General features: G+C 36.6%; 1 long non-coding RNA gene across 1 annotated transcript; it reads right to left on the bottom strand.

Annotated features, from left to right (window-relative positions):
- Positions 1–42,615: 42,615 nt before the first annotated feature.
- On the bottom strand, positions 42,616–61,275 carry LOC120239112. The gene is made up of 2 exons (XR_005530370.1): positions 61,162–61,275; positions 42,616–42,847 (listed from the first exon to the last, which is right to left on the bottom strand). It is a non-coding gene; the product is annotated as an uncharacterized LOC120239112 (long non-coding RNA).
- Positions 61,276–72,089: the final 10,814 nt, after the last annotated feature.

Genomic DNA, 72,089 nt, shown 5'->3' with positions numbered 1-72,089 from the left:
AGTTCTCTATCTGGTTATGCTGAAAAATGTGGTTATAAACCACATTTCTAAACCCACTGCACGTGTCCTAATGCAGTTCACGAAATAACTCAGCCTAAATGTTTCTTTCTAGTGTTTTCGTTCAAGCAGTGCATGCCCCAAGCTTGTTTATATCAACTTTGAAGGAACTATTTTATAGCTTTATAATATTTTAGAACTGAAATTGTCCTTAGAACATCATCTGGTTCAATTCTTATCATTTAAAGATGAGTGAACTGAAGTCTAGAAAGGAAGATATGTTGAAGCTCACCAAGGGAATGAATGGAAGAGTGGAGGATGGGACTCATATCTGACTTTCTTTCTTCAGGTCTCTAACCATGAGTTCCCGAGGGGGCAGTCACCTCCTAATGAGCCCAGTGCAGGTTATAGGCTGGGAGTAGTTTCTGAGTGAAAAAAACCGTCATCACAATTGCTCTTAGATTGTCTGCTTTTTGAACAACCAGAGAGATATTGCCCTAAAACAGGGAGAACCCAAAACGGAAAAATTCTTTCAATTGCAGAGAAGCTCTCCAGGGTCACTCCCTGCTCTCCTTGTTCTCTGGAAAATTCTTTGCTGCAGGAGTTCTGGGTTAGTCCCATGCTGGTGAATCCATTTCCTTTCCTCAATTTTTCTTCTTCTTCCTCCTCCTTCTGTGAAATATTTTGTTATCTTTGGATAGAGTCTAGCAAGGAAGTGAAAGGATTTAACAAATACATCCTGTTAAGCAGAGCTTTTACATAAAATTTAATTTTAAAAATTGAGTCAATTAGTTGGCTAATACATATAAAGAACATGCCAAAAGTTTTTCTCCTAAAATAGTCAGAAAGTTAAAATAAGAATTCCATGTTTACATGGATTATGTAATCTGCCAATTCTTTAATTCATTTTACCCCAACATGTACCCCACTGTTTATCTGTTTTTCTTTTCTTTTCTTTTCTTTTCTTTTTTAAACAGAGCCTTTTGATACGTATCCGTAGGATTTCTAATAAGATGTGGAAAGAGAAGAGTCCTGAAATACACCATTGCCGTTGCGTGAATCTTAGGTGTTTGTTCTGAGAATTTATGCCATCTTTTCAACCAGGGATTGTAATCTTAGTTTGCTCACTTTGGAGGCAAGATAAGATTCCAAGCATTTCTAAAATAGTTGGTATAATTTATTGTCACTGCAATGCAGTCAGATTTAAACCCTTTTGGACCCCAATGCCACAAAACAGCTATTCAGAGTTCAAAGGGGTAGGCCTACACATGCGATTAAGTTATCACTAATGGAACTACTCTCACCCTTGCTATGCCCTGGCTGCTCCTGGTGTTCCAAAGATTAGGTGAGACCCCAAAGCCTTCAGATACCTATTATGCATATTTTATTGCATAAATCACAGGTGTCAAAGTAGAACACATTCAATGAATTGCTTCCTGCCACTAACACAAAAATCATTTTCAAAATAAAAAATCATGTTTCCTCACGAATACGAACTTCTCCTGACAAACCTCCAGTGCCAAATGTGGTTTCCATTTGCTGTTTTTGGATTTATTTGACTGTGCCAAAGTTCAGGTGTGCCAGCTCTTTGTAATAAGCCATTTGGATGAAAGCTTGGCTAGCTCAAAGGATCCTGATGTATTTTATTGCTGCCTTTTAAGATTATTGTTCAGAAATACCAAGTCTAATTTTGAAATCAATTAGCCATTCGGTCTGATGAGGTGTTGGCCCAGCTCAGGTTCACACCCGCTGTCCACAGATTATTGTTCACTTGAGTCAGATCCTTAGGACCGCGCTGTGCCCCGGCATCTGGTAGACATATGTTTGATGTTCTTGCAGAACGAGCTGATGGTTTAAATAGCAAACCCTAACGAAGAAAGCTTTGTACATTTGCTGCTGTTAGCCAGGAAAACAAACTTTTTATAATACTCTGTAAAAAAAAAAAAAAAAAGAAAAAAGAGAGAGAAAGAAAAGGAGAAACCTTATTCTTTCATATTTTATTTTTTCTACGATCTGTGTCTAGGGAACTTAAAGTCTTCAAAATATACATAGTAGAATGAACAGATGTAATGAGAAAAGAATCAAGTTATCTGCTGCCTACCACTACCAGACAAATATTTCTCTTTCCTTGGGTCCTCCCTGGACTGAAAGTATAATATCTTTCCCAGAGAGCTGCTTCCAAAGGAGGACTGATCTTTCTATCACAGTCAATCAGCACTTGTGAAGGTGCAAATTCTGCTTGGCAGGGGCAGTGCTTCTGGGAACAGTGCCAGAGGCCCCAGCACCACCCATGTTGTTCAAAAGAAGTGGCAGATAGTAAAATATAAAGCTAAACTACCCCTGCCCCAGTTTCCCATTCACTGGCCACCTAACATTTTGGTAGAGCAGGGAGACCTGACCTGTTCTTTCATGAGACGTCACCGATACCGTGAGTGGGCTCATGATAGAGATCTCCTATGCAGCCAAACAAGAATGCGGTAGATACTGGGCATGTTCCGTGACTTCTTCTGTAGACGAGAACAGTTTGTTATTCTTTCTCCAGCTCTGGAATAAAGTAACAAGATCACTTATACATGCAAAATAAAGTTAATTTGATATATTATTTGGTACCAGCAGTAATAAGGATTTAGTAGACTGAACAGAGATCAAAAGGTATGAAGGACTGTCTCCTATCTGTAGCTCCATTGCCTTCTACTGAGCTCTTAGTGACTTAGGAAGACCCGTGAGGCTGGCTATGTGTTTGTCACAGTCATCATTCACTCTCTTAAAGGAGGCTCATTAGTTTTCATTCATCCAATCAACACAGACTTGTTGAAGTCTTACTGTGTGTTGGGCAAAAGGAAAGTAATGAAGAAAAAAACAGACCTGGTCCCTGACCTCCTAAAACTTACAGTCTAGAGGCAAAGAGACATGTTAAAGCAATAAAAAGCAAATAATCGAATGTGAGCCTACAAATAACAAAAATGAGGAAAAGAAGAAAATTTGCTTTACTTAACAATCACTGCACACTCTGAGTGTTTTGGATAAGAAAGGTATAGATTTTCAAAGGATAGGAGGTATAACCTATTATATATTTTCTAGCACATTTTAACCAAGTATTTAAAACCCCACTCCCATTTATTAAGTGCACATTATGTGTGTGTCACTCTATCATACTTTATCACATTTAATCTCTGCCCCTAAAATGTGGCTATTTACTGATGAAGACACGCGAGGATCAGAATGATTAAGTAACATATACCCTTTCATAGAGCCTGTAAATTAGAGCTGAGATTAAATTAAGATAATATGTGGCTCTAAATTCTATGCTTTTTCTAATGTAACTATTTCTCAACAAACTCAATAATGGTAAATGGTAAAATGTCTTTTTATTATTATTGAATGTACTGATTAAATTGCTTAGCAAATGAGTTCTGAACTTGCCACTACAGGATACCAAGACTCTTCAGGTGTGTCCAAATACAAATGGTGGGCTCTCATACAAGCCTCTGCCACCTTTACCTATGTGGAAGAAAAGGCACTGATGTTTGCAAAATACATACTCTTAAACTCTTAGAGACAGTCAAGTACATAGCAACATAAAATTATATACATATTGTGCTAACTCTGTGCAAAATAGCTCTTGTTCTTAAGTCATGAGCTGCGGGTGTGAGAAGGCAGCCTTTGGGTAACCCCCAGAGGAGAGTTTGTCTTTTCTAAATGGAGGAAGAAGGCAGCAGAGAGAAGACTTCTGAAAAGGAGTTCAAGAACATTCTGTTGCTTTTATTGAATATATTGGTACTCATCACCCTGGTTGTTCCCTGGGGAAGATTTGCCTCACCTTCCAGAAGAAACATGAAGAAATATGGTGGTTTAAAGAGAAAGGTATTATATGGAACCATAGAATGTGACACTTATTTTTGTTATCTCAAATTTCTCCATCAAAGAATATGCCTTGAGGTTGACGTCCTAATAATAAAGCATGGCTTGCTTAATCTTTCTCAAAACAAAGATGACCAACTTGGACCAGAGCACCAAAGTAGGATTAAGGTTGTAACTACTGCCATAAGTCACTACTATTAGAAACTCCTGCCGTTGTTAGTTAGGGACTGAATAACAGACTATCACAAAGGATAATGAAGACAAAATGCTTATTCTTTCCTCTACCACGCAAAACATCCCACTGATTTTTATTAAGGATAGATATGCCTAGATATTCAGCAAAGGTGAACGTTTAACATTTCTAAAGCCTCTGTGAAATCTAAGCTTGGTGAATCTTCAAAACCTCAGGAACTTAATTTCTATAATTCAACACTGGAAAAATGTAAATATCAGAAATTTCTATGCCTTTGATTTTTTTTCTACCCAACAGTAGACCCTCTGATCTCAAATATGAGAGGATTCTTGGTAGATTAAAAACATGACCACTGAGATTAATATTTTTTTAATATTTAAAAAGAAACCACATTGGAACAGCATAATGAAAGGGTACCTTTATAATTTTCAGGGTATGAGTCCTTGTCAAGGTGACTGGAATTCAGTAGTGTAAAATAACGTTACATGTTGTTATTGCTGGCAATGTTGTTATTTTTCCAGTTAAATGCCTGTGTGAATCTTCTGAAACACAGCAGTCCTATTTCCATATACCTCAGATATTTCAAACATCCCATCCAGTCACTTCTTTTAACTTTTTCTTATGATTAACATGATAATTTTAACCTTCATCTTAGCTAGAAATTGTCGAAGAGCAATGAGGGACTACCACATATCAAAACCCATCTCAACTTCTTCTGTTAGACATTAGTATACCCTGAGTCCTGTCTTAAAAACACAATCAATCGTGATCCAACATTCAGAAATAATGTATCATTATAAGTAATGAAGAAATTGATTTCAACTTTTCCTTAATAAAGTGCTCATATTTCACATTAACAAAAATACCTAGAACACAGTAGAAAGGTTTCTTTTTCATGTCAACACTGTAATAGTCTTTCAGCTTGGCTTTCGTTTATTAAAACTAAATGGAGGGGCGCCTGGGTGGCTTAGTCGGTTAAGTGTCCGACTTTCGCTGAGGTCATGATCTCGAGGTTCGTGGGTTCGAGTCCCGTGTCGGGCTCTGTGCTGACTGCCAGCTCGGAGCCTGGAGCCTATTTCAGAGTCTGCGTCTCCCTCTCTCTCTGACTCTCCCCTGCTCACGCTCTCTCTCTCTCTCTCTCCTAGAAATAAATAAAAATATTTAAAAAATGAATAAATAAAACTAAATGGATAATGTACGCATTTTGCCGTCAGCAATCATAGTGTGGAACTACAATTAGCTATTCCTTCCAGAATAATTCTATTGACAAGAAAACACAAACCAATTTTTTTTGGCATTTGTTCCTAATTTCCAGGAAGGTGTCAGAGATGGGTCATAAACATCCTCTTTTTTATAAAACAACAAACAACATGAAATATGTGTAATCTTTTTTATTATTTATTTTAAAACTGTTAAACACACTACGTATCTATCTCTGAGAAGTATAGCTGGGATGGTGGGCACTTGGAAATGAAGACCAAACAGGAAGGTAAAGCGACCAGGCTGAGTTCACATAGCAGATGAAGCTGTAGTCAAACACGAGATTTTATACCCTGTTTGTCTTTCAATTAGAAAGGCAACATGCATTTATTGTGGATATTTGGAAAATGCAGAAAAATGTGAAGAAGAAAATTTAGATTAACTAAAATCCAAGGTGGACGCTTCACCCATGTTCACGTGTTCTTAGAGTCCAGTACAGTAGCCTTCTGCGTTTGTTGCTCCTTGAGTTTATGTCCAATGCAATGGGAATCAACGTATATCTCGCATTTTGTATCCTGATTTTCTTATGAGACTTTTACATGTCACTAAATATTCTTTGAAGAGATATGATTTATAATGGTTGCAGGCTATTGCATTTAATGCATGTATTGTAATTTATTCAGCTTGGCTTTTTTTTTTTATTGAGTTTTAAAGTTATCTTTCCTATTATAAATAAAGCAGTTATGACTATCCTTATGCATAAATCTTAGTGTGTATCTCTAAATTAATTCCATACGATTAATATCCAGATACGGAATTGCTGAACAAGATGCACTGACATTTTTCAGGACCTGGAATCATATTGGCTGCTTATTTTTTTCCAAATGCTTTAATTTAATGTCCACTCCTGTCTGCAGTCTATGAGGGTGTCTGATTTACCCAAACAACACAACGTATTATCATTTAATTTTTAGATTTTCCAAAAAGAATGTGAGAAATTAATATGTCTCAGATGAAAGGTAGAATTGGACCATATTTTGTATGTCAAATGACTATTCACATTTTTTTTAAGTTGTTTGTTTCTGTCCTTTGTGTATAATATCATTAGTGTGTTTGTCTTTGTGTTTATTTGTAGTTCTTCATTAGGACTGTGTCCACTAATCTAGCATGTGTGCCGTGATGCTTTTCCAGTTTGTCATTTTCTTTTAATGTTCTTTTTGTTTGTGTTTTTCTGATTCAGATGTTTCTACTTTTTATGTAGTTAGAACATTCTGCTTCTGCCTTTATGATATTTTTCTTAGCTTCGATGCTTAGGCTCCTCTACATGTCAAGATCAGAAAAAGGCTCATATATATTTCCTTCTTGATCTTTTACATGTTTTTATTTCCCCTCTTAGATATTAAGATTGTTAAATGCTGACATGGCTTAGGCGGTTAAGCCATACTGTTGCATGGTAGGAGTAATGGTATGACTTTGTTCCACTCCCCCACTCCCCCCACAACCTAAATTCATTACTTAAGTGGCTAAATCATTCTTTTCCGATTGTTTTTAAGGGCCGTCCTTGTTATGCACACCATTTTATTTTCTGCAGTGTTTTCTGTTTCTTAGAACTCTAGTCTGATCTTATTTTTGTGTCCACATCACCACACTTGATGAAGCATGGTAGCTTTATAACACATTTTTGTATCTTACTGCAAGTCCATCTCTCATCAGCCTCATTTTTTATGTAGCCTGGATTTTCATCCCTCCACTTAGGGAAAATGTATATCGTTAAAAAGAATACTTTAGGGATTTAGATTCAAATCCTGAACTTCACCTCTTTAACCAGTGTTCTATCTTAAATTGTTGTTGCAAGAGCATTTGCTTATTTTTGCCTTTACATGGTATTTTCAAAAATTTGGCCACATTTCTCCTACTCTATCAGTTCAGTAAATCAGAATAAAAGGAAAACTTAAATCACAGAATCAGTGTGAGATATAGACCTGAGAGGGTGTGTGTCATACTTGGATTTTTCCCCTCAGACATTTATGTCATTCAGCACAGAGACCCCAGATTTTTCTTTCCCCTGAATTAAGGCAAAATTCACTTGGTCAGATTATTCAGAAGCAGAAAAGATGCAGTAAGTGGATAAAGAAGAACTTCAAGTGGACAAGGGGATTTATTTTCAGTTTGTTTATATCTGTAGATCTCTTTGCAAGTTTCGGAGGCTGTATAAAGCTATATAATGCAGCCACCTCTCTGAGCAAAGTTGTGTGTAAATACAGTTTATTTCACTTGAGGCCTTCCCCCATGACTGATGGAAATTGTAGTAAAACTTCCACCTGGGTTGTCAACTACGGGAAACTTTCTTATTTATTTTTATTTGTCACAGCAGGTTAAGCTCACAAAGTCCAGGTGTTACATGGCTTTAAATCTGGACACAGGCACAGGAATAGTCTGTCGAAGGTAGTTTATTTAGGATCCCTAAACATGAAGGGACTTAACAAAATGGATTTTATCCAGCTCTGTGGGTCAGGGTGTAAATTCAACGTACAGTGACCAGAAACAAAGAACACAAAAGTTGCACCAATAGAATGAAGTCCTGGTGCATATGCTGTGACAATGGTACTTTTTTTTTTTTTTTTTTCCTTTTCTGAAGACAGCAGGAGGCAAGGGAGCAAGGAGGCGAAGAAGTAGATTTTTCTGTGAATTTACCTGATTGTTTACAGTTTAGCTAAAGGTGGTCATCCCCTTCAGCAATCTTTCTGGTTTTATGTGAATTAACATAACTGCTGCTACCAGCAGATGAGAAGGGTTCCCCCAGCCCCCGTTTACACCTGAAACTTTATAGACCTTAATCTTCCATTATTTTATATTTGTTCCACTGTATTTTTTAAATCTTCATTTCCAAAGCTGTGGCTGATTTATTTATTCAGAAAATACATTGTCTTCATATTTTTAAAAAATTTTTGTTTTGTTTTCTAATGACTTTGCTCAACATAACATGGTAATTCTTTGTACAGTAATTGCCAATATCTAATTTATTTAACTAGCCTATCATATTTGCCATATTTTCTCTGTTTCCTTCCTAAAGTGGCTGAAAATAAAATTATCTTTCTGCCTTTGTCCATGCTCGAGCAGATGTCTGCATCATCCATCCACATGCTTCCACTTGTGAGTATACAACTAATTTGGATCCCATTAATGCACAACTAATTAAAGTTGATTTTTGTATGTTATTCTAATTTTCATCACACTGTGCTTGTATTTCAATACTTTGGTATATCATAAGCTGTCAGCTTGTGATACATTCCAGTTATAAGAGGCTTTAGTTGACTCTTGTAGGATGTATATAAGTGCATGTATCAAATTGACCCGTCTGGATAGCACAAAATTCCCAGACAAGCCCGTTTGAACTGAGCCACTTTCGTGATCTGCTATAATAGTTTATTCTGTCCTGTTTTACATTTATATTTGACCCTTGCTTTGTACTTCCTGTACATCAATACAAGAATTCAGGATCTTTTTTCCAAGTTACCTCTTAGGCTAAGTCTACATTTGCCAATCTATATTCTATCCACCTGAAGTTTGATAGTTAAAAAAAAAAAGAGCTAAAATTCCGGCTTGATTCCACTATTAACTATTCACCTTAATGTACTTCTGAATGTTTTAAAAAGCAATTTAGTAACACATTAGCATTTTTCCACGAAACTACTTGAGATTGAGGTAAGAATTGTTAGAAAATTCCCCCAAAATGAAGCTCTGAAATTCAAGATGGAATTTTGCTTTGGAGTTCTCATTCCAGATATCTTCAGAAACACTTTTAAAAGGTGATAAGCAAGGACGAATTCAGCAACTCTATAAATGGCATAGAGGCAAAGTGATGAGAAAATGTCACTTTCATCTAACTAGTTCCACTCTAAAAATTTTACGTTTCACAACCTGTTTCTTTGAAAGCTATATTTTATTTTTTATCTTACCTTATTCAGTAGTTCAGAAGAAAGTGTGGGGCAGATTAAGATATAAAATTATTTTTAAATGAGTAAATGAATGAATATTATCTCAGAATCTAAACAGTATTTTATATCTATACTTTTCCTCATTTCCATTTTAATAATTAGTGTCTTATAGTGGAAAGCTGGATTAATTATGTATATCTGTTTTCTTCTATTTACCAGTTGTGTGGCCTTGAATATATCACTACATCTTTCCACTCTTCAATTTTCCTTTTGTGATAAATGAAACAAGAATATCTACTTCTCATATCTCACATGACTAGATCATAATACAGATATGATGAATGTAATTTACTCCTGGAAACTGTAATATGCCTATAAGACAAATGTCATTTACATCTTGAATTCATTTTTTGTTGTTCTTGTTGATAACTGATGGGTTTTGTTTTCAATAATGCAACAAACTATAAGGGACTGTTTTCTGATTGGCGCATATCTAAATTTATATTTCATAGCCCTTGGGGATTTGCAACTTCCTTAAAGTGCTTTGTAGTATATATAATTAAAAGAGAATTGAATTGAAAGCTTTTAACTTTGAAAATGTTGGGATTGTTTTATGATACTTCCTTAGGGGGTGAAATGTAGCTACCCTGAGTGCTTCATATAAACCATGCTTTAGAAGTAATGCTCCAGACTTTTTCTATCCTCGCCTGACCCCCACCTCGTTCCCACCCCCAACATGTCTGTGGATGGAACAGAATGTCACATTGACCACTCACTTTGTTAAATCATCTATCATTTCCTTGGCAAGTTAAATTGGCCAATGTATACGATGAATTGGAGCTGAGGCAGTTGCCTCTCTTTGAAGCCCCAGGGCATTTGTTTTCAAATAAACTGACTGAATTAGTGAGTCCCCATGTAATTTATGATTTTTCATTTACTTGACTTATTTCCATGATGATTGGAGATTAGTCCATTTTAAAGAAGACAAGAGAAATTGGTCTGGAGAAACATTAAAACTAGACCAAAAAAGCATACCAAGATCAAGTAGTTCAAAGTTATGGTGACAGATTGTCCTTAACTCATGACCTACTCAAGAAAGAGAAAAATACTTTTAAAAATTTCATTTTTGCTAAAATATGCTTGAAGAATTTTTACTTTATTTTACAGGTATGAAAATCTGAGTTTTATATACCCTTCAACAAACTCCTGGGTATGTGGGTTTACATTTTGAAATGTGAAAAACTCCCAGTGTTTATAGTTGGAGTAGAGCCTGCTCAGAGATTAAGGTTTGAAGGCCCTAGTGATGTCACTGGATCAGAGTTAGGAAGATACATTTTGGTAAGACTGAAACCAATGCCAAATCCATGACTCCCAAATTTATGCTTGAACTCTTAGACTGCCTGCAAATTCATGACTCCTAAATTTATGATCGAGCCCGCAACTTTTCAGCTTACAGATTTAAGTGCATGCACTAATAAATAAAGGTTCTGGAACCTCAAAGGAAGTTCAGTGGACATCGACGTGCAGTTACCATTTAAAATACAGACTTAGGAACAGCCACTGCAATGACAAGCCATTGTGGCTGTGTGTGGGTGAGGGTACTATAGCACTTTATCGGCCATTAAAATATTAATGTCTATAAAATTATATAAATTAGAATTGGAGTGTACCGTTTTTATATTATAAGCCATCTGAATTTTTGACAGTGTTTAATAATTTATTTTCTTAACCATGGCCCCTTTATAAGCCTCAAGGAATGGTAGTAAGGCTTCTCCCCTTGGGAAAAAAAATTCCAGCGTCAAATTCAGATATTCCTTGACCTTTGCCCAAGGGTTATATGTCTTTATTTTTTTTTCTTAAAATTCCAGTCAAATGTTGGGAAAATGCCAAGTATCTGGATAGAAAGATCAGTCAAACAGATGTTTTATCTAATGTAATAACAAATAGCACTAGACTGGCCTTCAAGGCCCTTCATCACCTTGAGCCAGCTTACATTTTTTCTTATGCTTCCATTTTCTCCAAATAATAATCTGTAGTTGAGCAAAGCTAGAAAATTTACTCTTCTGCCTCATCCATTCCTTAGTTTTATTTCCTTTGCCACAGATTGCCTTCATTTATTTTTGTCTACCAGCACAAATGACTTTCTTCCTTGTTCTTCTCTCACTTGTTTTATAGCATTTCTTCAGTATTTGTCATATACCTCCTCCTATGATGACTGTGTGCTTATTGTAGACCTCTCCGGGGAACCATGGGCCACTGTGCCTTCTATAATCTTGTATTACACTCTATATCTAGTCTATAAAAAACATTTGATCACTATTTATAAAATTGTCCATTTAACCGATGGTCAACAAAACATGGGTTGATCAATCTGGTGTTTTACCTATTATTTGTTCTGGTGGTGAACAATTGTGTAATAGTATAATTGTTTTATACTTATAATCATAATTTTATAGTTTCTTAGTTATAATTTCTATAGTTTTATAATTATAATATTAAGATTTCTTCTTTCAAGTATCTCATCTTTATTTAAAATATTTCATCTTATTTAAAATATTTTATCTTTAAAATAAAATTAGTAGGCATGCAAATATCTATATGTAAGGTATATAGTATGATCGAATGCTACATTTTTGGTAAATTTGCAAAGTGAGGAGTCAAGAGCAAAATAATTCAAAGGTTTTATATAATAAGATTGCAGATGGAATTGGTTTTGTTTGAAATCGATACAATTTCAAAAGATGAAGTAAGGAACAATTTACAGAATTGGAAAAAGGAAAAGAAATGATCACTACAGTCTTTAGTAACTTCTAAAGTTATCAAAGATTTTTAAAAAATTGGAGGCTCTCAAAGGGTTGGCATGTGCCACAACTGCACACAAGCATAACATGGAGGGGTTGTTTGAGGATGGGTTTCCTGTTCTCAAAAATTTTATTTCTAATAAATGTTAGAATATTTTTTAACTTTTATTTTTTTAGCAGACCCAGATCTATTTGTCTTGATGAATCTATATAATATTGTGCCCCCAAATGTCCATCTATCTTCCCAAAATGTATTTCCCATTTTCAGTGCTATTTCTCCCTCTCTTGTACCGCCTGGCCAGGAGCATGGAAGTGGCAGACCTGATATATCAGAGGAGACGGGACATTATCACAACCTCCTACAAAACTAGGGGCCTTCTGTGAATTCTGTACATTGCATCCCCTCTAAGCCAGTGATCTTTATCTCTGAGGGTCTTCATTCCCTAATGATTTTCCCAAGCCAGGCCTCTAAGTTCATTCTTATTTATTAAATAGATATTGGGGTGCTTGGGTGGTTCAGTCAGGTAAGTGTCCAACTTCGGCTCAAGTCATGATCTCATGGTTCATGGGTTCGAGCCCCACATCAGGCTCTGTGCGGGCAGCTAGATCAGAGCCTGGAGCCCGCTTCAGATTCTGTATCTCCCTCTAATCTCCGACCCTCCTCTGCTCATGCTGTCTCTTTCTCTCAGACATAAATAAAAAACATTAAAAAAATTTTTTAAAGACAATAATTTAAAAAAATAAAGAGACATTTATTGAATGTATGTCCATTTCACTAGTCACATAGCACATCACCAGTTAGTTGCTTTCCTTAGGGATAAAGAGTCTCATGGGCTTAAAAGTTGGCTCTCCCTCCTACTTCTAGCCGCATACCCTTGGACGAGTTATTTTAATCTCTTGGTAGCTCAGTGTTCTCCACTTTCATATGTCAAATATGGCTGATAATAGTATCAGTCTCGTAAGAGTCATTTGAGATTGAATAAATACATGTGAGGTGCTTAGAATTCTGCTGAATGTTTGTACATGCTTATCTTGCATTAGTAGTTCTTTTTTCCCTCATTGTTAGCATTAAAAAAAAAAACTTTTCTATGTAGGTTTCTTAAAATATTAAAAATAGGATTTCCATAGGACCTGGTAATTCCACTGCTGGGTTATTTACTCAAAGAAAATGAAAATACCAATTTGAAAAGATATATGCACCCTTGTTTATTGCAATCTTATTTATAATAACCAAGCATTATTTATAATAGCCAAAATACGGTAGGTAGCATTAACAGTTCCTAAGAATGATTAACTTGTTCAAAGATATCTCAGTGAGACCTAGCAGTGTTGTAATCATCCTCATAGGTCAAACCAGAAGAATCCAGGAGCCACACGTAGGAATTCAACAGGGAACAAGCAAAAAGCAACAACTAATATTTACACCCCTTCTTCCTTTTTGGTTCAACTAGTCTGCTACATCTTACACTCTCACGTTTGGGATGAAAGTGGAGGCCCATCTCATTATCTAAATTTTTAATTTAAAATCATGTGCCCATAATTATTTTTCCAGAGTTGTTTTTTTGTAATGAGACAAGAGTAAGCTAAGGATGTTGAAGGCTATATTTCCTTATGCTCTTCTACTGAGTAATAAACCATGGGAAATTTTAAAGGCATATTTTATTAAGATTTTCTTATTTCTATATAATTCATGTAATAGTCATTTAAATGTTGCATTCAGTGTAACTAATTCACCTTCCTCCTTTATAAAATGAGTCTCTATACATTCAATCATAGTGCATTTATTACAGACAACGTTCCAATGTACAGAACTATTCCCCTTCAACCATTTATTTTACAATCCCTGTCATATCTATTTATTTACTCTAGTAACCATCATAATCCTGCTATGTTGAGGGGATGTTGGAGGCTAATGTGTACTTTACAATATCTGCCTTTGAAGTCTATTTACCTTTGAAGTCCAAGAACTCTTTGCATAGAATACTTGTGTCTGTGGTTTTACTCCCTTCAGGCAGTCTCCATTTTAATTTTTGATACACCCAATGCTGATCTTTCTCTTCACTTTCAGATCCTCACTGCTTGATAACTGATGGCAAGTCATCTCTCAAGTCCTTGGGAGGGAGGTAACTAATTCTCTGATGTATAGTTACTGGTTCTATCTCCCCCTCCTCCCTTCCTGTTATCTAATTTCCTTCCTCCTCCTTCTCAACTTTTTTCTCTTTCTTTTCCTTCTCCTTCATCCATTCTTCCACCTCTATGCCCTCTTTCTTTAGTTGTGTGTGTTGGCTTGCTGAAACATCTACATTCTTGACACAGTGGGGGCGGGGGGCATAATTTATTTTCATTTTCTTCTTTAATTATTATCTTTTAATCTCATTTTTGACCATGCTATCTTTGTCAGTCCCACTTGACAGAAATATCATCATATTCTTAATATCATACAGAACTGTATTTTAGACACTATCTCCTATTTTAGGTTCAAGTTCTTTTTTTTAATGTTTATTTATTTTGAGAGTACAGGGGAGAGGCAGAGAGAGAGAGGGAGGAGAGAATCCAAGCAGGCTCTACACTGCCAGCACAGAGCCTGATGAAGGGCTCAATCCCACAAACCATGTGATCATGACCTGAGCCAAAATCAAGTGTTGGACTCGTAACCAACTGAGCCACCCAGGCACCCCTATAGGTTCAAAATTCTTTGGTAATCCTTTTAGCAAATATGATCTTTCATAAAGTAGCACCCCTAGTGTGCACAATTTTTAACTATCTTGGATTTCATTCTCACTGTAGTATTGCAGGTAACATTTTGGGATCATAAACTTTTGTAACATATTACATTTGTGTAGGACTTGAGGAAGAGACATCGATTTTCCCAGGTGAAATTTCTTGTAGATTCTACTCCATAAATTTGTTAACATGGAAATTTTTCTAGATTTGCAATTGGATTGTAGGTTGCATTTCAAAGGGCATCCCAAGGAAATTGATCAGGTTCAATGGATTCTTCTTTTATTGTTACTGAGATATAAATGATTAAATGTTTAAGATCTTAACTGAAAAGGGAAGCTAGAGTTTTCCATGCAAGTTTCACCTTTTGCTATGTGATCCTGGAGACTTACCATATCTTTTAAAGATACTCAAGTTGTCAGTATTAGTTCATTTACCCTGTGTAAGAATCCCTCAGTTTGTGGAGGTATCATTCTTAGGAAACTCTTGTCAAAATTACTGGGGAGATTCATTGATATTTAATGGGCAAGAATGTAGAATGCTAAAGGTTCTGGGGGCACCTGGGTGGCTCAGTCGGTTAAGCGTCCGACTTTAGCTCAGGTCATGATCTCACGGTTCATGGGTTCGAGTTCCGCATCGGGCTCTGTGCTGACAAGTAGCTCAGAAGCTGGAGCCTGTTTCAGATTCTGTGTCTCCCTCTCTCTCTGACCCTCCCCTGCTCATGCTCCCTCTCTCTCTCTCCCTCTCAAAAATTAAAAAAAAAAAATGCTAAAAGTTGTGTAAAACTTGAGCCAATCCTGCAAACGGTTGTTCTGAACAAAATACCAATAGGGTTTTCGTTAAACACTGAGAAGTCATTCAGGTTTTGCTAAAATGTAGATATATAAAATACCTGAAAGAAGTATATTCATTACTGGTTTATTGAACAAATTGGGTTTTAGAAAAATAACCATAACCCACTTTATTTTCTCCCATTGTTCTTTCAAATCAGTGTCACGACTTATTTTTCCTTATCCTGGGATGACTCTCAGACTTGATTTCTTAACTTCTGGATCCTCTGAAAATAGGAATACTGGCCCATGTGCAAGGTAATATCAAAGCTCTAAACTCTTTTTAAAAAATTTTTAATATGTATTTATTTTTGAAAAAGAGAGAGGCAGAGAGAGAGAGTGGGGAAGGGGCAGAGACAGAGGGAGACACTGAATTTGAAAGAGGATCCAAGTTCTGCACTATCAGCCCAGAGCCTGATGCAGGGCTAGAACCCACGAGCTGTGAGATCATGACCTGACCTGAAGTCAGACACTCAACTGACAGCCACCCAGGCACCTCCAAAAATTCCTTTAAATTTGAATGTAGATCAAAATGACATTGAATTTGAAGAGAAGGAGCTGTATACTGAAATTTTGTGATTCAGTAGAGAATTATCTGGGGTAAAGGCTAACGAGTCCTCCATTTCCAAATATTTTCTGCCTTGTCTTGTTGGTCATGCTCAGTTGACACTGTATCTTGAAACTTATGTCAACCTTTCTTTAAATATATACACAAATTATTTTCTTTAGATTATTAGACTTACTTTTGTTACAGAAGTTTTAGGTTTATACAAAATCAAGCAGATAGTCACAAAAGGCCCATGTACCCTTTGGTTCAATGTTATCAAACTATTCATATAGTTATATGATCATCTACCTGGATTCAGAGAAGGTATTTGACAAAATAAACATTTAATTTTGTTAAAAGCACTCAACAGTGCAATAATCATTTTCTATTTGTTTTCCTAATTTGATTATCTATATGAATGTATATGGATATATATCTAAAGCCAGAGTCACACTGAATGATGAGATACTATAAGCATTCTCGCTGAAGTAAGGACAAAAATGAGTGTCCACTATCACAACTTCAATTTAACATTGTTGGAAAGGGATTGATCTATAAATTAGGCAAGAAAAGAAATGTAGAGGTACAAAATATTGGCAAGGAGGAGGCTAAGCTATTACTATTTGCAGTTGCTATAATGTTATTTGTGGAAAATCTAAGACACTAAATAAGAAAATAAGACACTACAAGTGTAAGATGATATGGTACTACAATTCGTATACATTAAATAAATAAAATTTACCTAAACATAAAGCAACCAGTTCAAAGACACAAAGGAAGACCCTTTTTTTAAAGATTTTTTTTAAGTTTATTATTTTCAGAGAGAGAGAGCCAGGGAGGGGCAGAGAGAGAGGGAGAGAGAATTCCAATTAGGCTCTGCACTGACAGTGCAGACCCTGATGTGGGACTCAAACCCACAAAACCATGAGGTCATTACGTGAACTGAAACCAAAAGTTGGACACTTAACCAAGTGAGCCAACCAGATGCCCCATAAGACCCATTTTTTTTTTTTACAAATAGTTTATTGTCCAATTAGTTTCCACATAACACTCAGTGCTCATCCCCACAAGTGTCCTCCTCCATGCCCATCCCCCCCTCCCCCCCACATCCATCAGTCCTCAGTTTTTGTCAGCATTCAAGAGTCTCTCATGGTTTGCCTCTCTCCCTTTCCCCCACCATTTCCGCCCTCCTTCTCCCCCTTGGTCCTCTGTCAAGTTCCTCCTAATCCTCCTATATGTGCAAACATATGATATTTGTCCTTCTCTGCCTGACTTATTTCGCTCAGCATAACACCCTCAAGGTCCATCCATGTTGCTACACATGGCCAGATTTCATTGTTTCTCATTGCCATGTAGTATTCCATGGTATAGATAAACCACATCTTCTTGATCCATTCATCCATTGATGGACACTTAGGCTCTTTCCATGTTTTGGCTATTGTTGAGAGTGCTGCTATGAACATTGGGGTACATGTGCTCCTATGCCTCAGCATTTCTGTATCCCTTGGGTAAATTCGTAGCAGTGTTATTGCTGGGTCCTAGGGGAGTTCTATTGTTAGTTTCCTGAGGAACCTCCACACTGTTTTCCAGAGGGGCTGTACCAGTTTACATTCCCACCAACAGTGTAGGAGGGTGCCCGTTTCTCCACATCCTCACCAGCATCTAGAGTTCTCTGATTTGCTCATTTTAGCCACTCTGAGTGGCGTGAGGTGGTATCTCAGTGTGGTTTTGATTTGTATTTCCCTGATGAGGAGGGATGCTGAGCATCATTTCATGTGCCCATAAGACCCATTTTTAATAGCAACATAAAAAAATAAAACCATAGGCCCAAAATTAACAAGAAATGTACACCCTGTACAGAAAAAAATTTCAAAAAATTTTTTAAATTAAAAAAAATGTAAACTATTCCTGAAGTACATAAAGTTACACTTAAATTAATAGAAAAGCCATATCATAATCTCAGATAGGAAGATTCAATGTCAATGTGTCTATTTTCTTAAGTTTTTTGTTTGTTTTAATTTAATGTGATCTCAAATTTCATATGAACTGGGATTCTATTCTAAGCTTCCAATAAAAAAAATAAGCAAATATAGCCACATAAACTCTGACAAAGAACAATGAGGGAAAACTAAACCAATAGATATGAAGTACACTATAAGCCTCAAAAGGTAAGCCTCCCTACTTTCACATGAGCTGTTTCACATGAAACAGAAGAGTAAGATTATGAATGAACAAAATATATCAGGAATTTAACATATGATAATATGTCATTAGAAAACAATGGAAAAAGATAAAGTTTTCTATTTTGATGTGTTCTAAGGTATCAGTCTCAACTTTTAATAGCTACTGAATTTTGTATTATGGTTAGAAAGTCTTCCTCAATCTGAAATTATGAGCAAAAATTAACCCACAGCTTGTGTTCATTAAAAAATAAGAACTTTTGTTCAGTGGTGCTGGAACAATTTAGCGAAGCCATCTGGAATAAATTAGTGTTGCTCATCCTACACCAAGATAAATTCCAAATGGATCAAAGTTGGTAATTTTGAAGATGAAACCATACAAATGCTACAAAAAAGCACTGAATTTTATGATATCCTTGTAATGTGGAAGACCTTCCTTAATAATATGCAAAATCCAAAAGTTATTAAAATAATGATAATTTGACTATATAGAAATCAAGAACTTCTGCATGAAATGAAAACTATAGTATATGCAAACTCAAAAGATAAATGAAAAATTGGTAATGGTCGTGGAGGAGGGAATGTAACTCATATCATCAGCAAAGGCTAATTCCCTATATAAATAGCTCTTAGAAACTGAGGTAAAACAAATGAACAACCCCAATGAAAAGTGGTTAAGATTGTTCACAGATAGGGATGCCTGGGTGGCTCAGTTGGTTAAGCAATCAACTTCAGCTCAGGTTATGATCTTATGGTCGGTCCATGTGTTTGAGCCTCGCATCAGGCTCTTTGCTGACAGCTCAGAATCTGGAGCCTGCTTCGGATTCTGTATCTCCCTCTCTCTCTCTCTCTCTGCCCCTCCCCTGCTCATATACTCTCTCTCTCTCAAAAATAAATAAACACTCAAAAAATTTTAAAAAAGAAGATTGTTCACAGATAAATATATAAATGCCCCCCTCAAACATAGGAAGGGAAACAATACCTCAACAGTAATATGAGATGTGCAAGTTTAATTTATATTGGGATATCATTCATTATATTTTATATTGGCAAAAACACAAAAGGTAGACCTATTCTTCTAGCAGAACTGTGGGAAAACCAGTACTTTTGTATATTGTTTTTAGGATTCCAAAATGAAACAACCCGGTAGGAAAGAGATTGGATCTCATGTACCCAAACACATTTAACTTTCATAGTAATCCAACGACTGGGAGACAATCTTACAGATACATATAAACACTTAAAGAAATAACATAGAGACAATATCAATAATTGTAGGATTGTTTAAAATGCTACAAGATTGGAAACTGGTCAACCAGCCAACATGACTGGCTGGTCACGTGAACTTTGGTGTGTCCGTACAATGCAGTCCTAGACAGTTAGAAGAGTGACGTGACAAAGAGTTTGGTACTGAAATGTGGGGTTGTCAACATTTTTTTATTAAGTGATATAAAAAATAGTAGAATAATAGTGATAGTAAGCTATCTTTTGTGAAGATATACATATTCCTATTTGTTTATGGATTTATAAAGAAATAGTTAAGGCACAAGAAAAGACTACAATCACCATCTGTAAGGTAAAGGAGGAGGACAGAGGTGGAATCTTCTCTTTGTGTACTATATATTTCATATTGTTTTGATTTTTGAACCATTTGAGCATGCTTCTTCAAAAATAAAATTACATATACATGTATACATATATATGTGTGTGTGTGTGTGTGTGTGTGTGTGTGTGTGTGTATGCACTATCCAGAATTTTAAAATTCTGGATTCAATGTTTTCCCCTGGAAATCTGAATATCTGAATAAACCACTTCAATTGTCTTCTGGCTTTTGACTCAGTCAAATCTAATGCAGTCAGATTCTTGTTTCTTTGGAGGCATATGTTCTCTCTCTTTCAAAAGGCTTGCAGAATGGTTTTCTTTATTTTTGAAATTATAAAATTTTATCAGGACAGTTGTGCTCAGAATTTTGTGTGAGGTGATTTTGAGTCCTATTTATTTGATTATGTTTCTTCTTTACATTCTGGAAGATTCTAAGGCCTTTATCACCTATTTCACCAAACCTTAATTTTACTATGTAAATATTGCTTAAACATGTGAACAATTCTTAAATGGGCTATACATTGCCCAGAGAAAAATCAAGAGATCTAAATAAAAGGGAATGTATCCATATTACGTAATTTGTAGCCAAGATATATGTTCTTTTAAATTTCACACTCCTTACTATTTATCATCTCCTCCTCAAAACCCAACGATCTCTTTTATTAAAAGGCAATAAAAATGTAGGAAAACCTCCTAAAAATAGCTGTCTTTCTTTTGAATTCCCCCCCAAGATGTATAAACTAAGACAAACACTTTTTCCTGAAACTTCACATACAGAAATTCAGCACATTCATCAAAAGTAGGGGAAGATCTAAATCATAATGTATATAAGCAAAGACAGTTACAAATTATTATGATACCATTGCTCTTTTTCTAGCACTTTAGCAGTGATGCAGAACATTTTAACTGACAACTTATATAGTGACAACAAAATTATTCTATTGCTTTAGAAAAATTAACATGACTGAATTCAGAGTTAAGGCCAGAGTAAAAGTAGGCAAATGACACTCCAACACTGAGCCTCCTTTTTGCTGGCTGTTGTGTTCCTTTTTAACAGATGTGTTACAAAGTTCAGAATTTTTACTTAGTACTATTCTTTCAGTTTTATGACTTTATGAGGTTTTTTCAGGCTGACTAAATACTTTATAAATGAAAAAAAAACCCTTAAGACTTATTGTGTATATAACATGAAATAATTTTGTACAATACAATGTAATACAATGTACTATATTAATTGCTAAATGTACTTTCTCCCTTCCTGGCTTATGAGGAAGCTCACAGTCATGATTTTCATCTGAGGGGATCTTACCGTAGATTCGATTTCTCCTTTTGGTTGAATGGAAGCTTGTTCAGCATACAGTAGCGTTCATCTGCATTAATAAATTATTTTCTTTATCAGAGTATATGAAGGAAAATGTATTTATATTATTTAGTGGTTTTAGTTTATCTCTGAGGTTACATTCTCATACTCAAAATTTCATAAACATTTATTTTGTTCCTTAGCAAATGAAGAAGGTTGTTGAATCAAAACCATACTTTTTTCCCACCCTGGAGTTATGTATCACTCTGTAACATAATTTCGTCTTTCTCTCTAGATTCGCTATATTTTCCACCCATCTCAGCCCCTAACCCTGTCTTTTCCAAATCAGTCCACTCTTAACCCTTCAGCTCTGTGTCCTTTGCTTAGAACATGTTTTTCTTCTCTCCATTCGTCTATCCCACCCTCCCTGAAAAACCTAGTTCAATCTCCCCTGGACCTCAAGCCTTTTCTCAATCTATTCTCTGTCTTCTTTTTCTTTGTTAATAATAATAACTTTGCTACTAATTAAGAGCTTATACCATCAGAGCTTGTTAAGATGTTTTCACCAAAACTTCCCGCTTTCAGAGGAGAATAAGTACTATTCCAAAGGTGGATAGGAAGTAGAGGGCTGTCTTATGTATTACTTTAAAAATACATGTTTGTCAAACAATCAACAAAACTAAAAGGCAACCTATGGAATTGGAGAAGATATTTGCAAATGACATATCTGATAAAGGATTAGTATCTAACATCTGTAAAGATATGAACATGCAGAAGACATGAACAGACATTTTTCCAAAGAAGGCATCCAGATGGCTAACAGACACATGAAATGATGCTCAGCATCACTCATCATCAGGGAAATACAAATCAAACCTATGATGAGATACCATCTCACTCCTGTCAGAATGGCTAAAATTAACAACACAGGAAACAACATATGTTGGTGAGGATGCAGAAAAAGAGGAATCTTCTTACACTGTTGTTAGGAATGCAAACTGATCCAGCTACCGTGGAAAACAGTATGGGTGTTCCTCAAAAGTTAAAAATAGAACTACGCTATGACCGAGCAATTGCACTACTAGGTATTAACCCAAAGGATACAAAAATACTGATTCAAAGGGTACATGTACCTTGGTGTTTATAGCAGCATTATCACCTATAAGCTAAATTATGGAAAGATCTCAAATGTCCATTGACTGATGAATGGATGAAGAAGATGCAGTATATATACACAATGGAATATTACTCCACCATCAAAAAGAATGAAATCATGCCATTTGCAATGATGTGGATGGAGGTTAGAGAATTACACTAAGTGAAATAAGTCAGTAAGAGAAAGACAAATATCATATGATTTCACTCATATGTAGAATTTATGAAACAAGATGAACATAAGGGAAGGGGAAAAAAAGAGAGGGAAGCAAATCATAAGAGACTCCTAGCTATGGAGAGCTAACTAATGGTTGATGGAGGGAGGGAGGTGGGGAGATGGGCTAAATGGGTGATGCGTACTAAGAAGAACACTTATTGTGGTGAGCACTGGGTGTTATATTTAAGTGATGAATCACTGAATTCTACATCTGAAACCAGTTTTTACCATAGATGTTAACTAACTAGAATTTAAGTAAAAACTTAAAATATAAAAATACATATTTTTATTTAAATGTTTAAACTTATTCCCATCAGAACTGAATGAAAGTGTGGGTCATCAGGGAACCTGTCTGGGAAATTTAGCTATGTGGCCTGCTTAGCATCCACAGAAGAAATCAGGATTAGGCTACTCCATAACTTTAAGTTTCTAAACATATACCTCCTTATATAATGAGTGAGATTAGTACCACTTTCCATGAAGCAGAAAGGGCCCTTGATTTGAAAACAAGAAATGAAATAAAAAGAAAAAAAAGAAAGAGCAGAAAAGAGGGAGGGATGAAGGAAGTTAGTTAACAAATGTTACATGCAATTTCTCATGTAATTGTTGTAACACTTCTTTAAATGAAGAATAGTTAAAATCCTCCAGTAGAGTGTAATCATGCTCACGTTAGAGTCTAACCTCCTCATTGTGGTTTTCCAGTCCTCCGTAACTCATGGTCCGTCAAAATCCTCGGCCTCCTCTTCAGCCCCGCCCCCTTCCTTCTCTGCTTCTGTTCCTTCCCTGAAGTCATGACGGCCCCTTCACTGCGGGCCTTCCAACTCTTCTTTCCCATTTCAAGTCTCCTTTAAAAGACCACTTCCTCAGAAATATTTTCCTTTTAGGTTTATTTTTGTTTGGTGTATTCTTATATCTCCTTTTTAGAATACTTAACCACAGCTTTGAATCCTTGCTTACTGTGTAATGAGGGCTGAGACTATCTCAATCATCATTGTATCCGAGAGTCCGGTAGATGGCAGATGCTCAAATATAAATGAACAAATTGGTAATGAGCTGATACTTATCTTAAGGATGACATACTTGGAGCTGGTTTGAGGTACTTGGTACTCGGAGGTACTTGGAGCAAGGTTGCACAGCTACTAAGCTGCAGAGTCAGGATCTAGCTCTTCCTGATTCCGTGGACAGAGGATTTAATTATCACACTATATAGGTGGTCCCTCTCATTTGCTGCCTTATTATAATTTCACTACAGGGACAGCTGGGTGGCTTAGTTGGTTAAGCATCCGACTCTTGATTTTGGGGCTCAGGTCATGTCTCATAGTTTTGTGAGTTCAAGCCCTGCACTTGGCTCTGTGCTGGCTATGTGAAGTCTGCTTGGGATTCTCTCTCTCTCTCCCTCTCTCTCTGTCCCTCTCCTGCTTGTGCTATCTCTGTATCTCTCAAAGTAAATAAGTAAACTTAAAAAAGTTTTTAAATAAAAATTTCTACCCAAATTCTGTCCTACTTTATTGGTAAGTACTTTTCTAATGTCCCATTTCCCTGACCAGAATTTGCCTCCTCACTTCAAGAGAGGTCATGTTTATTATCATCATTTAATTTTTTTAATTTTTTAATGTTTATTTTTTAGAGAGAGAGGAAGAGAGAGAGAGAGTGCAAATGGGGAGGGGCAGAGAGAGAGGTCAGAATCTGAAGACACAGAATCTGAGCTGTCAGTACAGAACCTGACGCAAGGCTTAAACTCATGAACCATGAGATCATGACCTGAACTGAAGTTGGATGCTTAACCAATGGAGCCACCCAGGTGCCCCTGTTGTCATGATTTTAAAATATTTGTTTTTAGGGGCGCCTGGGTGGCTTAGTTAGTTAAGCGTCAGACTTTAGCTTAGGTTGTGATCTCACTGCTTGTGTGTTTGAGCCTCGCATCAGGCTCTGTGCTAACAGCTCAAAGACTGGAACCTGCTTCGGATTCTGTGTCTCTCTCTCTCTTTGCCCCTCCCCTGCTCACACACACTCTCTCTCCCTCTCTGAAAATTAAATAAACATTAAAAATTTTTAAATATTTGTTTCTGTTTTACATATTGCTGAAATGGGTGCCTTGGACGTTGTAGTTACTTAGCAGAGATTTTACTGCATGATGTATAGAAAGAAGCAACATACTGTGCAAGGAGGCAAAAATGTAACCCTAGAGGGTGGAAAAGTAATTCTTTCAGGTATGAACATATATTAGTCATTGGTATATACTGTATTAGGATTATGAAAGAAAGGTAAACTCTTTGCTCTTCTGTGTGAGTAAAAGGTTGAACAATAATAGCAATGAGGGAGAATTTATTTGTTTAATTTGACCAAAAATAGGCCAAGGGGAAATTTACCTGCCTTCCTTTGAGTGAGGAAGGCACCATTATTCACTGCAGGCACTTTGAAAAATAGGGGGGTAACAAGATTACTGAGATTATCCTTGGTATCTTTTCACCCTCCTTTTCGACATCCTTTGTCATCCTTCTCACTTATCTTCTAGAAATGCTTATTCTAGATTCCATTTCCATGGAGCTCAGCAGTAAATGGCAGTAGCTGATAATAGTTTAATAAGGTATAATGTATCTTAGGTTGTTTGAAATTTTTTTTTTTTGAGAAAGAGAGAGTGTAATGCACATGAGCCACAGAGCAACAGAGAGGGAGAGAGAGAATCCTAAGCAGGCTCTGCGCTGATGTGGCGCTCTATCACATCAACTGTGACATCATGACCTGAGCTGAAATCAAGAGTCCAATGTTTACTGGACTGAGCCACCCAGGGGCCACAGAGTTGTTTGAATTTTAGTTTTTTTTAAATGTTTATTTATTTTTGAGAGAGAAAAGAAAAACAGAGCTCCAGTGGGGAAGGGAAAGAGAGAGAGAGAAGACACAGAGTCTGAGGCCGGCTCCAGGCTCTGAGCTGTCAGTACAGAACCCATCACAGGGCTGGAACTCACCAACTGTGATATCATGACCTGAGCTGAAGTCAGACACTTAACCTTAACCAATCAAGCCACTCAGACTTCCTGAATTGTTTGAATTTTAAAAGGAAAATTTGCAATTCTTGAAGAAATGCAGCCCTGTAATTAGCAAGACACACTTGTCAGGCTCCTGGGGGCCAAAATCGTTTCTCATTCTTGGTTTCTTCTATAGAGCATTGTGGAAGATCTTGTAGGAAATGATGATCATACACCTTAAACTTTGCAAGGTGTTCCATGCACACCTGCCCTCCTCTCTTTCTTCCATCTCTTCCACTTGTAGAAGAAAGAGGTGAGATTGGAGTCAAGGCCAAATTGGACTCCTTGGGGATATTGAGATAGGTACTGCAATATTTGCTTTAGAAGGAAGTACAGGAAAACCTTGAATGGCAAGTAACTTGTTCTGCGAGTGTTCTACAAAGATGAGCAAACATCTCTAATAAATTTTAACTTGATAAATGAGCAATGTCTTGCAATATGAGTAGTACATGATGCCAAACATCACATGATCACAACTGAACAAGTGGTTCTTGAAATTCGCTTTGATATATATGAGTGTTTTGGCTACAAGTGTGTTTCTGGAACAAATTATGCTTGCAAACCAAGGTTTTACTGTATTTAAAGGGAAGTGGCAAATGAGAGTGTTTTCTCACATTCATTACTTTCTTCTCTCTTTTTTGTCCCATGCCATGACCGAGGAACACTGAGCCTGTGCTGGTCTCCCACCAAGAAGGCTAAGAAGGAGACCCTGTTCTGGGAAGAAAGTGAGGTTCTAGGGGCTCACACTCCTCTTGGCCTGGGTAGAGGGACCAGGGTGAGAGACAAGGAACAGACGTGGAGATAGTCTTCACTGGTGATAAACGGTGAGCATTATTCTAGGTACCCACATACATGCTCATTCCCACCCACCACCAGTACCACCATCACCACCAATGGCAGCAACAAACCAATCCTAGAACCCAACACTGGTGGCTGTAGTCCTAGTCCACGCTAGATAGGGACTTGCAAGCCCCTGTCCAGACATAGCTTTTGAAATATGACTAACAATAAGATTAATCTGTGCTCAGGTTTTTTTTTCCGATTTTGGTTTGATATTTATCAAAATCATACAAGCACATAGTCAAAAATAAGCTCTATATCGAAAGATGGCAGCATCCTACTCTACCTACTTCCTCACATGTGATTCTACTCCCCCAAAGTAACACTTAAAAATGCGTTTAGCTATTTATTCTATATTTATCTTTACATTTCTAAATAATATACTTCTATTACTTAAAAATACATACATATCTCTTAGATATCACTATTTGACATTCTGTCATAGTAGATGAAGATTTAGCTCTCTTTCCTACTGCCCATTTCCTTGTCCAACCCATTCTGCCAACATAAGTCATAACTTTTAATTTTTTTATTCTTTATTTATTTTTGACAGAGAGAGAGAGACAAAGCATGAGTGGGGGAGGGACAGAGAGAGAGGGAGATAGAGTCTGAAGCAGGGTCCAGGCTCCAAGCTCACAGCATGACACGGGGCTGAACTCACGAACCATGAGATCATGACCTGAGCCAAAGGTGAACACTTAACCCACTGAGCCAATCAGACCCTTATATATATATTTTTTTGTTTTCACAGCAGTAATCAGTATTTTCACTAGTTTAATCAGTAAGTATTGCTTGTTGGAGAAGCAGGGAGTGTATTCTGATCATATTTCCTTTTGGGGAGTACAATTTTTCATTTTTTCTTGAATCAATAAACTTCATTTTCATGTGTATTGATTATGTTCTTTTCCTTAGTTTCCCCTCCAAAATGCTCCATTAATTCTCCACATTCCTACAAATAGTGTTTATTCCCCCAAAAGCCATATTGCATGAATGATCATTCCGCAGCCCTTCTTTCCCTGGAAAGGGTCCTCCTGGAGACATTGTCTCCTGCTCTTCTCCAGACTGCTGACCGTTATTATCCTGTCTTCTCTTTGCCACCCCTTGCCTCAAATTGAGTACCCTGTTTTTCCCAAAAGGAAGCAAGACTCAAGTCTTCCTGTTTTCTTTTTTTTTTTAATGTTTATGTATTTTTGAAAGAAAGAGAGCATGAGCAGGGGAGGGCAGAGAGAGAGAAGGGAACGGAGGATCTGAAGCAGGCTTTGTGCTGACAGCAATGAGCCCCATGTGGGGCTTGAACTCACGAACTGTGAGATCATGACCTGAGCCCATGACCTGAGCCCATGACCCGAGACAAACCTGGTCACTTAACTGTCATATGCTTAATCGACTGAGCCACCCAGGGGCCCCAAGTCTTCCTCTTTCTTGAGTACTCCATCATTTGGTTGGAGTTGGAGTACAACCTCAGAAAGAATGCATGTGAAGTAACATTTTTGGTCTTCCGTACTGATGGACAGTTTGGTGGATACAACTTTGAAAATACGTTTTCCTCAGAATTATTAAAGGCATGTCTCAGTTGTCTTCTGATAAAAACAGTATTGTTGTAAGAAGGGTAATGTCAGTCTCTTTCTCATTCCTTACATATACCTGATTTTTCTCTCTGAAAGCTGTTATTTCCTCTATTTAGATATTCTTATCTGTTACCATGTCTTTGTCTGACTCTCTGTTTATTCATCTTGCAAAACACTTGGTAAGATCTTCCAAGCTGGGGACTGGTTGTCTTCACTTTTGGAAAACATTTCTCTCTTTCATTCTCCATTTTCTCTTTCTGGAATTTCTAGTTGTTGTAAGTCAGACTACTAGTTTGATACTCAAAATCCCTTGTCTTCTATTTTATATTTTCCTCTGTCTTTTCTACTTTTGAGGAAATTATGTTTTAAACCTCCACTGATTTCTAAATTTAAACTTTTGTGTTTCTAATACCAAAAATTAAGATTTTGTTCTCTGGAGATTTTACATATTTAAATATTTAAAACATTTAAAGATTTAATATGTAAAATATTTAAAGATTTAAATTGAGGGTAATATAAACTGTACTGGATTTTTGTTAGAAGCAACTGAGTTAATATGGGTCAACTGCTTACAACAGTGCCTGACACACTGTTAATGTGTAGTTAATGTTAAGAAAATTACGTTGATTGCCTTTGGCTGAACAACAAGGCCCCAACATTAGAGCAGGCTCACCTGGGCCAGCAAAGCTGGATTCATTTGTGCCCATTCGGTATGTACAATCCAGTAATGAGTTGGGTGGGTCAGGCTGCGTGGCTCGTGATTGGCTTCCACTGGTGAGAGCTGTGCTAACTGAACCTCTTTCAATGTGATCTGTCATCCTGCAGCAGATTAGCTCAGCTTTGTTTGGAAGGTAGAGTGTTCTAAGCGAGTCTCCTATCTCTTTACCTTCTCTTTTGCAATTGCCCACGGGCCAAATAAGTCACATGGCCTTACCCAGCATCACATGGAAGCCACTACCTGAGGCATGCACACAAGAAGAAGGGAACAAATCTGGGGTGCTTAGTGCAGTACTATACAACTGCATAAAGTGGTGGTTTATTAAAGACAAGAAACAAACCTTTTAGTTGGAGAGTGTGGCTTAAATAAATGTGCACATCTCCCTTTTCCTCCTGAAGCCCCATCAAAATAATAAAAATTAATAAACCTACAAGGACAAATAAAAAAAGAGAAAACATCTGAGCAAAGATTTCAACACTGTCTTTGTTAACCGTTTCAGCAAAGCAAAGGAGGCTACTCACCAAATACCTACGAGAAGTAATGTAATTAACGTTTCAGTTCCTCTTTTCCTGGGGCTCTGGACTTAGAGGTTTCAAGGACTGGATAGGCTGAGGGGTGAAGGGAAGGGCTGAGACCTGGGTGATTGCTTTGAAAACCTACATAGACAGCAGTCACACCTCAGTTCTCTCCCTCTCCTACATTCAGACAGGAATTGCCGGCTCTTAGGCAAGAAACAGGAAGTCTTTTGTCTAGAAATTTTGAGATGAAGATATTTTGGAGTTGGAGATAGATGCTAGGATTAGAAGACAGTCTGCTTGTTGCAAAGTGGCACTTCAATCCCAATTTTCTGCCTCACTTCTAGAATAGAAACAACCAAATATTCTTCACCCAGGAAGAGGGTAGACAGGTTCTTCTTTGAAAAGACTACTGGATTCCAGAAAAATGACATACTGACATTTAAGAAAGCAGGCCTCCTCTATTCTTCAAACGAGCACACAGAATTCCCAATCAGTTCTTCACTGATGAATCTCAAGCACCTATATGCCTGACACATAGTAGAGAGTCAATAAATATTTACAAAGTATCAAATAAAGGAGTTTTAAGGACTGCATTCTAAACATGAGCAAATATTACCAAATATTTGCAGAACAGTCTGTAACATGAAAAAGAAAGCACTAGGAATAAACAAACACAAACTGGAAGAAGCAACCTAGAAAAAACAGATATATTGGAAGAGTAAGAAGAAAGTATTTAAAAAGTATAACTAATTAAAATTCTCAAAGAGATAAGAGTCCAGAACCCATAAAATTTTAAAATGGTATCTGAAACAAGATTATATTTGAATTGCACATGCGCACATGCACACACACATACACACACACACACACACACACAATTCCTTCCTTCATTTTTCAGATGAGAAAATTGAGATAAAGTCAATTTGGATAACACAGAGACAGACTTGGAGTTGAATCCAGGAAACACTCTGCAATGCCGACCCTCACATGCAACTACTTGGTATTTACACATTTGCCTGAGCCACACTCCTCTTTCAAGGCTTTGCCATCGCCCCTACCAAATTCTACTCATTTCCCAAGACCTGCTCCCCTCATAAACCCATCTCTGAACACAGCTGATCACACTATCTGTACTCCTCAATCACGTATAATCTGTAGCATATATTTTGTTACTAGGTCATATGATTGTTTTGTTATCTAGTTGGCTTTTAAAATATGTATATATAATTCTGTCCTCCCCAACAAAAATTAATCTCTAGGGACAGAAACTTCTTGGGAGCCTTTATCAAAATGCTAAGTACATAAGAGTCACTTGAGAAAAATCTGCTGACTTTTGTCTAATGAGAGCATTTACTGGATTATTTCATGGCTCGATATTTGGAACATTCCAAAGTCATAAGATCTACTTGATAAAAGTGTCTTGTTACTTCAGACCCTGGTGTAATTGATTTGTTTTTATCATACACTATTCACAGTCTAGCCATTGTAGACAACAGTAACTATTCTTACACACTGTGTGTGAAGTAAAACAACGATGACCTGGATAAACGGTACCACTTTGTATCCTAAGTCTCTAGGGAAAGAGAAGGTAACTCTCTATCATTCCAATTGGGTCATGGTATAGATGGTTGGATGGTTCATGCTGGTTTTGTGACCTGACGATTTATCAAGCTTTTTCTGGACCAGTGCTGTGCATACCATAAATATATATCCCTCAGTATCTTAGTGGTAACAAAACACCTCCAAGTCAAACACAGAATTCTATTTTTAGAATATAGCTGAAACATATTTTTCAGCCAAACACTCAGAGTAAATGTTTATTTAATTTCCACTTTGGACTTAGCAGTATCCTAAACTCTGTGGTAAAATTATGCAAGAAATAAAAGGCCTAATCCCTACCCTCAAAGAGCATGCAGTTGAATTTATTTGTATTTTATATCTTAAAACATGATTACAAGCTAAAACACTTTTTGGAGAAGTTAATGGGAAACACCTTTGTTTCCTAAAACAACAATGCATTTTTTGGCAAGGTCTAAAAACTGGCCATTGTACAAAGCCTGTTCCTAATTTTGTCTTAAAAAAAAAAAATATATATATATATAATATGTGCACATGCAAGTATGCATGGATTTTCATATAGCAGTTATACATATTTATGCCTTTTGAAATATTGCCTAACATATGTATCTGAAAACCAGAGAAGATTTGAGACAGTCATCTTAAATTCTCTGGTAAACATTTTATGATTTACAGTTTTCCATTTATGGAAGGATTTGGGTTGGGAAACTATAGCTGATCAAATGATTGCTTGGAAATGTCAGGGAATAATCAGATAAGATGGTTCTAAATGGATAATTCAATGTAATAGTGCTGAAGAACTGTCTTGCTTCTTAGGTCTACCTAAATCTATACATAATAAATCTTATATTTTAAATGTATGGTAGAACATAAAGTACTTTCCCATAGATGATCTCGTTTTGACTCTGGTCCAAACACATGTAAATATATTCTATTATGTATGTATGAACTAGAGGTACACATTCATGTCAATTCAAGATAAAACAGGATATAGTCATATATCAAGTCTCATTTGACGAGATAGAACCAATGGAAATATTATTTTTTGTTCATATGTTTACATGTTTTGTCCCTCTCTTGGCAGTAGAGGTTTGAGATACCATCATTTAGCGATTGTCTTCCTGGGGTGCCTGGGTGGCTCAGTTGGTTAAGTGTCTGACTTTGGCTCAGGTCATGATCTCACAGTTTATGAGCTGAAGCCCCGCATTGGGCTGTATGCTGACAGCTCAGAGCCTGGAGCCTGCTTCAGATTCTGTGTCCTCTCCCTCTCTACCCCTCCACTGCTTATCCTATGTGTGTGCATGTCTCTCAAAAATAAATAAACTTAAAAAAAAATTAGAGATTGTCTTCCTAATGCTTAACCCCCAAGACTTTGTAGGTCTCTTTCATGTTTCAGCTGAAAGGAACTACCACTCTTGGAAATGTCTGGTTTTCTCTATGATCCAGACCAGGCATCCCTTCCTCTCTTATCTAGAATAACACTACCAGAACTCAATGCTATGTCAACATGTGGACTCACTCATCATGGGAGGGATCAGCAAGGTGAACCCAGAGTTAGTCAGAGCCACACCTAGAAGACACCTTCCAGTATTATGCTCTAGTGAGGAGCATGATCATCTTCACATCTACCCTTATAGTTAGCAATAATCATGATCAGAAGAGTTTTCAGAAACTTAATGATAAAAAGTGAAAAAGACATCTAAGCTAAGTTCACAAAATCACACCTCTAATGTTGAACACTGAAAGAATAAGCAATCTGTGACAAAGGCTAATAGAAAAACTTTCCTGGCCAGAATGGAGGAATATACAAACTGAGATTTCTAAAGCCAATCATAATATCTACTGATTGTTTTAAAAGAAACAGAAGGTATAAGCAGTTCATAATTGTGATCCTGCTATGTTGGTGAAAAAGACAAAATCTCATGCATTATTGAAATGTTTTTAGTTTACTTGTTAATACAGGTCTATAAGGCCAGACTTGTACTAGCATTCTCTTTCTTTATCACTTCCTGATAGGCCATAGCCATGTCCTAGTAAAGTATAAATGGAAACAGACAAACTCACTACATTTACAAATGTACTTTTGCAAATCACAGGTTTGACTAGGCTGCATTCTCTGTATTCATAGATACAATGCACAAATCTTCACAGAGGTATTCTTTGCCTTCAGGAGTGTATGCTTAGGAACCACAGTGAACATTCACACTGAAGGGTAGCAAATATTAGAGAGTTGAAAGTTGAAGTTTGTTTTTTCTTGTCTGTTGGGCCCTTTTTGGTCATTATTTAAGGGAGTCAAAGACCATTAGAGAAAGCTAATAGGCTTTAGAACCCTCAGATTATACTGATATTACTGATGGGAGAGTTAAGGCAAATTGCATTCTCAAAATGGCCCTGGGAACATACCACTTCCAGTAATGGCCCTATCAACCAGACCTAAAAGCAGAGAGGGCAGAGATGCACTTAAAAGCAATTATCCATCAACATTGGAAAATATGGTTACCAGATTAAGAGAGTTGAGTATACGCAATATATCTTGATTGCAGCAAAGCAGTTGATATAGTATTATTCAATTTACCGGCTAGATTAATTTAAATTGGTTTAGGCAGAAGTATAGTCAAATGAACTACCCACTATCCAGAGGGCCATAAATAATAGATAACAATAAACACATTTGTTTTACATGCTCCTAATTTCGTTATTTCTCCCCAGAACTCTCCTTCAGTTCAGAATATGACAGTTATATAATATATGCCACCCTCCAGCTATCTTTTCTTAAGATCTTTTAGGAATCCCATCTGTTCTATAAAGTTGCAAGGACCAATTATAGTGCCATCAACAACTCCCATTATTTGGGGCTTACTTTATTTATCCATTTTCAGTTTCAGCTTCCCTTTATATTTTTGTTTGATGTCTGGACTTTCTCTTACTGTAAAATGTCAGGAGCAGAAGTACAGGGCAGTGGAAGTAATCTTTGCTCCCATACACAAAAAGACACTCACTGTGGATTTTCCTACGTGCTTTGATACAGGTGATAATGACAAGAAAGTCCCGTATGGACAGTGCTTTCCTTTTGTCCTTGCAATGTCTATCTTAACTGTGGAGTAGTTTTCCTGAACCTGGGCTTCCCTATCCAAATGTCTGCTGACCAAATTCATATGGTGGTTTAATCCTTGAAAATTCAGAACATGTAGGGGTGCCTGGTCAGTTGGTTAAGTGTCTGACTCTTGATTTTGGCTCAGGTCACGATCTTGTGCGTGGTTCATAAGTTCGAGCCCCACATCGGCCTCTGTGCTGACAGTACAGGACCTTCTTGGGATTCTCTCTCAAAATAAATAAAGAAAACTTTTTAAAAATTTTTTAAAAATAAAATAAAATTCAGAACGTGTAACAAAGATGCACAGTTGGAGATAACATGACATTATTACACAATGGAGAAAATATAAGGGCCAAGAAGAAATTTCTTCTGTATTTTTTAAAGAAAGGAACTACTCTGAGATTCATACAAGCACTTTTAGCTACTCTTCGGATGAGAATTCTCAGCTTCCAATGGTAGCTGTGATGATGCAGGCAAAAGGTAGGAAGAGAGGACACACCAAAGAAAATTTCCTGTACCCTGGGTGCAGTGGGACTGTGTAGTTTCTAAATATATTGAATCAATGTTTGTTATATTGGAAGGAAGAAAAAAAATTCCTTTATTTTATAATCCAAACTATAGAAAGTGAGGCCTGAAAAAATTGTTTGGAGTTGAAAAATAATGCAGTGATTCTCAACAGACACGTCTCCCATGGTGGACAGCTAGGGTGGGGAGAAATACAAGAAGCCCCAGACAGAGATACCTGAGTGGCTCAGTCGGTTAAGCATCTGACTTCAGCTCAGGGCTTGGGTCATGATCTCTCAGTTCATGAATTCGAGCCCCTCTGTCGGGTTCTGTGCTCACAGCTCAGAACCTGGAGGCTGCTTGGGATCCTGTGTCTCCCTCCTTCTTTGTCCCTCCCAGCTCATGCTCTGTCACTCTCTCAAAAAGGCATAAAAACAGTTATTAAAAGAAAAAAAAAAAGAATCCTAGAGAGTGGGAGGTGGGGGTCCCTGCAGGGCTGGGAAACACTGCTCTAAGTACTGGCTACACTGGTGGAGAAGCCAGCACATGCATGATCTCTTTTATGCTTATACTTTCCGTTTCTTTCTTTTTTTTTCTTTAAAATTTTTTTGATGTTTTATTTATTTTTGAGACAGAGACCAAGTATGAGCCGGGAAGGGGCAGAGAGAGAGGGAGACATAGAATCTGAATCAGGCTCTAGGCTCTGAGATGTCAGCACAGAGCTCGACACCTGCCAAAAACGGTGAACTGGGAGTTCATGACCTAATCGAAAGTTGGTCGCTCTCAACCGACTGAGCCACCCAGGTGCCCCTATGCTTTCCTTTTCAATGAATTGCCATAGAAAGTAACACAACGATGCTCTTATATATGTTTTTGAATGTTGGAATATTACATAGGGCATTAGATATCAAATGTGTTGTGTCTGCTTCCCCAAATTATTTGCACAGGTATATAAAAAAAGATAGATAATGTCCTCTGCTTTACCTGAGAGGGAAAATGCTAAAATTTGAGTTTAAAATGCAACCCCAAACCATAAGAGACTCTTAACTATAGAAAACAAACTGAAGGTTAATGGCCAGAGGTAGATGGTAGAGGGAATGAGATAAATAGATGATGGGCATACAAGAGGGCACTTGTTGGGATGAGCACTGGGTGTTGTATGTAAGTGATGAATCACTGGGTTCTCCTCCTGAAACCAATATTACACTATGTTAAGTAACTAGGATTTAAATAAAAACTTGAAAAAAAATGCAGCTAAGAGGGAGAGGATGCAGCAAAATAGAAGTTTATTTCCTCCCTAACTTTTGACATGGTTTTAGGCAAATTAATTATGAACATCTATAATGTATTCTTTTAATTGATGTGACTTCTGAATATCAATCACTTGGCTAACTAGGCTGGGTTTGTATGTGTTTCTAATTTTTTAAATACATTTGCCCCTTTTGATTATGAAAACAAAGCATACTTATTATCTCAAAACTCTGAAATTGTACAAAGTATAAAACAAAAATTCTAGAGTAATTCTAATATTCTTCAGAGCTCAGTTACTTTTTCACATATATTATTGCCTTTAATTTTGCTGATTTTATTTTTATTGTTGTATTCTGATTTTATCACCTCTTTCTAACATTTGAACTTCCTTCCCTACTTTCATCTTATAAAATACATGATTTTGCTTGTTATCTTACTTGACTAATGCTTCATATTTTTACTAGTTCTTGTTCTTTACTAGTTCCTAGTTCTTGTTCTTAATCTATGATCTCACACTCTTCATTTTCACTTAATGAGTTTTAATATATATTTTAAATTTACCCTCTGCTCTTCTTGGCCCCATTTCATGCCCCGAGAAGCTAGGACGAAGGTTGGAGGGTGGGAGGGGAGAGGCCAGGAGGAGAGGCCCCTCATTACCTGACCTTCTTCTTGGCAGTGACCCTCACCAGCTCTGGCAAAACCATTTGGAAACATGCTTTCTCGTTCGAGTCTAGAAATGCTCATGATTTCCCACTCCTCACCAGTCTTTCTGTCTCTCTAACTCTTACCTCTACTCTGTAAGTTGACACCTTTTGTGCTGAGGTAGCAATGGAGACCATGGTTATGCTTTTCATCTTTTTTAAAATGTCAAACATTTCTGCTGTTCTGCATTGTCGATAAATTGTCTTATATTCACTACGACCCCTTTAAACAATGTTAAAGCACATAACATTGTCTTTTGTTATTCTTATTTCACTTTTAATTAACTAGCTTTTTGCTTATTTAAATTTTTACTTCTTTAATTTTGTGATTTATGTTTGGGTTTCATGATGACCTATCAAAAGTATAACTAGAGAGAATGACAGCAATTGAGACACCTGCACCACAGACCTTTTCCTTCATCTCCTTACATCCTGTATCCAGTTTTCCTCAATTGATTTCTAATCCTTCTTAAAATTTTATCTCTTAAAAATACTAATCCTGCGGCACCTGGATGGCTCAGTTGGTAAGTGTCCAACTCTTGGTTTCAGCTCAGGTCATGATCCCACAGGTTTGCGAGTTCGAGCCCTGAGTCAGGTTCTGTGCCAACAGTGTGGAGCTTACTCAAGATTCTCTGTTTCCCTCTCTCCCTGTCCCTCTCCCACTTGCATTCTCTCTCCCTCAAAGTAAATAAATGAACTTTAAAAAAATATTAACCCTGAGATACTGAGGGGCCTACAAATTAAGCTCCACAGTACCATTTATTCTCTTTATGCAAGTTCTATACTTTTCTAACACTCTATGTTTTTTATACTATGCAATCTTTATATTTGGAACTGCCTTTTTAAAATACCTGTGGTCTCTGACACACAGGACTAGTGGTTTTGGCAGTGTCCTGTTGTGTTGCAAGCACAGCCTGACACGAACCTTTATCCTCTAGGGCTAGAAGGAGAATAACGAATTGCCAGCAATGCATTGGAGCAGGAGGCGGGCTGCATAGGGAGTGGCACTTGACATTCCAAGATATGAAATCAGTTGCAGGAACAAGCTGAGCTTGGAAGAGCTGAAAATGGCTCATGTAGGGATTATGGGTCTTTATTTGCTGATTCTGGCAAGAGACATGTGAGGCTGCTTCACAATAACCAGAGATGTACTCTACTATTCACAGTAAGATGTCCAGGAGCAGGGTCACATGAAGAAAGGGCTATAACCCTTCAGATAGTTGATTTAAGGGATATATACATCAAACAGCACCAAAGGAAAAAAGAATCACAGAGAATCTACCCACAACTGGATGGACTTGCGTTTCTTCAAGAATAAGTTACTACAAAATAAAAAAAAAACAAAAGCACCTCCATGGGGATTATTAACATAAAGGTGGAGCATATGGTATTCAAGGCACAGAGGAATAGGGTACTCATAGCTAAGACTGGCTGAAGGATGCAGAACTAGATATTTAAGGAAGCTACTTTGTATTCTCAATACAAAGTCAGTGAAAAGGAATTAACTGGAAGTATAAAATAAGAAATTAAGAAGAGGCAATATGTTGAGTAAGGACTTTCCGGGGTCTTTTCTCTCTTGATTTTACTCTGCCCTGTGCACCTGCCTCATTCTACATTCTTCATTCTCTCACTATAGCCCAGTCCACGTGGCAGTGAAGGTTACCAGAAGTGTCCTGTACAGGTCCACATAAATAGAGACAGCCTGACTTGTGTTTTCTTCTCTAGCTTTCTCTTGTTCTCAAGGGGGAACACACTGATTTTTCCTATGTTGGGTCTCATGCAACCCAGCCAGCCCCCAAGGCAACCTCCTGAAGACATAGGCAATTCATGGGAAAGAATGCTGGGGCCCAGGACAGTACTGAGATGAGAGGCAAGCATGCCTGAAAAGGTGGCTGAATGAGACTGGGAAAGAACATAAAGAAACTCCATCAACAGAACCAATTTTTGAAACCGTTCAGAGCAGAACCAATACTGAAAAATAATCACTGTTATGATAGAAACTTGACTTCACTTAGAATGAGTTCAAATAGAAAAAAGAAACAAAAGGAAGATCAAAAAGCTTTAACAAGTCTTCTTGCCTATTTTAAAATAATTCTTTTGTTTTCAGAAGCCCTTCCTTGCCAGTTTTCCTTAGTTTTTACATTTTAATACCTCTTGAAATGAATAATTAGTTTATTTCTGTTCTTTCTTGTTTAATATTAAAAATATTTCAGGCTGTTACTATGCTTTTATTTATAGATTTGGCCTCATCCCAAAAGTTTGGGGAAAAATCCTTATTTGTTATTTTCTTAATATGTAATTTTAGATGAGGATATAGTCTTCAAATCCCAAGATTTTTCTCTTTGTAAATACTTTTTTTTTTTTAAGTTTATTTGTTTTTGAGAGAGAGCATGAGCGTGCATGAGCAGGGGAGGGGCAGAGAAAGAAAGGGAGAGAGAGAATCCCAAGCAGGCTCCATGCTCAACGCAGAGCCCCACGCTGGGACTCAGTCTCACGAACTACAGGATCATGACCTGAGCCAAAATGAAGAATTGGGCGCTGTAACCAGCTGAGTGCCTCAGGCACCCCTCTAGTTGTAAATACTTACTAGTTACTTGATATACTGAATTGTAGATAGAGACCTGTACAAGATTTAGCATTTCAGATTTAATTTTCACTGGGTTCTGAATAAAATGGGTTGTATTTATTAACTCCAAACATATCCCACGTTTGTATGGGAAAAATATAAATATAAATATACATGTATTCCACTTTATCTCATTGTGCAAATTCTCTGAGCTTGTTTTTTTTGGTTTGGTTTGGTTTTGTGGGCAGTGTTGGCCTTTTATTTTCTAAACTCATCAAAGGCTGAAAGAGTTCTTTAAAAGACATCTATAGCAATTGTAATTCTCTTTTTCTTTATAGAATCTGATGTAATTATTTGCCTCATAAAGATCCATGACTGTTATTTTTCATGATGAAAATGATCTCTTAGAGTTATTATGAAGATTAAATAAGACAATGCTTACAAAGCACATACTCAGTAATTGGTATATGTCAAGTGCTCTGTAAATGTTAACTATTACTATTGTTTCCTAAATTAGTAATTTCTGCTTTTATCCATATTAATTTCCAGCTCTTGTATGTTTCCTCTTTCTTAAATTGAATGGCTATTCCATTTGTTTGAAATCTTTCTCATTTAATAGGGGAATCTTTTAAAGCTGTGAATAGTCCTTTAGCTGTATCCTACATGCAATCTCCTTTTTTACAAATCTCTAAATGACTAACAATTTTAATTTTTAGCTTTTGGTTCAAATTTGCCATGAAGTAATGCACTGTTGGAACCTATAAGGTTTTTCTGTCACTAAGGGCATAGCAGACTTTAAAACTACTCCATGGACGTTAAGAAAAGAATTACTATTCTCGGTTTTTATTCTGTACCCAGTTCATACATCAGTTCATATCCTTTACATTCTTTATGTAGGCTTACATATTCTTTGTCTGCTTAATTACTCAAATTCTGTGAGATAAGTTTTAAATTCTCTCCATCACCCCTGATTTATATCCTGGCTGCCTGTAGGATTTTAGTCTTTTTGCTTTAGAAAACTATAAATATTGTTTTACTCTGTTGCAGCTTTCTGAGTTGCAGAGGGAAAAATCTCTTGCTAGTCTCATTTGTTACTGGTAAACTCTTTTCTCTGCTTGGAAGCTGGATAGATTTGCTCTTTGTCCTTTCAGGTTGGAGAATTTTCCATGTCATATAGAAGGTCTTTTTTTGTTGTTAACCTGGGCTGACAATCGGGACCCTTAATCTGAAAACTCAACTCTGAGATATACTTTCTTGTTATTTCTTTAATTGTTTCTCTTCCTCATCTGCTTCTTTATCTGGTTTTGAAAGTTTTATTAGTGGGTTTTTGGATCTCCTGGATCTATCTTCTATTAAGCTTTTCTTTTTAATTTCCAAATTACCACTCATTGTCTGTCTTACTCTCTGTTTTAGAATAATTGCCCATTCATTTACTGTATTATTAATGAATTTTTTATCAGTATTTATTCCATTTTCACTACCTTAATTGGATTTTTAAATTAAATACATCATAATTTTAGCTAGCAAACAATTCTTTGTTATTCTAAGCTGTCCCTTCTTCTTTTGTATAATTTTCTCTTCAGATAACAATGAATTATTTTTAGTGCTTTCCTGTTTTCAGCACTATATTTCTGCTATAATTATTTCCTATTTCAATGAGCTCTGTTCTAATTTCAACTTAATTTCTATCCTTAAAATTGTGAATCACTCTGAAATGTTTACTAACTTTTCATTTCCTGATTAATATTGGTACTCACCAGGCCTGTGGTGAATGTCCTAGTTATTTGTTTCTTCTGAACCCATTTAGTTTTGTCCAGAGGGCAGCGTGGTAGCGTAGGGCTAGCAGGTGGGAGAATGCAGGTTATGAATCTAACTGAGAGCACAGCATAGAGGGAGCCAATGGGCTATGGCAATTCCCAGGAAATTTCGATCTTACAGGACAAATGCCCTCCCAGTTTTACAAGAGTACAACAGTTCGGTTTATATGGAAGAGAAGAAGCTGGCATCACTAGCATTAGAAAGTTCTTCCCTCAACCCTGCAAAACAAATAGACAAGACATCAGAAATAATATTTATTAAGAATTGTTTGGAATAGCTGGGCTTTCTCGAGAATCCACTGGGTTAGTTGTTGTCACCCTAGGCTTTACCAGAGTGGCAGACAACCAACTCGTTATGGACCACTCCGCAAACAGTGGTGTGCAGCTACTGACCTGAAGTACTTTTACCTGTTTTGTATCATAGGATCCAAAAGGCTCCAAACTCCAGCATCAGATCAAACATCTTCTCTTATATTAACAATTAGCCAGATAGATGTATTACCTCGGGGGGGGGGGAGGGGTAAGGGGAGAAGAAATCAAGTACAAACACTGTATTTCCTCCTATCTCACCGTAGTGTGCTGAAAAATATAAAGCAATATGGTTGCATTATAATAAACTAGGACTAGCTTCAAAAGACAACCGGCCTTGCTAGAAAATTTCTGTATGAAAGAAGATTCTGGATCAAGTCTTTCAAAACCAGTGTCATAATTTCTTTTAGATGCCCCCAACGTGTAACTGGCCTACTACTAGGATCTCTAAGAAATGAGTTAGCACAGTCTTCGTTTTGGCAATGCAGATGGGATATTGACAAAGACATTGGCTTTTGAGAAAAGGAAGGAATGAGGCCCTCCCACTCTGATTAATAGGAGTCTGTTACTTAGAGATTCATTCAGCCATCTAGAGGTATATTTTACAACTATTTTATTTTGAAGAGTTTACCATAAAGTTATATTTCAATAGGTGTTCCGTTGACATCTTACTGAAAAAAATCATACCTACAGTAAACCAAGATATCAGCTAATGCGTCATCTACAACTTCCCGCTGGAGTTGCACTTCTCCGGGAAATTTCACCCAGGAGGCCAAAGCTCTCTTACAGCATTTAGAACCCAATGACAAACAAACAAACAAACAAACAAACCCCTTTAAGATCTTTTACTGTTCTTTCTGAAGGGGTGTAGGGTTGACTTGGTAGAATGCAAAAAGGGTCAAGCTGTAAGATGGCCCAACTGTTGTCATTCTTCCCTGGGTATTACATCCCATCGTCCCCTGTCTCCCACCTGAACCAGCCAATATTCTAAGATTTTTCTGGTTTCTTTTTCTACTGGTTGAGGATTTTCCTCCTTTCACACTAAATTTAAGTGACTATGGCTGTCACTGTTGTCTCCTGGTGGGTGGAAACTACCAGAGATGAATCTCAGTACCAATTTTTACATGAGGGTAGATCTGCAGTGCCCAAGTCATGACCAGGCCATGAGTGACCACCAGATCAGAGAGGACATCCTCGTCTCCCATCACCCTTCATGGAAAGGGGGTTAACAACAAGCAGGGAAACACTTGGAGTCTGTCTTTAAATCTCCTTCCTTGTAACAGACCGAAGGCTGCCTCCCCGAAGTTCATTCTCACTACCAAGTGATGAAAAAGAGGACACCATTTATTGCTAAGTCAGCTATACAATTATGTCATGTTCACTACTGATTCCCACAGACTCCCCTCCATTCCTGTTAGTTGGTCTGAGAGGCTCTCATCCTTTCTTTTCCACAGAGTGATATGTCTGTCAGCATTCCACCCACATTACCCAAATCATCAAAAGGTGTGAAGGAAATTCACATGATGATAAATCAGTTTGCCACAGTTTCATGGATGTTGAAAAAAATACACCATTCTCTTGACTTGGAAACAAAGGACTTTATTACTCACAGCAATAGTAGTAGCCAAAGAATCAATGTTGCTCTTATTTTCCAAGCCCCAAGTCCCACAGGGTGGCTCGAAGAAGGCCAGGTGATTCAGGCTTCGGGTTGTGTCAGAGGGAGGAATCTGTGACTAGGGAGTATGTGCTCTGGAGGAAGACACTATCTCTGTCATCCAAGGCTGTTCTCCTTTCAAACATCTTTAGAAAGACAATCTGTAGCAAAGGAGGCAGTATTTCTGCTTGGAAGATGTGCAGAAATGCGAGACAGTCATGGAAATTGTTCTCCAAGACAAATTGATCAGGAAGGATTGTTGGAACAGTTTGTGATACTTTGAAAACATAAACCAGTTCCTACTCTAATAACTACAGGCCATACATGAGGCCTGACATTACTTGACCTTGGCAGTGTCTCAGACATCATCTTTCTAAATTCCAGCACACTGACCTGCTTGCAGGTCTTGGACAAAGTGCTCTCCTATCTTGACATTGCCGATGCTGGATTGATTGGTACATGGCTCCCTCTTTCCCTTCATTTAGGTCTCTATTCAAACATGTATTGCTATCTGTCAAAGTCAATGTTTATTAGCTTATTTCTTTTAAAAATTTTTAAAATATTTTTTTGAGAGGGAGAGAAACACAGTGTGGGGGGGAGGAGGGGCAGAGAGAGAGAGAGGGAGACACAGATCTAAAGCAGGCTCCAGGCCCTGAGCTGTCAGCACAGAGACTGACTGGGGCTTGAACTCAAAACTCACAAGATCATGACCTGAGCCGAGGTTGGATGCTTAACTGACTGAGCCACTCAGGCGCCCCTATTAGCTTATTTCTTTATTATCATCCACTCTTTTGGATTATTACCTCTCTGAAGCTAGAGGTTTTGCTAATTTGTCCCCTGTCCTTAAATTAGAGTCTGCCTGTCACTTGATAGTCCCTCAGTTACTATTTGTTAAGTGAAATATGATGATGTCATTCATTTCTTTCTCCCTCAAAAGAACTACTCATCTGCTTACTATTCACAAGCCAACATATAGAGAACTGGGCCCTAACACAGCCCTGAATGTATACAGTTATGAAGATTGATTCTTTGTGGAAAATGATACTTTCAATTTCCCATAGTGTGTGTTTATTTCTGCAGATAGCCAGTAGACAATGAAGTTTCGCGTACATGTCTGGACTGCTGCAGTCACACCCTACTCTGTCTCCCAAATTTCCTTCTTGCTCTCCTACGACATACTCTCCCTACAGAGTAATAACATTGCAATAAACTTCAGATCATATCACATCACTCATTCAAAACCTCCAATGCATCCCATCACATTTAGAATAATAGCTAAAGGCTTAATTATGGCCTTGTGGGCCATGTCCTAGTACCTAGCTGTCAGGAAAGGCAGAGTTCAAGGTTGGCGAAACAGCAGGAGACTTAGGAGAAGTCCTAGAAATAAAGGGTGGCTCGCAGAATCTAAACATAAACTCTCCAAATCCCTGGGTAACTGCAACTGCGCTTGGGAAATAGCAGGCAAAAATAAAGGAGGATTCTTGCTGGGAAGGACAAACTACAGTGGTGAATCTGTGAGCTCGCTGTTCTTTCAGACTTCAAGACAAGGAGACTACTAGTCATGAAAGGAGACATTTCACGATGATTAAAGGATCAATAGATTATGCAGATATTACAATTACACTACAGAGTTTCAAAATATATGAAACAGAAACTCACAGGGATAAAGGCAGAAGTAGGCAAATCCACATTTATAATTGGAAATTCTAACATCCTTCTCTTAGTGGTTGATAGAACAACTGTATAAAAAACTGGTAAAGATATAGATCAAAATGACTGTGTCAACCACCTTAACCAAGCTGGCAGTGACAGAACATTATGCCTAATAACTGAAGACCATAGTATTTTTTCAAATGACGTGGAACATTCACCAAGTTAGATCACATCCTAGGCAATAGAATAGTTCCAAGTTTATTAAGAGAGAGAAATTTTCAGAGAATGTTCTCTGATTTCAGAGAAATTAAATTAGAAAGGAATAGGGGTACGTGGGTGGCTCAGTTGGTAAGCATCCGACTTCAGCTCAGGTTATGATCTCGTGGTTCACGAGTTCAAGACCTGTGTCAGGCTCCGTGCTGACATCTTGGGGCCTGGAGCCTGCTGTGGACCCTGTGTCTCCCTCCCTCTCTCTGTCCCCCCACTGATTGAACTCTGTCTGTCTCTCTCTCAAAAATAAACATTTAAAAAAATTTTATAAAAGAAAAGAATAATAAAATAATACCTAGAAAGACCCACAATATTTTATAAATGGACACACTTCTAGATAATTCATCGAGTCAATGAAAATATCACCAAGTCAACCAAAAAGTATCTTAAATAAAATGAAACGTAACATATCAAAGTCAGAGGGATGAAGCTAAAATGGTGCTTGGATGAACTACATAATTATAAATGCTGATATTAGAAACTTTCAGTGCTCCTCTTCTGCCACAGTTTTAGGACAAAGCCTGAAATCCACAAAGCAGTGCATTAAGTGTAACCTGGCTCTGTCTCCCATGTTCTGACCTCATCCTCTACATCTTCCGACAGAGTCCTTATGGGTACTTCTTTAAAAAAAATTTTTTTTAATGCTTATTTATTTTTGAGAGAGAGACAGAGAGAGACAGAGAGCACATGAGCAGGGGAGGAGCAGAGAGGGAGGGAGACACTGAATCCGAAGCAGGCTCCAGGCTCTGAGCTGTCAACACAGAGCCCAGCATGGGGCTCAAACTCATGAACAATGAGATCACGACCTGAGCCAAAGTCAGACACCCAATCAACTGAGCCACCCCCCCTTTATTTAAAATTTTAATGTTTATTTATTATAAAATTTGTTTAATGTTTATGTATATTCTTATAGGAACTTTTCAACTCCGCACCTTCATGGCATGCCTTGTAGCAATCCCTCTACACAGAAAGCCCTCTTGACTCTTTTTTTCTTGAACTTTTCTTATAAAATTCAGCTCAGGCAATGCTTAATCCATGACCAGTCAGGCCGAAGTAAGTGTCTTTCATTCCTTTATTTTTTGCTTCAGTATTACTGCAGAGAAAAATTTATGTTTTCTTTAGCATTGCTGGGGAGAGATGAGCAAGCGTCACTTCATCAGGGAAATTAGTCTTCCTGAAAGTATTTTGATGTGTCCTCACCACCCTAACTCACTCATCTTTTGCTAGGCGCCTAGTTAGCATGACAAGGTGGCCGAATGGTTAAGGCGATGGACTGCTAGGCACCTAGTTGTCTTTTTTCTCTTTACCTTTAGGCTTATATTAATTTTTTTGAGGTCAGAAAGGATTACACATTGTAGTCTTATCCTATTTGTATCTCCCATTTTATTCTTCATCAGCGAAAATTGTGTTTATGAGGTCTGCATAGCTTCTCAAACATTTTGGACTCTCCTCCAGGAATTCATGCATTGGGCCCAAATCTGTTTTTTTCTCTGAAGTTTTTTGGACTCTGATCTCCTAAAACTGTAGCTACCAGGTCTAACTCCCTCTATATTTTCACTTAGTGGCTATCAAAGGCTCCACGATGACTTTCTTGCTTTTTTCAGGGATTTTAACATTTTCTTTTTGATACTCAGACAGGTTTTTCTTATGGGTCAGATTTAGTCCAGAAGTTTCTTTCTGTTGGTTTTGAGTTCTAATTTTCAGGAGATATAAACAGTATCAAGAGAAACTTAGCTTACTTCACAAGTTCACGAATATGGACCCCAAGCAGACCAACACTTGGCAACCCTGAAACTAACATTGGCTAAATATTCGTTCATTCAACATTTGCTCGGGGGGAGGAGGGTAATAAATTAATTTTATGTTAATTAAAATGTTCATGTCTTTATATTCAAAATTAGATATTATGTCTATAAGCTATTAAAAATTTTTTTAATTTAGAAATAATAAACCAAAAGAAAAGTTACAAGAAAAAGAATCACATACAGAATGCCTCAGGGTATATTTCTTAAGAATAGGATAGGGCACCTGGATGGCTCAGTCGGTTGGGCGGCTGACTTCGTCTCAGGTCATGATCTCATAGCTCATGAGTTCAAGCCTCGCATCGGGCTCTGTGCTGACAGCTCAGAGCCTGGACCCTGCTTCAGATTCTGTGTCTCTCTCACACTCTGTCTCTCAAACATAAATAAACATTAAAAAAACTTTTTAAAATAATAACAATATTTATTTATATAACCACATACATTTATCTACTTTAACACCTTTAAATTTTGTTGAATCCCTCTTTAGTATTCCAAATGTGTCAATTGACCTAATAATGTCCTATATAACATCATTTTTCCTTCAGTACAGGATTCAGTCTAGGATCCAGTATGACATTAGTTATCACATTTCTTTAACTTCTTTTGATCTGGAAGATTCCCTCAGCTTCTCTTTGCCTTTTAATGACATTGACATTTTTGAAGAAAAATCCTCCATTTTAAAAAAATAGAATATTCCTCTTTTTTTAAGTTTATTTTTTTATTTTGAGAGAGAGAAAGAATGGGGAAGGGCAGGGAGAGGAGGAGGGAGAGAATTCCAAGAAGGCTTTGTGCTATAAGGGCAAATCTCAGTGCAGGGCTTGATCTCACAAACTGAGATTATGACCTGAGCCAAAATCAAGAGTTAGATGATTAATTGACTGAGCCACCCAGCCACCCTGTAGAATGCTCCTCATTTTTGATTTGTCTAATGTGTCTTCATGGTTAGACTGAGTTATGTGTATGTAGCATTCCCTGGAATATTACACAGAAGAAGCTACAGCCTTCTCAGAACATCATGCCCTCCTGCCTCTTACTGTTGTTGGTAACGTTGATCACATGGTCAGGCGTGTTCTGGTCTCTCCACTGTATTGATATTACTTTTTTCCTTGTCTTTTTTTTTGCAGGGGGTTTCTATATAATTTTTTTTTAATTTATGTAATGCAACTTAAAATTCCTTTCTACTGCATCTGGACTTTTATTCATAACTAGAAATCCCTCTTACTCAGATTAGAGAATTTACCTCCTTTCTCGTCTAGCTGTATTTTTGTCATGTTTACTTGGAGTTCTCTGATTGATTGGGGGTTATTCTTGTCTATGATGCAAGAAATTGGGTCTAATTTTATTTTTCCCCAAATGGCTATGTAGTTATTCCAATATATTTATTAAAAATAAACCAATTTTTGCCTCAGTAATTAGAGAGCCCCCTTTATCATACACTGGATTTCTCTGCACAATCATTTCTGGATTTTCTATCTATTCTATTGGTTATCTTTCATAAATCAATATCATACTATTTTAGTTACAAGTGCTTTGTAATATGTTCTATTATCTTGTAGGCCTCCCTCTTCCTTTCAGTGTATCTAGCTAGGCTTCCATATTTATTATGTCACATGAACCTAAATACAAATTTATCTAACTTTGTTTAAAAAAAAAGACCATTGGTATTTTTATTAGGATCATATCAAATTTACATGCCAATAAAGAACTGGTGTCTTAACATTGAGATGTCCAGTCCTAGAACAAGGAATGCTTTTCATATCTTTAAGAATATTTTGTTTTCAGAGGTGCCTGGGTGGCTCAGTCAGTTGAGCGTCTGATTCACTCAAGCCATGATCTCATGGTTTGTGAGTTCAAGCCCCACATCGGGCTCTGTGCTGACAGTTAGCTCAGAGCCTGGAGCCTGTTTCAGATTCTTTGTCTCCTTTTCTCTCTGCCCCACCCCACTCACAATCTGTCTCTCTCTTTTAAAAATAAGTAAACATTAAACAGTTTTTTAAAAGAATATTTTGCTTCCAGTGGTATTTTATGGTTTTCTCTAGGATTAGAATATTTCTTGTTAAATTTATTTCTAAGCATATTTGCCCATTGTTGCTGTTTATATCATACATAGAGTTTTCCTAGCCATTAATAATATAACATTTTAAGATTCTAGAAATTGTATTTTATTTAAGTTTCTTCATTAATTACTACAGGAAGCTATGCTTTGCATAGATACAATTACAAAGTTTAGTTCCAAATACCACAAATGTTTGTTTTTCCTTAGCTTTCATGTCTGTAAAATCTTCTCATTCACCTGCAGTTTTCATGCTTCAATTTGCATTTTCAATGTTCTGAAATAAAGTTTCTCAGGATTTATATTAAGCAACTTAAAATTTAACTGATTATCTCAATAATAAAATAAATCGGCTCTCCATAGGGCCTTGTATTACTTGTTTCTGGATTTTAGCAAACTGCCCCTGGCACTCCCTGCCAACTCGTGAATCACAGCCAAAATGAAACACTCAGATAAGTTGGTATGGGCAAAGAATGTTTTTATTTTTACCAAGAGCAGGACCCAGTTACTGTTTATCAGTTATGTACAAAGTGTTCTGCAGAAACCCGAGTTTTCTGGCATCATATTTCTGATTTATTCCAGTGATTAATATAGCTCAGTGCCCCACACAGATTGCCTGATTTGCCTGTTTTTAAAAATCTGGCTCATTTTATAATTTTATTTCGGTATGTTTTCACTATAGAATAATACTCTATTTCTAATTCCCCATTTATTTGATGACTTATAGCAAATAGCTTAAAACTGTCAAGTAAAGGAGTTTGAGGTAGAAAGTGCAGGCTCATTCAGCTGACAGGGATGTATCACGGGCTCCCCATGAAAACCATTTCATCATTCCTAGGTGAACTTAAAGGAATGATTTCACCTCTTTGATTCTGTTTCCGACTCAGTAAAATAAAGGAGTTGACTTGAAAATGACCAATTTCAGTCATAAAATGATATACTTCTAATTACGATGAAATAGTAAGAATGTCTCCCCTTTTTTGTAGCAAAAAGGACATAACGATATAGCCATTAATAAACTGATCAAATCAATCCAATAAGAATGGATTAATTGACCATGTTTCATAATCTATTAAAATTTGTAAGGCACATCCAACAAATGAATTACTATAGTGTGCAAGAAAGAATGACCACCTCTACTGCTCTGCCTTTCACACACACACACATGCACACACACTAGTGAGCTGACCAACAAAATAAGATCAAACAAACCTATTTCAGATGACATGCAGGAAATATATTTTTTCTCAGAATGAGCATGAATTCCAATCATATGTAATTTGCAATTCAATAAAGGAAATCTACTTCTTATTATTAAACAAGTCTGTTTATAAGAATGATGTTGTTTAAAAGAATGACATAGATAAAGGATCTTTGTCGATATATATGAACTTCTTCTGTAATATGCATTTATTTCTGAGGAGATTCTTTAAATAATTAGCATCATGCACAATTAATAACTATTGTGAACCTCAAAGGTGTGAGACACCCTGGCTGTAGCATTCAAACAAATATTTTAGCACACTAGCCAGGTCATATTTTCCACAGACAAAACTAAAAGAATAATCAGCCTTTCCCAAAACACAGTGTCCTGTCACAGGAAAGAATCATCCCTGATCACTATCTGATCTTATTTCAGAACACCAGGCATTGCAGATTACCGGAGAGATAGTTTATTTTTTCCCATAAGTCCTATTGCCCAAATTTAAAACCCAAATTGGATTATTAGAACATCACAGCAAAATCCTGTTGCTGTATACTTTGAAAGGAAAAACAACAGAAATAGAAAAGGCAGCCACAGGGAAGGCTCTTAATTGTCTTCTCCATTAATTATTGATTTGTTTAGGTCCTCAGAAATACAAAATAATGTTAGGGTACAATTATAGCCCCAAAAGTTAGCTATAAAAGGGGCGCCTGGGTGACTCAGTCAGCCAACTTCGGCTCAGGTCTGATCTCATGGCTTGTGGATTTGAGCCCTGCGTCCGGCTTTGTGCTGACAGTGCGGAGCCTGCTTCTGATTCTCTGTCTCCCTCTCTCTCTCTCTGCCCTTCCCCTGCTCATGCTCTCTCTCTCTCAAATATAAACATTTAAAAAAAAGTAAAAAAAACAAAAACATTAACTATTAAACTTAAGAAAAGTTTTTACTTTTGCTAACTTGAGCTGTCAGAAAACACATTCACTGGTGTCTAAATGTGGGCGGGTTGTACCACTAACATGAAAATCAGCCTTTTCTTTACTGCATTTAGTTTCAACCATAACACTGTCTCATCTGAAGAAGAATGATTACTGGCCACCAAGTATTTAAATATGCAATGCACAAAAAGGATATCTGCACATATCTGGAGATATAGCATAATATCAATGAAATATGCAGATATATGAATGAATGAGTCTTTATCCGGACATTTGGGGGTGTTCATCATAGCTCCTTGTAGCACAAGAGGCTTCCAAAACCTTCTGTCTGAAATGGAAGCTTTCTTAGGTTCAACTAAGGATGGTGTGGGATTTCCATTTGAGTTCCATTTTAATGACATTCTTGTGTCTCAAAAGTCCTAAAACAGGAAACTTTTCTGGGAAGGAAAGTATTTGACTGGGAGAATTTGTCTTTTGCTGTCACAATCTTCAGCTACCATTCAGTTAAATGTTGTTTGGAATAATATGGCCTTAATGCCCCTATCTCCTGCTGAATTGCTCAGACGGGGAGGAGATTAGAGTGGAGAGAGGTGCCGGTATTATCTGTGCGAGTGCTCCAGGGGTCACGCTGCACTAACAAGGCCGCCCCAGTCAGGGTGACAGAACCCAGCTGCTGACTTGCGCAGGGGCCCGTCGTCAGAAGGTTCCACTTTACCGCGGGGCTGTGTCTCCAGAGATCGAGTATTCGAACTCGGTTTCTTTCCACCCCTGAAAAAGTGACTAGCTCATCATTTTTGTCCTCAATTTTTTGGAAGGACCGACATGTGAAACCACTTACCTGTTTAACCCTCTGAACTTGAAAAAAACATGAAATGCCACTTAAAATACCTAAAGCCAGGTTCTGCCTTCCCCGACTTCTACTAGTGGTGCCCTAATGAGTCATTTGTCAAGAAGGTAAATATCAGATATGTATTTTCAATATCCACACATTCTCACCATGAGATTTGAAGTGACTGTATTTTACAAATGGCTTCTTTTTTATTTATCCTGTGAAAAGTCACACTCTGCAGACAGAGCACTGGCTGCATTTGTATTTAATCTTCAAGAATTATCTTGGTACTTAAAAAAAATTTTTTTAAGGAAATATTTCCTTTTCTTTCATCAGGGAGTCTTTATTCATGGTAATTACTTCTCTTTCTCTTCCTCCTCATCCTCCTCCTTTTTTTTAAGGTGGAAAGAAAATTCCCAGCTTTGTTTGGCACAGGGCTGCTTCTGGAAGCCTAACACTGAGCCAGAGTAGCTCTCCTCGGTTTTCTTCCTTGTTTTGGGGAGGGGGTATCAATCAGCCTTTAGGTCACCGGAACTCAGAAACTGGATGCTAATTTAGCCGGTAGAGGGAGATAGCGCTATCTCACAACTTTTCCAGGCACAACCAAAGGGCATAAAAAAATTTAATAAGACCTTGATTCTTACTATACTACAGATAGTACATTTTTGTCTATTATTTTTCCTATAAAATAAAGAAGTAAACGAAACCATTCCTGCCCTTTGAGGACACAATAAGTCTGGAGAAGATTATTGGTTTTCAAAGTAGCTTTGGAAGAGTGAATCATTTTTGAAAGACAAATAGTTTTTATAATTATGTTCATTAGACTACCATAGCTTTAAAAATGTTTTGGAACAAATTTATATTTATACAGGGCCAATAGTGTGTGTGTGTGGTAAGGAGCATTCATTTGGGGCTTAGCTCAGAGAACTCAGATTTGAATAGTCGTTCTGTGTTTGGAATTCAAATGGTCTTGCCATGTTAATGCATGATACAGATTTCTCCTCAGCAGCAAATGCGCTTGGGGGGGGGAGGGGAGAGGCAAGGAAAGCATTTTGGGGCCCTATTTTTTCATTTATTAGCATTTGTAATTATAGTTAAGTGCTTCCAAAATAAGGTCTCAATGTATGAAAGGTCTTGCATTTATATGATGCTTTTAACTTCTCAAAGTATTTTTATATGTACCATCTCATTTTAAAGTAGATGTGACACAGCTCCAATCTATCAAGGAAGTGACCCTTTAAACTCAAGAACACTCTGGAATTTTTTTTTTTTTTTTTTTTTTTTGCTATACTTATCTTAGCCACCATTGTAAAACTCAATGAAAGTCATGGTGATACTAACACTTTCATAATCCATACAAAAATTATCTGAGAAGATTTGCAAAAAGCCATTATTTCTTAACATCCAGAAAGCTTTTACATTTTTATTTCAATGAATTTGAAGTTATCTGTTGTTTGTGTTAAGAGTAATACTGTCAAGAATTTTATTATGGCCACCAGTGTTGAGAATTCTGTAGAAATAACAAGTTTTGTGAGTGTATCCAGGCTTCTCCATAAAATTATAGGAGGTTTGAGATGCCATTTTTAAAAGATATTTTTTTAAATATAAAAAGTTATATTAAATAAGTTAATAAATAAATGCGCTCTTCGGTGGTGTCTTATGAAAAGTTTGTATTCAAACACTGTTTCTGATGGGTTCAACCGCAGTAGCTAGGAGACTGACTATGGCCATCCTGGGTCTCATCCATCCTCTGGAGTAACAAGGGCATTTTGTGAAAGGCCAGCAGAGATATTAACTCTGTCAAAGTTGTTGATTCAATCCTGAATAACTAGTTGAATGCGTGTGAATGAGCGAGCATGCATGAAGTAAGGACACTTGAGAAATGAGGCTACTGGATACAGTCAGTAAACATCAATTGCTTCAGCTTGGCTAAAATTTCCTGGGGAAATATATTTTCCCCCAACTTGAGCCAACTTGCAGATAAAAAGCATTATTATCGTCTCCTAAATTAGTGGGAATCTGGGTTGTTTCCCTGATCGTTCATTCCAAAGGCTGTCATTCAATTCCTGATCGGCTTCTTTTTCTAAGTCTGTCACCCTTATAAATGACATACAAACAAACCTTGTTGGTGAGACTTTGTGTAGTCTCAGACAAATTCATGTTCCTTTTTTTTCTAATTTAAGAAAGAAAACTGGAGCAATTTGAGTTAGTTGGAAATTAGTTTAATATTGAGTTAGTGACCTTTACCACACATTGCATCTCTATCATAGTATAAAAGAGGAAATATTCTAACAGCTATTGCTTTTTACGTTTTACCTCTATTTGGACATTCTTCTTCATTGAGCTTAAGAAAATAACAGATTGTGGAAGAAAAGTGAAGGAGTATCTCATGTAAGTAAATATTCATCTTAGAAAAATAGAATTTTTTTATATTTACACTTTTCTTGTTAATGGTGCTTTAGTGTCAAGATTGAAGTATTTTAAGTTAGCAAATTATATTTACTTATTATTTTAAATGTTAAAGTCAGCCATAATCATACCCTGCATGTCTCTATAAGTATCTACCTCATAGGGCTTTTATAAGGATTTAATAGAACACATAAAAATAATCAAGTTACATGCAAAAGTTCTCAATTACTATTACTATGGTTATTTTATTAAACACATTCAAGGCATCTTTAGGCTTTACCACAAACTGAGAGATAAACACAAAATAGAAAAATACTGTTCTGTCCCAATTACACAGACACTCGTTGAAATTCGCAAATTATTTGGTAGTCTTTTACTTTAATAAAGGTTATAAACTTCAAGATAATTATATGCAGATACTTTTGAGATATTACATTGCCCTTTTCACATATTTAAGTTTCCAAATCCCTATAAATCTGAAGTAGTTATTTATATTTTACTGAGCCAAGAAAATTGAGGCAAATAGGGAGGAAATTAGTTGTTTATTTCACAAATAGGTTAGTCGCAGAATGCAGTAAATATAAAATCTCCCAAATTCAGGTCTCTGTTCCCTTCCACAGCTTATTCAGTATCCACTTTCTTAGTCTTAGAGCTTCACAACATTAATTATTATTATAAGATTGAGTTCTTATATCTTGCTAAGTATTTACAAGGTGGTGTTTTAAATGGGAAGCCAGATACCTGAGTTTATACATTTATTTTTCCCTCTAATTCACTGAGAAGTATTAATTGAGCAGTTACTATAGCTCAGGCACTATACAAGGTACAGAGAACAAAACAGACAAAAATATCTATTGTCCTAGAGCTTACCTTTTTGGGTTGGAGGAAAGGGAGGAACAGGGACAATAAACAGCATTAAGTAAAACGTGTAATATGTTAGAAGGTGCTGAGTAGAAAAATAAAACAGGTAAGAAGAATAAGGGCTGCTAAGGTGGTAGAATAAATGCAGTATTATAGAGAGTGGCCAAGCAAGATGTCGCCAGGATGGGGCCATCTGAGGCAAGATAAAGGTGAGGGGGGAGCCTTGGGGAGAGCTGGTGGAAGAAAGTGTTAGACTAAGGAAGCACAAGTGACCTGAGGTGTGAGCATCCAGGCTGTGTTTAGAACCAGGTGACCCACGTACAAGTAGGAGCAAAATAAAAAGCTCCTAAGAACAAAGAGAAGGAAACAATCAGCAAAACTAAAAGGCAATCGACGGAATGAGAGAAGATATTTGCAAATGACACATCATATAAAGGGTTAGTATCCAAAAGATACTAACTTTTTAAAGAACTTATCAAACTCAACACCCAAAAAACAAATAACCCAGTGAAGAAATGGGCAAAAGACGTGAACAGATACTTCTCCAAAGAAGACATCCAGATGGCCAACTGACATGAAAAAATGCTCCACATTACTCATCATCTGGGAAATACAAATCAAAATCACATTGAGATACCACTTCACACCTGTCAGAATGGCCAACATTAACAACTCAGGCAACAACGGATGTTGGTGAGGATGCAGAGAAAGAGGATCTCTTTTGTACTGCTGGTGGGAATGCAAGCTGGTGCAGCCACTCTGGAAAACAGTATGGAGGTTCCTCAAAAAAACTAAAAATAGAACTACCCTACGACCCAGGGATTGCTGGGTGTTTACCCAAAGGATACAGGTATGGTGTTTCAAAGGGACACATGCACCCCAATGTTTATAGCAGCATTGTTGACAATAGCCAAAGTATGGAAAGAGCCCAAATGCCCATTGATGGATGAATGGATAAAGAAGATGTGGTATATGTATGCAGTGGAGTATTACTTGGCAATCAAAAAGAATGAAATCTTGCAATTTGCAACTACATGGATGGAACTAGAGAGTATTATGCAAAGCGAAATTAGTCAGTCAGAGAAGGACAAATATCATATGACTTCACTCATATGAGGATTTTAAGACACCGAACAGATGGCCATAATGGAAGGAAAGAAAAATAATATAGAAACAGGGAGGGGGACAAAATATAAGAGACTCTTAGATATGGAGAACAAACAGAGGGTTACTGGAGAGGTTGTGGTAGGGGGAATGGGCTAAATGGGTGAGGTGCATCAAGGAATCTACTCCTGAAATCATTGTTGCACCATGTGCTAACTAACTTGGATGTAAATTACAAAAACAAATAAATTACTAGATTAAAAAATAAGCAGATAAAACATAGCAGAGTCAACCCACATGCTTTTACTCAAAGTGAGGTAGGAAGTTACTGCAGGGTGAAGAGCAGAAAAATGCCCTGGTTTCCTGTGAGTTGTAACACCATGATTGGCTGAGATGAGAATAGATTTAGAGAGGCCAGAGCAGAAACAGTTTCAGGTGATGGAAGATGGGGACTTAGAGCAGTGCAAGAATGGTCAGCAGTGGGCATAAGAAGTAACTGGAGACTGAATAAATTTTGAAAATATAAATTCATGGCAGAGAACACGGGCTGTCCTCCTATATCTCTTCTCTCCTTCCTGGGCATAAGAATGCCCCTCTAGAACCTACATTTCCAAGCTTGCAGCAGAGTGTCCATAAGACAAGTTTCTCCCCAGTGGGATGTTTTTTGTTTGTTTGTCTTTATTTTTCTAATGTTTATTTATTTTTGAGAGAGATTGAGCGAGCATGCATGAGCCGGGGAGGGGCAGGGGATATGAAGTGCTCTCTGTGCTGACAGCAGAGAGCCTCATGTGAGGCTCAAACTCATGAACAGTGAGATCATGACTTGAGCTGAAGTCTGAGGCTTAACTGACTGAGCCACCCAGGGACACTACTCAGCAAAAGGATCTAAAGTGGAAGTGTTATGTCAGCTCCTAGCCATCTAGCCATCTTCCTAAAGATGGCTGCCTTGCATTGGTTTTCCTTCATTCCTTCTGGAAATGGCAATGACTGGACCATTTTAGAATGTGTTGAGGAAGGCAGAACTGCCACTACCTTGGAGATGTGAATGGCTACTTTAATGAACTCTTACCAACAAAGAACTAACTTCAGAGGTGTTAAGCCTCTACTTTGTGGTCTCCTTATTAGAACAGCTCAGCTTCTTTCCTGATAGGAGTTCAAAGGATTTGCAGATGGATCAGAAGTGAATGTGGGAGAATGAAAAGAGTCAATAATAACCACAAATACTAGGGCCTGAGCTCAGGCAGAAAGAAATTGTCATTTACTGAGATGTAGGAAACTATGGGAAGGAAAAACAGTTTGGGCAAGGAGATCAAAAATATTATTTGGGCCTGTGCATTGAAGACGTCTGTTAAGCATACCTTTTAAAAATAATTTTTCACTAGACTAATTCATGCATTTAAAAAAACTAAACTCTCTAAGTGCACTAAGTACTGTACAAAACTAAAAAGAGATATTCTTTATTCTCAAGGGGTTCACGGTTTAATGGAAGTCATTTAATGGGCAGAATGTCAGATTAAAATTACTCCCCACAATAGGAATTTCTAGAGAGAAACTCATTCAAGTTTTAATGGCAGTGCTTTTATTACTTAACCCACTTCATATGAATCATTCTGCTAGAATTCCTTTATGATTGTAGTGATCTTAAAATACAAGTATTTGTCAAACATATGCAAATGGCATCCTGCATCTCTTTTCTGCACAAGCTGATTTTAAATGACCAGACGATCTTACTTTTGTATAACTGAATTTAAAAGTGTCTTTTTAGTAAAATTTTGAATAGTTTTGGTTTAATCCAAAGTGATATTGCTGTTGCTACATTTCCTATCTTTGTCTTCTCTATAACTGACCCCACCCAATTAATAACAAAGTCAAGGCCGGATGTCAAGAGGGAACACAGGGGCAGCTAAGGAAAATGTTTGTGACCCTTTTAGAATCACCTCCTTTTATGTCTATCAATCTTGTTTCAGGTACATGCCTTGCATTCTTCCACTGAACAGGGTTCTCTCAAAGTCCAAGACTACCACTCAGGCCTGCTCCTTCATCCTGTGAATCTTGTTTTGATGTGAGACATGACCGCTGCTCAGTAAATACTTGTTGGTTGAATAATTAAGTCTGTAAATAATTTTCCTGACCTGGCCATCGTTTTGTGGAAAAATTTCTCATGTTGGGTTAAAGCAAATAAATAAATACATTAATGAACACAAAGTCAGCACATACAGAAAGTAACCTAATTTTTCTAATGTACACAATATTTAGGTTAAAACATAATGGCATAAAATAAAATTAGATGAGTCTGAGATTATTATTTACTTGGTTATTAGTGTCATGACGGCCAGGGTGACTATCAGAAACTGAAAGCTACTATACTGTATATTATAGCAACACTCAATGTACCATTTGAACTATTTTAGTGTTCCAACTTTCTACTGACATCTTTTGTGCTAGAGAGTTTTTACAAAATGTGGTACCCATTGCATCTTGGGCACTTTTCCCCTGAGCCTTGCCCCAGAGGTATTTTTCACTGTGTCACGGGCTGGAAATAGAGTTGTTTTGAACCAGAAATCTGCCTGGTCTGGAAGCATGGTATGATTAAACTTGTGTCCTTTTAGCCAGGAAGAATTTAATAGCCTCAGTGCAGTGGTTCTCAATGGAAAGAACATAATGCCAGAATTTCACTCTGTTCTTCGTTGCCCCCATTCATACGTTTCATGGGATTTTAGTTGTTGATGTTGTTGTTTTTAACCCAAGAAGGAGATAAATTTATTATTTCCCACAGGGAGATCATGGTTAAAGTTTCTCTGTCTTACTCCAAATCCAGCTGGTTGAACTCAGTGATGTGGGTCACAAACATTTTCTGTCCTTTTATACCTATTTGTCTAAGGACCTTAATATGATATATTGTCATGTTCCATGAACTGATGTTGGGTGTTGGCCATATCTATGTATTAATGAAAATATATTTTATACTTACACTTTCCTGGAAACTTTGCTTCTTTGCTTTATTAATACTTATAAAAGTTTACTCAGTCTAGCAGTAATATTCTAAGCAATTTAAAAATTAGAATACATTTTACACTTAAACAAATATTGTAATGGAAGAAAATAAACTTCATGTCTGTGAAGAGTATTTTGCTAATGTTTTCCAAAAATTTCTATCAATAAGCCAATAAGCCATGCACCACCACCACCAGAGACAAAATACAAGACAAGGTTGATGTGGGAAACTGTATAAACATGTATGTATATATATAAATATACATTAAATAATATAATAAATATAAAAATATACATTTTTAACTATAAGAACAAATTTTCATAATGACCTTAAGTCATAGTGTATTCAAAATAAGAGCATGAACAAATAACTAAGAGTTCAGTAAAAGAATGGAAGCATATATCAATATTCATATGGAATTATAAAAGGTTGTCTAAGTAAATGAAGGGATTGGAGATGGGTGGGACTACAGGGGGGTGTTTTGAATTTCACAAATGGAAGTTGATTTGAAAGAGTCCGTTCCTTGTGAATGAGCCCCAAACAGAAAATAATTATGAGGGTTAAAGACTGTTACATAAAATTCCATAATTTCCCTATACTTGGATAGTATGGATTAGTGTTTCTAAATATGATTGTGCTTCAAGAATATTAGGATACATTTTTTTAAATATGCATTCCAGTTTCTACCCCCACACCCTGGCCCAAGAAATTCTTATTCAGTGCATCAAAGAAAGTATTTAGTTTGACCTTCCTAAGTGCTTCTCATATATGGATGGGGTTGGAAATACTGAACTGGAGATATTTTCCAGAACTTGTATCTTTTTGTGTTTCCCCAGCACTGTTTCTTCTTTTTTAACATTTTACAATATGCCTTATATAGTAATTGTTTTCCCATACTTTATCTCCCCTTGCTTATGTGTTCTCTGAGAATAGAGCTGGATATTTCTAATTGTATTATCCCATATAGTACCTAGTATAATTTTTAGTAAAGAATAGGTATTTAACAAATAAGTGAATTGAATTCCTATCATCATTCATCTTAGTGCATCTTGGTATTTCCTCTTCACTTATCACTTGACCCCAATCCTTGATTCCCATATTCAGTTACTTTTCCAAGACATCAAACCAGAATAAAGTTGAGTTGTAAAGTGTGTTGTTTGCCAAACCACTACTTGGAGAAATGCTCCAGAAGAAACAACAGAACCTCATTTGGAGATGCTTTAATATCATGGTAATTGATCTGTATTGTTTTCTGACTAAAAATAATTGGGTAGGGAAAATGTGAATATACTTATGGAAACAGAGTACTTGAAAATGAGTCTTGGAAAATGCAGGGTGTGTGTCACTAAGAGAGGTTGCTTTTTTTTTTAAATATAACAAATACAACATTAACAACAACAAACAAAAATGATTTAACAAAAAATAATTTTTGTTTTTGTTTGTTGTTAAACAACACAAAATCTGTTTCTGTTTTATAACACATTTTGTGGACAAAAGTGTTCTAACAAATTTTTATTATCTGTATCACTCTCATCTAAAAGTAGTAAAGGAATATTAGAATACCAAAATTATTGACAAAATATTTTCACTTTGGAGATCACTGAAGTATAACTCTTTCCATTTTTGTGAGTTATTTTTTACACCTCTTATTTACAAAAACAAGGAAAATTACAAATAGATAAAAATATCTCATTTTTAACATGTTACCTACCTTACCCATTACATGTTTAAAGGGTCTTCATACTAAATAAAACAAAATTTTACTAGCATCTTTGGGGGAAATGTAAAATGTAATGGAATTACAGTTTTAATTTGTTTGCATAATTGTGCATCTCTGCTAAAATTTAAAAAAATATGCAAAAAATTAAGAATGCCAAATCGGAAGTATTTTCAACACATAAATACCTGAAATTGTATTGCCACATTACCATAGTCTGCCTTAATTTTACAAAACATTAAGGTAGACTAACCATAAGAATGATTCATGTAAACATTGCCTTTTTTTTTTTTTTTCATTTTAAAACATAATATAAAACCTAAGGGGGTGGGGAGGAAAGTGGTCATTTTAAACATGCTTACTCCAGCTCAAGTCTGGTTTAGGAAATGTAGCATTTCTTTGATTTTTAATTGTTCTTGTATTATTTGTGAATGTGACCACATGACTATAGTTTATGCTATTATGTTGTCAGGCTTCTGATAATGGGAAGGAATGTTTGTTTAGACTGTGTAGCTCTTCACTTTAATTCACTCTGGCTCCAGTGTGACATGTTAAAACTGCTATCAATGGAAAATCCAAATTTCCCAGAAAGACTTAAAACAACAGCAACCCCTGTGAACCAAAATTATCTCCTATTGAGGCTAATTACCTTAGTACACTTAGGAAAGTACTGCCGTAGGAAATCTGTCGCCCGGAGTCTCTCCTCTTCTGTAAAGTGCTTTTAGTTGATACGAAGTCATATATTTGCTGATTACTCTCTTGTAGCTTTTAGTACTGGTATAGGTGTGAAGAGCAACGAAAGGCTGAAGGGACATATTGCGTCATAAATAAATGTATGATGTAAACATGTTCTTAGAGATTGGGCCCATTAGGATGTGAGCTTTAAGTGAAAAAAGAATTGGAAAGCTCAAAATATTAGGGGACAAAATAGAACTCACTAAGTAAGAAATTTGCTAACACTGAAAAGTTACATACAGCAAATAACTTACATAAGAGTTGGTAAATAGGTTGTGTTTGCTTATGTGTTCCTACTGTTTTGAACATACTCTTGCCATTACCTTTAAAAAGGCCAATTCTATACACACAATTGCATGTACAAGATGGTGGTTTACCTACTTGTCACTTACAAAAACAACAATAAAATGAAATGTACAGGCTCCAAATTAACAAGGCACTTCTTGATAATTCTGTAAAAGTCTATTGATTACTTGAAGTTAGAGTAAAATTGAGTGTGATTGAAATCAACATTAAGTGGATGTTTAAATCAATTATTTCTGGATTCTAAACACAAACATATTCCACTATAGATTTACTTCCAAAAATTATTGCAAACTGGGCAAACAGGATCTGCCCAATATGTAAATTCATGGCCTGGATATGGTACCTCATGCTGTAATATAGGGTTTCAGTTTATTTGTTAGGGTTTGACTTGTCAATTTTGTTGCCTAATTGATGATTATAATTATTAAATAAATAATTTTCTATAATTATAAATGTGATTGCAAACACATCAACAAACATGGGAACTGAGCTTGAGTGGCCATACTCAGATATAAATGGTCATATACACAATCTAGTATATACATATATTAATTTTTTAGATTATCATTGAAACTAAAACACAAAATTTACATTTTCTTTCAGAGAACTCAGTGTTGCTACTTCGAGGAAAAACATCTAACATAGGTGCTTAATGAATGGTAGCTATCAAAAGTCTTTGGTTTACAATGCTTCAGTTGAAATTTTATGACATGAATTTTTTTATTACTTCTACTCTATTCTAATTACATACGTTTACTTCTAATCAGCTTTTGGCATTAAGTGTATATGATCAAAATAAAAACTAAACTAAGTATCTGTTATGGTAAGAGGAAACAGTTGTGACAATGCTTCCCAAGGATTTATAGCACTATATTAGAATGTTTTAAGTGAATTAATGAAGATAATATATGGATATGGGTAGATATGTAAAATACTAGTAACCAAACACTGAAGCAGAAGTAATTAGTCTCCATCAAAAGTAAAGTCAGCTTGTGAAGCTCCTAAATTGTCCTCCATACCTCCCTCACATTCTTTCCTTGCGCATGAAAAAGTAGAAAGCATAGAGATTTTATCGTAAAGCCTGTCTCAGTCTAAGTGTAAGCTATGTCCAAAGTCATGTTAGCCTCATTCCTTCACTTTATGATCTACAACTCATCACCATTGTTTGGGAAGCCTGTCTCATTTTGCCCTAGGGGAGATCTTTTAAAATAATACTTGCCAAACTCCTCCCTTAAGTCCTTTATGAGAGGTGGTGTACCGAATAAGATCCTGATTTTCATCTGCTCATGTCTTGACTGTGTAGAATGAATATGTTTAAAAGTCATATCCATGTATGTCTTATTTCTTTACATCCTTGAATGAAGCATCAGCTTCATAAAGAGCAACTCTCTACATTTATCGGTGCATGAAAACTGTCTCAAAACTTAGCTGTTTAAAACAATAATCATTTATAATATTATATGGATCCTTGTGGGGTCAGAATTCCAAGGACAGATAAGCTAGATGTCTGGCTCATGTCCTGTTCCCGGTTTCTCATGAGGCTGGGGTCAAGGTGTCAGCTAGGGCTGCAACATCTGAAGGCTTGACTGGGGCTGGAGCATCTGTTTCCAAGGCAGCTTACACATGCCTGATAAGTGAATACTGGTTGTTGGTAGAGATCTCGGTTCTTCTCCATGTGGGCTTCTCCATAGAACTATTGAAGTGTCCTTGCCATGTGACTGGCTTCCAGAATGATCAATTCAAGAGAGAGGAGAGTGGGTGCTTCCAGATCCATTATGCCAGATTAGAAATTACACTGTCATATTCATAATACTTTATTGGTTACACAAATCAGCTCTATTTAAAGGAGAAGGAAGTGAACAACTATGCATATCAGCAGCTGAGAATCACCAAGGACCATCATGTAGGTTGGTTATCGCACTCCTCTAGTGTGGCAAATTCTTTCATCCGTGGAGCCTCCCAAATCTAGACTTAGGGTAAAAGTATTGACGCCTGGATGTGGCCTGTGATTCAAGTCACACTCCCCAGTTCTGCTATTCTAGTAAGTTACCTCATATTTTGTTGCTGAAACTTGCATGCGTTTCTTAAATAGTTCATCTCAGAAGATTGGGCATATGAGTTCAATTTCACAATTAGCTTCCAATCACCCTTAAGCCATATCTTGATTTTGCCTCTGTCCATTCAGTTTGTATCCCCAGTGCCACTCCTCTTATATCAGACCCCTGTCATCTCTTTGGGTGGCTGCGAAAATAGGTGTTCCATAGCCTGGAATGTCTGTTCTTTACCTTTTATTCTAAAAATATGACCTGTGTTTTAAAACCACCATTTTCTCTGATGCTCTAAACGTCACTCACTCCAAATTAAAATGCTTACTTTCTATGCTCTTGTATCATTTTTATATTTTCATATTATATTTTTTAATATGACACTTGTCATACGCTGAGTTGCATTAGAATTGGGCAAAGCTTACCTCAGTGTTCTACACTGAGGCTCATTCACAGTTGATTTCCTCGGCACCTACCACCTTGTAGATTCTGACCAAATCAGGTATTCAGGTCAAGTTTCATTTATCATTTTAGCATTGCTACTTAAAATATTTCCAGGCACCAGAATCATTTTGCACATGAAATGCCTCCGATTTCCAGCTGCTGGAAATCATCTCTTGGACGTCTAACACTCTCAGAATGGCTTCCCTCTCCCCAGACTTGGTTCCATGGCATGGGATTGGGAGGTAGGAGTAGGGTACCTTTATGGTCAGCTTGGACATGGGAACAGAATAACAGTGTCTGTGTTTTAAAAGACTCTACTCTTGGGGTGCTTGGCTGACTCAGTCGATTGAACATCTGGCTTCATCTCAGGTCATGATCTCGCTCATGGGTTCTAGCCCTACTTCAGGCTCTGTGCTGACAGCTCAGAGTCTGGAGCCTACTTAGGATTCTGTGTCTCCCTCTCTCTCTGCCCCTCCCCTCTTCACACTCTGTCTTTCTCTCTCAAAATAAATAAACATTAAAAAATATTGAAAGACTCCACTTTTGAGTCAGTGCCTTCATTCTTACATCACAGCAAGCATCTTCCCTAGCTTTTGCTGCTTGGGTAAGCAAGCTGCCTGAGCATATCCAGCTCATTACATGTGGGATATCTTTTCCTTCTTGTTTTACTTAGCAATTAAACATGTGATCAGAATGCAAAACAGTGCATTTACTCAATATTTTGAGTTAATTTTGTTTGATATTGATTACCTCAAATATTCATGCCTCAATAAATGGTGTTTCTAAAGTTTAAATGTTTTATTTTCTAAATATGTCAACTTTGAAAAGAAAAAAATCAAAATTATTACACATTTACATTTTCTTCAGTATTCTTCTTAAAGCAATTGTAGACTATAACACCTGTATAGAAAGTAGAACTGTTCCAACTTCTGTATGACCATTTTCTAGTGCCACAAAGATCACCCAAAAAGAGACAGTCCATTTTATTCCCATTTTGTTTGGGTCCATGGCCCCCCTGACTTACTCTTCACTGGCTTACAGACCTTCATCACAGACACACAGCATCACACATCACAATAGTGCATTTGCACAATAGTGCATGGGTTACTATTTGAAATTTCTTTTAGAACAATTGTCTTATTGGATGCCTGTGGTGGTTAACTTCCTGGGTAAATATGTTCAAAATAAGGTTTATGAGAGTACAGCTCAGTGTGAAACCATTTCACATGGAATAATAGTTCCATTATGAGACCAGTTTTTCCTACTCTGATTTTAGAAACAGTCTTTTGTATTGCTTATCTCTTTCCTCTCACATTTTACCATAGGCAGGGAGGCTGGGAGTTTCCTTCAACACATGGCCGGAAAATCTTCTTAGACAGCTTTACACATTCATTAGGTATATTTTCTATTGTTCAAATTACCGCAGGTAATAGTGTTGCCAAACTTTCTCCCACTACATACAAAACTAGGTTCACTTTTCCCAACTTTGAGTCATTTTGAGTCATTTCCCAACTTTTCTGACTTTTTTTGTACACCTTCACAATAGCCTGCTTGAAGTCCTAACACTCTCCTTGACACCTCTCTAGCTTTTGGCAGCCACCTTGCTGGGTCCTAAAGTCAGTTTTGTTGTAGGCTTTTGTTACAGTAGCACCCTACTATATTTTTCAATCTGAACAGCCATAGAAGTTTTGAGATGTTAATGAATGCTTGACTACAGAAAAACCTAAAGCATAATTTGTTTAAATGTGGATAAGTGCCCTTCTTATTAACTTTGAAAGTTTACATTTGTCTCTTTTTCTGATGACTTAAAGAGATGAATGTAGTTTATTGCTCCTCTCCTTGCCTTAATACTAGAAAACATGTTTATATTTGGCTTTTATGTTTTGAAGCATTTCTTGGAGTTGACTTTTTAGTTCTTATTTCTTTTGCTTCTTTCTTTATTTTTTCCTTTGTAACAATAATTTATTCAGAAGTGAAGAAGCATACATATTATATTTAAAAGACAGAAATAAGAAGCTGTCCAACTGGGGCGCCTGGGAGGCTCAGTTGGTTAAGTGTGCAACTTCAGCTCAGGTCATGATCTCACAGTTCATGAGTTCAAGCCCTGCATCAGGCTCTCTGCTCTCAGCACAGAGCCTGCTTCATATCCGTTGTCCTCTTCCCTCTCTCTCTCTGCCCTTCTTACCAACCTGAAAACTAAATAAACATTAAAAAAAAAAAGAAACGGTCAAACTTAGGGATAAATTTGAGGGTTAAAAATTTCATTCAAAATCACAAGGACATTAGAAGAGATACCGTAGAACCATCTGACGATTTCATTAGCATTATCTTTAAATATTTATGTATTATGCAAAAAAATCTTACAGGATTTTGTTCTGAACAATATCAGTTCTTCAACAGATAAGTAATTCATGTAATTTGTTTTGTTTTGTTTCTACATCCACTCAGATTATTTTAAAAGTGATCGGAAATCCCCCCTACACTTAATATATATTGCCTAATGTTGGTGATCAAAAGATTTCTATAACTCAGAAGATTTTATGCTTGCTTTTTTCATCTTTTTTGTATTTAGATTTATTTACTTGGTATAGTGATTTCAAATTTTTATTTAAATTCTAGTTAATTATAAAGTGTAACATTGGTTTTAAGAGTAGAATTCAGTGATTCATCACTTACATGCAACACCCAGTGCTCATCATAACAAGTGTCCTCCTTAGTACCCATCACCCATCTGGCCCGTCCCCCACCCACATCCCTCCACCAACCCTCAGTTTGTTCTCTGTCATAAAGAGTCTCCTACGTTTTTTTTTCCCTATCCCACTTTTTACCCCCAACCATATCTTCATGTGTTTTGTTTCTTAAATTCCACATATGAGTGACATCATATGGTATTTGTCTTTCTCTGCCTGACTTATTTCACACACTCTAGCTCCCTGAATGCTGCTGTAAATTCTTTTGCCTCTTTCCTAATTAAGTACTTGAACCATATAAAAGAGAAAGCATTGATTTGCCTTCTTAGAATTTTCCTGAATAAATATTTCCCTCATTCGTATTTTCTATGAAAATAAAGAGGCAAAATAAATAAGAACAGTTAGATACCTTATTAATGTCCCTAAATATTTACAAGTTTCCTATGAAGTGTTTATTAAAATAATAGTTGATTTCTCCAAAGGGTACATTTACCATGTTGAGAGAATATAATTCATCTTCCCAATTAGCAAGCATATGATAAAAGTGCAAAATGAAGCTTTGCACTTTATGTAAACTGATAGTCTACAAGACATTTCTGGAAAAACTTAAACTCACAGACTTAGTAATTTACTTATGTTTCTAAGAAAGCAGCAACTTTTAAGCAAGTTGTTTTAAATGAGACTTTCAAAATGGTTTGATGTCACTAAGTAAAGCAAACAAATTCAACTTGTAAATATCTCAGGCTGTATAGCAAAGAAGGAGAAAATTTCTCTTACACTGTATCAGTAGAGAAGGCACACATTTTAATCTTTTAATCAACTTTAGTGAGAGAAGAAGGAACACTCATGAGTTTCAGTGTCATGGAATTTTGAATATATTTTTATATGTTTTTGGAATCTTATGTTAAAGGGTTCCTCCTCCTTCAAGGCCTTCATGACAGTCAAGACTTTTCTCATTATTTGTATTTCATTAGAATCCCTTTCTCAGGAAGTATTTAATATTTCTATAATAATAATAACTGGAAACAAAATATCACCTGCACTTTGATGTTGACTGGCTGGTTCTAGGTTGACTTCAAATACTTTTATTTACTCCTATCCTGATTATCTATTACTGCATAACAAACTACACTCAAACTTGGGCACATAAAGCAGTTTTATTTTGTTCACAATTTTATGTGTAGCTCATTCCTGTTCCTTATAGGACTGGGACAGCTCAACAGGGCTGGAAAATCCACTTCCAAACTGTCTACTTCCATGGCTAGTCAACTCTGGCTGACGGTTGAAGGCTCAGTTGGGGCTATTGTCTAGGACTTGGGTTCCTCTCCATGTTGGCCACTCCTACAGTAGCCGGTTTCCTAGAGCAAGCATTCCTAGAGGTCTGGGCAGAAGCTTTATGACTTATAGTTGCAGAAGTCCCACCGATCTGCATTCTACTGTTCAAGCAAGTCTCACTAAGATCAGCCCAAATCAGGGGCAGGGGAATTAAAATCCATATCTCAATAGAGCTGTATGCAAAAATGTGCAACCATCTGTAATCTATGACAAATGCAGAAAATGGAAAAAAGATTGGATGAGGACTAGAAAAAAAAAGTTTACTAAATTGGAAGATAAATATTCCTTGAACACCTCTTTAATACTTATCTTTATTCACTACTTCTACTATGTCTTGGTAATAACTACATGTCTACATTATGTTAGTCTTCTTGCTTTTATTATGTTTCCTACTAATACATCCTAAATGTTAACTTTGGATTACTCTTTCCAAAACACTGCATTCTTCTGGTTTTTTAGTACCCCCCCAAACCTTATTAGAGAGAAATCAACTACCTATGTCTAGAATATAGAAATTATCATATTATAAAGGTATCTAAAGTCCTCCAGATCTGATCAAAAAGTGATTCTCTTTTTATGCCTATTTCTCATTATTTCCCCAGACTTCTTTCTTATTCAACCTCATTCAATTTACTAATTTCTTATTCAACTTACTAAAGTCTTATCAGTCTGGTCATGGTGTCTTTTCTCATTCCACTAACTGCAATGTTCTTATTCCTTCCAGGTTAAATTCTTTCTGGAACATGTAGATTCCCCTAAATGGTAGAGAACTACTCATTCTCTTTCCTAAAATTTCAATACACCATCCTCTCAGCTGCATTCAACATTGAACTGCCACAGAGAAACACCATTCATGGAAGCATGCAGTATTTAGCAAATTGAAAAGTCTTTGATAACAGGTACTACGTGCTTTTTTTCCTTTTCTTATGATCTACATTTAGAACAGTTTTGGTGCACGATAGATATTTAAAAAGTACTTGTTGCATTGAATTGAATCTATAGTTTTTCCTTACTTCTTCTTTTATACCCAGCTCTATTACCTCTGCAGTAGTACTTTACTGTAGACATGATACTTATAGAAATATTTTAAAGTGTTTCTGATTTATAAATTTAAATTCCCAGTTATGACAGTTAAAATCAGTTTATATTATGGGGTACCTGTATGGCTCAGTCTGTTAAGTATCTGGCTGGTGATTTTGGCCTGGGTCATGATCTCATGGTTCATGAGTTCAAGCCATGCATTGAGCTCTGCACTGACAGCACATAGCCTGTTTAGGATTCTCTCTCTCCCTCTCTCTCTCTACCCCTCCTCTGCTCCCTCTCTCTCTCTACCCCTCCTCTGCTCACTCTTTCTCTCAGAAATAAATAAATAAACATTAAAAATTCAGTTTAGTGTCACCTGGGCGGTTCAGTTGGCTATGCATCTGACTCTTGGTTTCAGCTCAGGTCATGATCTCATGGTCTTGAGACTGAGTCCCGCATTGGACTCCATGCTGGCATGAAGACTGTTTAAGATTGTCTCTCTCTCCCTCTACACCCCCCCACCAATAAATAAACAAACAAATAAACAAAATCTTAAAAAATAAACAACTAAAAAATCAGTTTATGTTTCATTGAAAATAAATGTTATCAATACAATAATAAAACATAGGCACAGATACCACCTGAAGAGAATAATGCAAAATGATAAAATATTTTTATGACTATGTAAACATATTTATGAAGTTTATGTCCTACTTTAAGTGCACTCAAAGATAACATGAATTTATATTTTCCATTTTTACATTATACTTAAATGTAAAAAAAAATGACTTTCACAGTCGACCTTTACACAGAAGTCTGGTGGTCTGATTAACTTGGTAGTGTTGCAGAAATATTTCCATAATTCAGTGATGAAGAAAATAGAATAAGCACAGATTACAAAAAAAGAAAAGGAAGACAATTTTAAGATAACTATAGATAAGTCAGAAAAGTTCAGTAAGAATTGGTTCATTTTGATATGCCTTATAAACAATATTTAAATATCCATTTTTTTAAAATTAAATGATTGCCCTTTCTCAATTGGCTTGCTTTTTAGTTACAACATATAATTATTTAATTTTTTTAAATTTCTTGCCAAGCAATCCTGTATAAACACATACAACAAACCATAAAACCTTTTCATAAATACAATTATAAAGTGATTTTCATGTCCAAAAACTTAAGATTCTTTTTACTTTCTGAAATTTGCAATACATCTTGTTAGCAAAACTTCAAAGTAGGAACATGATTTTGCATCTTGCACATCACAAATAATTGTGCTGGTTGCCAGGTTTCCCACTGATTGAGTTTGTACTAACTTAGTAATCTGTTTTAGTTAACTAAACCACACTTTGAATCATCATTTCCTTAAGAGACAGAACCTGTAATGGGGAAATAAGTTATATGTTACGGTTAAAAATATGATGTCACCCATTTTACTGCATCTGTATCTCAGCTCCTATGTTGTGAATCCAAAGATTTCAGTTGATATAGAATTTTATTTGCACAGAGATAGCTGATTGGAAATCGTAGTCAAAGTGAAATCTGAAGAGTAAAAACCAGAGCTAAGATAAACTGTGGCAATTACTTCCATGGACACCATCTAAGATAATATTTTATACATGTTTATATTAGATTTATGTGAAAAAGCTATTAAGACTACTACATCTACTGTATTTAGCTCTAGAAACCTTAAAATAAGATATTCACTCTGATTACCTGCTTTTTAATAACTAATGTTATTAGATTCTAAGTCACACACACAATAACAGAAACATTATGGTTTCACTAGGCTTTCTTCTAGCTCTTTAGGTAATTTCATGACCTAGTTTGAAATTATTTTATTTCTTAGTATGCTTTACCAAAACTATGCAAAGAGATGGTAGTAATGTCATTTATCTAAAGTATATTTCTGTAACTAATAACGGTTCAGTTCTACATGTTTGTTTTGAACAAAAATTAAACTTGTTTTTCTACCAAGATGAATAATTATCATTTACAGATTCAACTATATAAATTTTCTATGAAAACAAATAAAACTACATTTTTTACAATGTGGTTGCCTTTAAAGAAACCCTATTTACATTAAAAGATTAACAACTCCTTTGACATCCCACATAACCAACAGCAAAGAGAGGTTCTAATGGGAGAGGGGAGGAAGATGATTAAACTCTCACACAATATGTGTAAGAATTCAAATCCATGATGTAGCACCACATTTCTATGGAAAGAAAATTATCAACAAAGAACATTCATCAACATGAATCTAGGGGCACCTGGGTGACTCAGTCGATTAAGGGTCAGGACTTTTGATTTTGACTCAGGTCATGAGGTCATGTTTTGTGGAATTGAGCCCTACATGGGCCTCTGTGCTGACAGTGCAAAGCCTGCTTGGAATCCTCTCTTTCCCTCCCTCTCTGTCCCTCTCCCACTGAATCAGAATAAAATATAAACATTTTTAAAAGAATAATGCAATGATATGAGGTATAATATTAGTTTCAGGTATAGAATTTAGAGGTTCAACACTTATATAAAATATCTGGTCCTGATCACAAGTGTACTCCTTAATCCCCATCACCTATTTATTTATTTATTTTTGATGTATAATTTCTACTTTTATTTTTTTTATTATTTTTTTTACAAATAGTTTATTGTCAAATTAGTTGCCACATAACACCCAGTGCTCATCCCCATGAGTGCCCTCCTCCATGCCCATCCCTCTCCCCCCTACATCCATCAGTTCTCAGTTTTTGTCAGCATTCAAGAGTCTCTCATGGTTTGCCTCTCTCCCTTTCCCCCACCATTTCCGCCCTTCTTCTCTCCCTTGTTCCTCCGTCAAGTTCCTCCTAATCCTCCTATACGTGCAAACATATGATATTTGTCCTTCTCTGCCTGACTTATTTCACTCAGCATAACACCCTCAAGGTCCATCCATGTTGCTACACATGGCCAGATTTCATTGTTTCTCATTGCCATGTAGTATTCCATGGTATAGATAAACC

The sequence above is a fragment of the Hyaena hyaena genome, unplaced genomic scaffold, assembly GCF_003009895.1.
Source record: "Hyaena hyaena isolate Hyena2069 unplaced genomic scaffold, ASM300989v1 scaffold_226, whole genome shotgun sequence".
NCBI classification, from domain to species: domain Eukaryota; kingdom Metazoa; phylum Chordata; class Mammalia; order Carnivora; family Hyaenidae; genus Hyaena; species Hyaena hyaena.
This window is presented reverse-complemented; position numbering and strand designations above follow the sequence as displayed.